Source organism: Polyodon spathula, chromosome 17 (assembly GCF_017654505.1).
Source record: "Polyodon spathula isolate WHYD16114869_AA chromosome 17, ASM1765450v1, whole genome shotgun sequence".
Classification (NCBI taxonomy): Eukaryota; Metazoa; Chordata; class Actinopteri; order Acipenseriformes; family Polyodontidae; genus Polyodon; species Polyodon spathula.
Genome location: NC_054550.1, coordinates 23,092,089 through 23,164,177, shown reverse-complemented (window position 1 = coordinate 23,164,177; position 72,089 = coordinate 23,092,089). Strand labels below are relative to the sequence as shown.

Sequence of the window (72,089 nt, the reverse complement as noted above, 5' to 3'; positions counted from 1 at the left end):
ATTAAAACAGTTGTATCGTATTTGGCCTCACCTCCCAGACAGGTTCATAATTATTGGCAAGTTCCACTGTTTGGGGCCTTACTCTAAGTAGTGTTGTTCACTTATACTATGTTTATATAAAGTCATGTGATTTTTCTCCATTTTTTTAAAAGGTCAAAGTTTAAAGTGTTCTTTAATTTAGGAACACTGCATACCATATCAGACTCCACTCATTAGTCAAAGTGAATTTCGTTTTTAAATTAATGCACGCTAAAATTAAGCGGAACTGACATTTCCCTTAAGACTCAAGTGCAGCTGCAATGGCACTTCTGTTTTTACGGTCCAGGGAGTTGAACTGTGTCAGAACTCATTATTGGCTCTGTGGCAGAGCACAGCTCTGCTCTTTAGAAATTGGCAGGGATGGGGTTAAATTCCCCTACCTGCCTTGGTTCATTGTGTTCAGGTGGCAGGGCGCTGATTGATCGTTAATTAAACTAATCATCTAATCAACCCCAGCCACCTGAACACAATGAACCAAGGCAGGTAGGGGAATTTAACCCCATCCCTGCCAATTTCTAAAGAGCAGAGCTGTGCTCTGCCACATACCTCCCCCCATGTACAACGTACACCGGCCGCAATCGGCCAACTCCCCCCTTCCCCCCCCCCCCCCCCCCCCCCCCCCAAGAGTCCAATTATGTCCCTTGGGTGGGCTGTTATGGTGGGTGGTGGTGGGCGGGGTTGATGTCGGAGCCCCCAAGACTTCTTTGGTTGAGGGGGCCCCGAATCTCCAAGGTAGCACGGCGACGACGGCGGCCCGGCTCCCTCTGGTGGCGGAGGCGGCGACGGCGGCCCGGCTCCCTCTGGTGGCGGAGGCGGCGACGGCGGCCCGGCTCCCTCTGGTGGCGGAGGCGGCGACGGCGGCCCGGCTCCCTCTCGTGGCGGAGGCGGCGACGGCGGCCCGGCTCCCTCGGGTGGCGGAGGCGGCGAAAGGCGACACCAGCAGCCCCAGCCGTGGCGGAGGCAGCACGGCGACCCCAGCCGACCCTCGGGAGGCCTCAAAACAAAAGCGGTGCAGGACCCCAGCCGATGCGGAGCAGCAGGGACCCCAGCCGATGCGGATCCGTCATCCCTGAGCGGTGCAAGGCAGGCTCCTCCTTGGGCCATAGCTCCTCCCCTCTGGGCTCTGGGAGCGGCAGCTCCTCCTCCCTCTCTGGCTCTGGGAGCGACGGCAGCTCCTCCTCCCTCTCTGGCTCTCGGGAGCGACGGCAGCTCCTCCTCCCTCTCTGGCTCGGGACGACGGCAGCTCCTCACCCCTCTCTGGCTCTGGGAGCGGCGGCAGCTCCTCACCCCTCTCTGGCTCTGGGAGCGACGGCAGCTCCTCTCCCCCTCTCTGGCTCTGGGAGCGACGGCAGCTCCTCACCCCTCTCTGGCTCTGGGAGCGACGGCAGCTCCTCACCCCTCTCTGGCTCTGGGAGCGACGGCAGCTCCTCACCCCTCTCTGGCTCTGGGAGCGGGAAAGCGGCTCACCCCTCTCTGGCTCTGGGAGCGACGGCAGCTCCTCACCCCTCTCTGGCTCTGGGAGCGACGGCAGCTCCTCACCCCTCTCTGGCTCTGGGAGCGACGGCAGCTCCTCACCCCTCTCTGGCTCTGGGGACGACGGCAGCTCCTCACCCCTCTCTGGCTCTGGGAGCGACGGCAGCTCCTCACCCCTCTCTGGCTCTGGGAGCGACGACGGCAGCTCCTCACCCCTCTCTGGCTCTGGGAGCGACGGCAGCTCCTCACCCCTCTCTGGCTCTGGGAGCGACGGCAGCTCCTCACCCCTCTCTGGCTCTGGGAGCGACGGCAGCTCCTCACCCCTCTCTGGCTCTGGGAGCGACGGCAGCTCCTCACCCCTCTCTGGCTCTGGGAGCGACGGCAGCTCCTCACCCCTCTCTGGCTCTGGGAGGACGGCGGCTCACCCCTCTTTATTGGAGTGACCGGGGCATCTCCCATGTCTACCGCCAGGTAATTAACCACCATGAGGGCAACCTCTGGGAAGGACGCCGGGTGGTGTTGTTCCTCCCACTGTTCCCACCTCTCCCCATCTCGACGCCACAGCGTGTTGATAACTATGGGGAGATCGTGGACGAGGTCTGCCTCAGGGTGCATCAACCAGTCCCAGATCTCCTGGGACGGTGGTGAAGGTGGTGGTGCTGGAGGTAGTGGGGTGGCCCCTAATGCCCGGGGTGAACACTGCACCTCCTCCTGGGCCTGGTTGTAGGGGCATCCTGCCCAGTTGTGGCCGTCTTCCTCACACCGGCCACACCAGTTTGCCGGTGGCACATCTGGGCAGGACCGCCAACGATGGTCCTCCTTCCCGCACCAGGAACACCAGGGGAAGAGGCTGGCCGGGTCCTCCAGCGGTGGCTGCAGCAGCTTACATTTCTTCAGCTGCTGCTTGTCCTGCCTTTGCCGCTGTCTGCTCTTCTTTCCCATGTTAAAAAAAAAAAAAAAAAAAAAAAGAGATCCCAAAAATGAGCCTCTAGGTGGCGCTATCCCACTACTGACACCAAATGTGGCAGGCTGGTGAGTGGATAGAGGCCCAGAGACAGTCTGGAGTTCAAAAAAATAACAATTTTATTATAAATGCAAAAATGAAAGGGCACAAGGGCCAAAACAAAGCAATTTAAACACAAAATAAACAAAATAAAGCAAAAATACACTCACAAAAATAAAGGTTTCCAGGCTGGGCAATGCCTTCACTGGATTCAAAAATTCAAAAATCACAAACACCAAAACACCAACCTTCTTCCTCAGCTCCCTCCTCCCAAATGAAAAGCAGAGGCCTCCTTTTATGTCAACTAATCATCTAATCAACCCCAGCCACCTGAACACAATGAACCAAGGCAGGTAGGGGAATTTAACCCCATCCCTGCCAATTTCTAAAGAGCAGAGCTATACTCTGCCACAGGCTCTATTAAGGTAATGCAGACAGAAACTTTCTATTTTTGTTGTTTCTGTACTAGTTGGCTTTAATGTCAAATTCATGCATTGTGTTGTTTTTTTTATATGTATGTTTTTTTCAATCAATCATCCACATTCATAATCTTAAATACTAGTTGTATTTTCTCTTTGTTTCCATGGCTACCTGAAGAACTCGGACCTGATCCCAGAAATGCAGTGTCATACCTTCCTTTGGTTCCACTTGTCTGCTTGATGCTTTTCTTGTTGTTTCTTGTTTTATTTTATTACCAGAAGTTCTGTGATATGACACTTGTCTGTAACCTGAGAGGCAGAAATTTAGAATAGGCATTTGAAGCAACTTACTCCTATTTATCCAAAGGTCACACGTAATTTGGTATTTGCTTGGTGGTCAAGAAAAAGCATAATGTTTCTCCATTTATATCAAACATGTACTATATCAACCTCTTTCTCTCTGAATGGTTGATGGGGAAACCTCCAGTTTAAATGTATGTGATATGGAGGGCGCACCTGCTGGGCTGACAAAAAAGTAATAGTGCACCTCATTTGAACCATTTGCATCAAAATGAACAAATAAATAAATAAAGTAAACTTCAAATCCCCGGTGGTCTGGGGTGCTGAAAAAACTGCCACATGACCTGAATTAACCCCTGGGCCTTCAGTTTGGCCAATGTGCTAAATTTAGAAAACATGTAGCAGTATTTATACAACTTCGGTATTAGATGGTTCTTTGAAACATGTTAATAAACATGGAATGTATGTCATAGACTCCATAAAACATAAGTGGACTATCACAGTTAACAACTGTATATATCAAATAAAGCTCAGATTGATTGCTTAATAAGCAGTGCCTAACGTTTACTAACCTGTTAGAGTATTGTTTCTTAGCAAAATTATGGTCTCTGTCCACTTTTGTTTACTATATTTTTTTATTTGGTTCTTGTTTGTTTATTTCAACGTTTGTTTCCAAATCACTTACCATGCTAAAGGTGAGAGTTACTGCAGTGGTCTCATTGCAGCACAAGAAGTGATAAGGTACAAGAGCTGTAGAGCTATCTAAGCACTGCATCTTACAAATCTACAGATCCTGAAGAACAAAAAGGACTTTGACACAACATAAGGAGAGCCAGTGATAATGTGACTAATGCTAGTAAAAGAGAGAACAAAACAAACAAATGACAAAATGTAAAACTGCTTTCTCCCCCGCATAAGAATAAAAAAACCTATAAACCATAATTGGTATATGCTGTATGATATGTGCAGAATCTGTTTGCCTTTCACTTTCATTAGGGTCCCAAAATCTTGTTATCCTGTGATAACAGGAGGCGGTGCAGTTTGGATAAACAAACATCTCAAAGGATCCCATTCACAGCACACCACAACCTGCTTCACCTGGTTCCGAACATAGCTGACCATTTTACAAAATTCCAGAACCATAAACAGAGAAAGTCAACAGCACTTGATGAATCAAGTGTACTTGGAAACAACTGTCCCTTGCTAGTATAAAACCTCTGTCTTGAATTTAATCTTTTTTTTGCCAAAATTCCTTTTGTGTAATTGATCAACTATGACCTACACAATCCATTTTTCATACTGAAATCTATATTTTATAACATCTAAATTCTTAACAACAGACTCAGATACAGGTTTGGCCTATCCCTGACCAAAACCAATCTATAATCTGATCATTCATGACATGCCCACTGTTTTATTTGTTATGTAACAAGTGTCAGTGAGATTATATTTTTCATAACTCAGTACTTTTGTAAACTTTTGTAAAGTGGTTTAAAAATAAGGTCAAACAACAAGTAAAACTAATGACTAAATTACATTTTTAAACAGAAGGCACACAGTTACATTCGAGTCAGACTGACGAGGGAGGTTGGAATCATACAGTGGCCCCTATTCATAATATGAAATTTTAACATACACTTCATTCAAAGGTTAGATAGTGGTTCGAAATGGGAAAAAAATTTACCTGAAAACAAGTGAAAGATGACTTCTGAACAAATTAAAAGGGGGAGGGGGGGGAGTTGCACCTTGCATCTGCTTTTGTTTCAATTTACTATCATCTGTAAATGTACTAGCTTTGTTTTTCTAATGTGGTTTCTAAGTTTCTCTTAATAACTTGCTCCCAATGATAATGAGAGGGAATAGAGAAGTTGAATTTAATGATTAAAGCAGACCCTTACCTTTCTGTCTGTGGAGTGTCTCTCTGCAGGAACTCGTGAGTGCATGAACGTGGCAAGCTGCCTCACGTCACCTCTCACTGCAGGCTCCTGCTTGCCTGAAAAAACAAATGTGCTCTTCCCTCAGGCTCATCCACGCAGCTCCAAGATCTTTTGTTGGAAATGACTCATTTAGCACGATTGCAAACTTCATACTTATTATCTTGGAGATTATCTCAAAGAGCCTGCTCCAGAAAACAACAACATCATTTTACTTTTAATAAAGTATTAGGTACGCCTGATGGGTCATTACAGTTAAACAGGGGGCTGCTTCACAAGAGCCCTTCTTGTAAAGGTTATTCTGGCAAATGACACCTGGAGCCCCCTGTGAAGTACAGTCTGAGGAGTAAGTTAAGGTAATTGCTTATGCAGTAAACTTTTTGTCTTGTTATCCGAGCAATAAAAAGCATACACACATACACTTCTACTGTTACATAGGAGTGTGTGTAATTATATACTGGGGCGCTGAAGTTCCCTCAAGCAGAAGGAAGTCTACTGATAATGCACTTTGCTTGCTTGGCTGACCTACAGCACAGGAAGTAGTAATTTATAAGTAAGCCTTTATAGTATTACAGTGCCTATAGAAAGTCTACACCCCCTTGAACTTTTTTGGCATTTTATTGTGTCAGTGCCTCAGGGTTTCATGCATTTAAATGAGGATTTTTTTTCCACTTATCCACACACCATATTCCACACTGTTAAGGGGAAAAAAGTTTTTATTGAGAAAAATATATACATATTAAAAATACAAAACTGAAAGATCATAATTGGATAAGTCTCCACCCCTGAGTTAATACTTGGTGCAAGTATCTTTGGTAGCAATTACAGCTGTGAGTCTGTTGGAATAGGTCTCTACCAACTTTGCACACCTAGATTTGGCAATATTTGACCATTTGTCTTTACAAAACTTCAAACTCTGTCAAGTTCCTAGGGGAGCGTTGATGGACAACAATCAAGTAATTCCACAAATTTTCCATTGGATTTAGGTTGGGGCTCTGACTTTACATTTAGGCCAAAAAGTTCCATTTTAGTTTTGTCGGACCACAAAACTTTTTGCCACATGGCTACAGAATCTCCTGGGTGTTTTTTTTTGCATACTTCAAATGTTATTCAAAGTGGGCTTTCTTGAGTAATGGCTTCCTTCTTACCACCCTACCATACGGGACAGATTTGTGGTGCTTAGGATATTGTTGTCACATGCACACTGGCCAGTCTTGGCCATAAAATCCTGTAGCTTTTGTAAAGTTGGCCTCTTGGTAGCCTCTCTGATCAGTCTCCTTTAACCATTTAATGCCATTAACACACTGTGTTTTTATTACTATTACTATTTACTTATATCTATTGACACCATCATGTGCACAAAGGTGTCTAATGTATTTCCTAGATGACAAAATTAAGCATTATATTTGCCACTAGTCTGTCGACCCAACACAAGGTGAGTTTCCAGTGAGTGGCCCAGGTTCTGACCCTCATTACCTGTCATTTTAACATACTGCAAAACATCACTAGCTCCTTCACAAGCTGGTCTTTTGAATACAGGGATGGCCTTAATATTGAAGGTGTTGGATGTTCTGCAGTTAATAAGAGAAAACCAGGACTATAAAAAGGCCTTCATTGTGAAGCGATCTTTTTACTGCATGTTTGATTGTGTATCACTTTTAGTAGCTACTTCACATTACTCACACACCCAAAGCACTAACAGTTGCTAACATAAATCTTCTCTTTTGATGTCTGAGGTACATAGCTGGCTATTGTTATTAATGAGGTGAATGTAGTTGGGATTACCTAATTGAGGCAGGTGGCATGATACTGATGTTACACAATTGCATTACATATCAAGCTGTACTTAGTCTCAGTGTTGTACACAGTGTCTAAAGGAATAGAATAAACAGAGCACACAGTTTATTTCAGTGGTCCTTACAAAAAACAATTAAAATCCAAAGCCAAAAGAATATAAACCTATTAGTAACAGGTAACACTTAAAAACAAACACAGGAAGACCTGCAACATGTTGTAAACATGTTGTCCCTGATTTGACCGATTTGTTAGTTAGATCGAATCCTTTACATAATGGCTAATGCAGTCATACTCAACCATTTATCTTTCAGACTCGCTGCCACGTTGAACCAGTGCAACTTATTTACAATGTTGGGTGTTTTCTAGTTTCTCTCCAACACATGCTTGATAGAAGCAAGGTTAAAGATTCACAATAAATATTTAGTGTATAACGATCTGCTTGTTCAGGGCTGTTTAATCAGCAAAATAGTTTATATGGCCACAGGCACAAGTAAACAGTGCTTCTTGTTTTCCCTTTTTAACCACTGTTGCTTAGCTGTGACACCTACAGGCTCCTCCACACTGGCATTACCTTTCACTGCCTGCAATTAAGACAGTAAAATTAAGAACTAGCATATACTGTGGCCACAAATAAATAAATAAATAAATAACACATTCATAAAAGTAGTACTTTGATAATCAAAAATAGACAAAGCAGAATGGCACACATCAGTTCACAACTGTGTACAAACACAGACAAAAAAAACCTTATTAGGATGTATAATATTTAATTGCTCCCCCTTTCCCAATGCAGCACTTGACAGCAAACAAGCTCAGGTACCACTTACAATGGGAAATATATAGATCTCCTGCCAGATCCAGGGAAGCAATTATGAGAAAACGAGACAGGAAGTGATCTTTGTTCATTGAGTAATGGGGTGTACAGTCTGAAGTCAGACAGAAGTGCTAACCTTCTGATCATTCCACTACTTGGCCTATGACTAAAAAGGCCACAAAAAAAAAAACTATATATAGTAGAATAGGTATACGGTATATACTGGCTAAACTTCTAACTATTTCCATTACTTTGTATATTCTACTCAGTTAAAAGTTAGAAGCACATGATCAATAGTGTAAACTTTGGTCATGCTTCACTTGTTCAGACAAATAGTTGACTGAATTTGAAACCAGTGTTATTTTTTTTTTCGGCAGCAAATCAAGATCAAACCAGTTTGAATAGGGCCTGTCAGCCCAGTTAGTACGGTAGGTTGGCTCGATCAATCTCCCATTTGTCTCATGGAGGTTAAAGGCAGGCAGATTTTACTGTCTTGCATGTAGACAGTTAAAAATGGAATTGAAGACTGTAAATGGAACTGATAGCAGCTCTTTGTCCAAGTGACAAGCTGGCTCATGTAGTGACATCAGACCAGGAAGAGAATGGAAACAGACGCATGTTTAGTGAATGCAATATTGTTTATTATAAATTAACAAATAAAAAGGTTGAACAAAACAGAAACACTGAACAAACAAAATGACACGATGGCCAAACAAACAAACCAATCCCAGTGAACCCATCATGCTAATCCTCCATCCAGTAGCAGTTGTTAGTCTTTTTATTAGTTCTCACCAGACTCTCTCCCGTTCTTTCTCCCTGAACACACCAACCCAGAGAGAGTGATTCGTGCATCTATATATACAGCTGTGCTGGTATTCAATTACTAATTAATCATTCACTTGAATCCCAGCATGTGAACTAATTTGTGCAATCCCCGTACCTAAATACAACTATATATTTTAAATCTCCCGTGCACCAATACATACACACCACAAAAAACTCGCACAGGGGCAGGGCACCCTATCACAGTCCAGCACAGGTGAACCATACAAAAATAAGTTCTGCTAACCTGTTTGGCATCATATCTGTAGAATTCCTCAAAAACACGCATCATTGAACAAAAGCAACAAACAAAAATGCCTGTTTAGGAAATCCACAACCTCCTTGTGCAAATGGTAGCAGGAGCATTTATTTTTTAACCAAACCAAAGAACCAGGGAATGTTGCCTGAGTTAAGTAAAAAAAAATATGGTGCCACCATAATTAAGCACAGCTATGGAAGAGTAGACACTTACTCCTTGAAACAGCAAGATTATCAAATCAACCCCTTTTTATTATTAGTTTTTTATTCAGTAACACTGCAAGTACATAGTTTAGTATAAAATATAATATTTAATAAAGAACAATAGTTCATTTATTTATGTAATGTTGCTTTCTGCTGCCTAAATCAGTACCAGCTATCAAATCCTGTTCTGTAATGAATGCAAGTAGACATGGTGTCCGACAGCAAAGGAAGCAATTATGTACGAGTACAGAGAAGATACAACTTTCTAAATCTATAGTGTGGGCCATGGTACTTTATCAAAAATCTAATTTAAGGAAACTGCAAAAATCTCAACCAGCAGAGAACCAATGATTATGTTTTAATGCCAACAAGAAAAGGTAAGAAAATGTATTTTAAAGACTAGGTTAGTACTCCCTTAAGGTGTGTAGTCTAACTTCAACACACCCTAAATTTCGTATAACAAAGGAAGTATGCTTTTGCACTACAGTAGATACTGCAGCAGGCCTAATGCTGACAAGATTAAAGCCACTGACCCATTTAAACGACCTTCCATCTCTACTGTGTATTTTTTTTTAAGCACACTGGGATGTTTAAATGTTCACATCGAGGGCCAATCATATGATTTGCAGGCCGTTGGAGATATCCAGCATCTGTTCTTGGCACTAAAAGTTTGGCTTCTTCTCGCAAGCAAGTGCCATCTGCTTTTATGATTTGCTCTCTAATAACCCTTCCATTCTCGCGGCTCCCTGAGTACATATACACATCTCTGTGGAGATGAGCTCCCTTATAAATTAATTATTTCCAAATAAAATGACATAGCTTATTCCAATAAAAAAAAAAAAGTTTTCAAAGGTCGAAGGACCCCGAAAGCAACACTACTACTACTGTATTTTGTAATTTCAATATTGCTACAGTGAATAAAGTTTGTTTAGGAGGAACTTAAATGCACTAAGCATGCCTGAAAATAAACTTTATTCACAGAGTAGACATTACAAAAGAGCAGAGGAAAAGGCAAAAATATTATTTTTCAGACAGCACTAGAACTAAAAATCCTTTACCAGTGAAGATCTGTTCAACTTTTGACAACAAAACAAAAAGCAATTGAAACACAATTCCTGCATTCAGACTACACTATCTGTGTTGTACTGTATGTTTAAGTGTCCAGTGACTACCTATAGTCAAGTTAAGGATGCATTTCCCAGGCTGTGTTAGGCATACAAAAAGTGCAAGAGAAAGAGCACTCAAAACTTGATTAGAGGTAGACACCAAACACTTTGAAATATATCTTAAGGCACTAAATAAAAATTTAATAAAAATACAAATTTAAAAAATAAAAATACATAATTGAATGTACTGTTTATTAGAACATGTTGTGGTTTAAATGTGTAGAATGCTTTGTCGTTGAGATTGAGTGTAGTTGGTGTTAATAGGTTCAATGGGGACTTGACTTTTAATGCAGGTTAGAAGTGTAGTTCCCCATGTTTGTTAATTTTGATTCCTAAATGTAAAATACACAGGTTTCTGACCACCACAGAGCACACAGATGAGTGAACTATGGATACGTGTGTGGAATGGAAAACTGAAGAACTATAAAACTGAATATGAGTGAGGGGTACATAAACTTTATATAGCTATAACTAAAGTAACAATGTTACTGTTATGTATTGTGCAGTTATAATTTATTAGTGCAACAAAACAGAAAGTCAACGTAATGTTGTTCAAATGTAACTTGCCTCTTTCTGAAATGTTTGTTTCCAGAGTAAACACAAGCTAACTGAGATCTTAAGATATCAAGCCCTAGATAAGAAAATGCTTTCTCCTCAGCGAGTCCTGGCACACAGGGGCAATGTGGAAACCTGCAGCAGCTCTTGACATTCAATCGTTCAGTTTTACAGCATCTTGGCAACCTAAAAATGTAAAATCTGTGCTGGTTCTATACCAGATGTTTATATGCATTTCAAATGTTTCACATAAATGCTTACTATATTGAAGCTATAACTGACTGTGGCAGAGCAAAGCTCTGCTCTTTAGAAATTGGCAGGGATGGGGTTAACTTCCCCTACCTGCCTGGGTTTATTATGTTCAGGTGGCTGGGGTTGATTAGTTGATTAGGTTGATTAACGATCAATCAGCGCCCAGCCACCTGATATAAAAGGAGGCCTCTGCTTCTCATTTGGAGAGGGAGCTGAGGAAGCAGGTTGGTGTTTGTTTTGTGGTTTTTGAATTTTCTAAATCCAGTGAAGGCATTGCCCAGCCTGGAAACTTTATTTTTGTGAGTTTTGTTTTTGCTTTATTTGTGTTTGAGTATCTGTTATTTTGCCCTTGTGCACTTTATTTTTGTTTATTTATAATAAAATAGTTATTTTTTTGAACTGCAGTCTGTCTCTGGGCCTCTATCCACTCGCCAGCCTGCCACATTTGGTGTCAGTAGTGGGATAGCGCCATCTAGAGGCTCAGAGCAGTATTTATTTATTTATTTTTTTTTTTTTTGAAAAAAAATGGGAAAGAAGAGCAGACAGTGGAAAAGGCAGGACAAGCAGCAGCTGAAGAAATGTAAGCTGCTGCAGCCACCGCTGGAGGACCCGGCCAGCCTCTTCCCTTGGTGTTCCTGGTGCGGGAAGGAGGACCATCGTTGGCGGTCCTGCCCAGACGTGCCACCGGCAAACTGGTGTGGCCGGTGTGAGGAGGACGGCCACAACTGGGCAGGATGCCCCTACAACCAGGCCCAGGAAGAGGTGCCGTGTTCACCCCGGGCATCAGGGGCCACCCCACTACCTCCAGCACCACCACCTTCACCACCGTCCCAGGAGATCTGGGACTGGTTGATGCACCCTGAGGCAGACCTCGTCCACGATCTCCCCATAGTTATCAACACGCTGTGGCGTCGAGATGGGGAGAGGTGGGAACAGTGGGAGGAACAACACCACCCGGCCTCCTTCCCAGAGGTTGCCCTCATGGTGGTTAATTACCTGGCGGTAGACATGGGAGATGCCCCGGTCACTCCAATAAAGAGGGGTGAGCCGCCTTCCCGAGAGCCAGAGAGGGGTGAGGAGCCGCCGTCGTCCCCAGAGCCAGAGAGGGGTGAGGAGCCGCCGTCGTCCCCAGAGCCAGAGAGGGGTGAGGAGCCGCCGTCCTTCCCAGAGCCAGAGAGGGGTGAGGAGCCGCCGTCGCCCCCAGAGCCAGAGAGGGGTGAGGAGCCGCCGTCGCCCCCAGAGCCAGAGAGGGGTGAGGAGCCGCCGTCGCCCCCAGAGCCAGAGAGGGGTGAGGAGCCGCCGTCGCCCCCAGAGCCAGAGAGGGGTGAGGAGCCGCCGTCGCCCCCAGAGCCAGAGAGGGGTGAGGAGCCGCCGTCGCCCCCAGAGCCAGAGAGGGGTGAGGAGCCGCCGTCGCTCCCAGAGCCAGAGAGGGGTGAGGAGCCGCCGTCGCTCCCAGAGCCAGAGAGGGGTGAGGAGCCGCCGTCGCTCCCAGAGCCAGAGAGGGGTGAGGAGCCGCCGCCGCTCCCAGAGCCCGAGAGGGAGGAGGAGCCGCCGCCGCTCCCAGAGCCCGAGAGGGAGGAGCCGCCGCCGCCGCTCCCAGAGCCCGAGAGGGAGGAGCCGCCGCCGCCGCTCTCAGAGCCCGAGAGGGAGGAGAGCCGCCGCCGCTCTCAGAGCCCGAGAGGGAGCCGGGCCGCCGCCGCCTCGCTGTGTGCTCCCTCGGCCCGGCTCGGTCGCGCTCCGCCTCCGCCAGCCAGAGGGAGCCAGAGGGAGCCGCCGCCGCCTCCGCCACCAGAGGGAGCCGGGCCGCCGCCGCCGCCTCCGCCACCAGAGGGAGCCGGGCCGCCGTCGCCGCCTCCGCCACCAGAGGGAGCCGGGCCGCCGTCGCCGTGCTACCTTGGAGATTCGGGGCCCCCTCAACCAAAGAAGGCTTGGGGGCTCTGACATCAACCCCGCCCACCACCACCCACCATAACAGCCCACCCAAGGGACATAATTGGACTCTTGGGGGGAGGAGGGTGGGGGGGAAGGGGGGAGTTGGCCGATTGCGGCCGGTGTACGTTGTACATGGGGGGAGGTGTGTGGCAGAGCAAAGCTCTGCTCTTTAGAAATTGGCAGGGATGGGGTTAACTTCCCCTACCTGCCTGGGTTTATTATGTTCAGGTGGCTGGGGTTGATTAGTTGATTAGGTTGATTAACGATCAATCAGCGCCCAGCCACCTGATATAAAAGGAGGCCTCTGCTTCTCATTTGGAGAGGGAGCTGAGGAAGCAGGTTGGTGTTTGTTTTGTGGTTTTTGAATTTTCTAAATCCAGTGAAGGCATTGCCCAGCCTGGAAACTTTATTTTTGTGAGTTTTGTTTTTGCTTTATTTGTGTTTGAGTATCTGTTATTTTGCCCTTGTGCACTTTATTTTTGTTTATTTATAATAAAATAGTTATTTTTTTGAACTGCAGTCTGTCTCTGGGCCTCTATCCACTCGCCAGCCTGCCACACTGACCAAAAACAGCCAAATTAGAATATGTTGCGATATCTTTTTTAAGTTGTCCCCTTTTGTAGTTATTATATAGTTGAGCCAGTTCCTTTATTCTAACTTGACAAGTTTTGTAAATCAGACCAAGCACCCTACAGCTGTCGAATGTTTTTTGCTAAAATAGGATACTTTGAAGACTACATCAAAAGAGGCCTCTTTTGGAGAAGTAAATTATGTCTCTCAAGAGCCATAAGCTGGACAGTCCTGTCCTATAGCATAGGAAGTACAAGGCACCGAGAAGCAGTTTCTCCTTTTATAGATCGACAGTATAGATGCTGATATAAAGTTGCAGAAAAAACAAAACAAAAAAAAAACATGTTATCCTTACTTAAAATCTATGATCTACATTAATTTCTACTATAGGGCAATAGTTGATTATTCAACCCCAGGCACAACTATGTTAATTATTAATTTTTTTATTATTATTTTGAATACAACAAGGTAAAACAAGTGTTGGACAAATGGAGATAAAAGGATTTATTCTTAGGCTACAATTAGTAATAATGCCGATGCGCAGTGGTTTCAACACAACCAATGCAAAGATATTCTTTGCTGGAGTGCTTCAATTATTAAAAGCTGAAGAATTGTTTAATTATTCATACTGGGAAGGTTAATACATTGTAACCAATCCTTAAACCTACATTTAAAACATAAAATAAATGTTGACATGCTTAACAGTTTTAAATGTGCAGTACAAACTGCACCTAATAAGTATATAATATGTTTTATGTTAAGAAATATCAGTTCTATAGGTTTCCCTGAATCTTCCTCAAATGATACCACACTGGGGAAATCCAGTTGTACATACAACACTTCACGTTTCCATATATAAATCGAGCATCAAAAGAAACTTATCACTTTTATAACACATTTATTTTCGGAAGAAAAAAATAAAGGTATATAAAGGATGGACATGGACTAAATGTTCCAGACCATGACACATTTGACTGAAGCATATGCACTTAATCACCTAATAAGTGAATAAGTGAGACAGTTCATTGGACACTGGATATGGAGTTTCAGCTGTTGAATAAAAGAAATGAAGAAAATAACAGATTTTATATATATATATGAGAGAGAGCGAGAGAGAGAGAGAGAGAGAGAGAGAGAGAGAGAGACACGTCTGTTAAGAGAGCAGCGCCTTTGTGCAATCGGCATGTTGGAGGCTGGACTAGGGCTTCGTACTGTGGCTCGCTGTCTTGGGTGCTCACAGCCAGCAATTACAAACCTGGCGAGACACTATAACCAGACACACTCTGTCAATGACAGGCCACGAACTGGGAGACCAAGAGTAACAAAACCTGCCCAAGATCGGCAGATCATTTTGCAGCATCTTTGTGATGTCAATTGTTAAATCAGCGTAATAAAGATTCACTACACCTACTCTAAAAGAGTTTGTCATTTTTCTGTCTAGTGAATTGCATCCAAATATAAAAGTTATACGTTTCTTTTGATGCTAAAATATAAGTGCTAAGTTCCTTTTGATGCTAAGTATATATGGAGAACCGCTTATCCAACTGTCATAACACATATAAAAAGTATTAACACTATTTAGCATAAGTTAGAGTCCAATAATCTGTGCATTTATGGGGCTGTCTGTCTGTCCGTGTTGCTAACCCTGAGGATGTATTTGGAGAAAGTAAACAAACCACATATTCTGCTTTCTAATAAAAATATAAAGCAGAAGCAGCTAAATTATTGAAGAATTTAGTAAACATTACTACTTTGTGTAAAATTAAACCATTTAGAACGACACTGAAGCTTTAAATACCATGTTCAAATCCCAGCTCAGCCAGACTCATTGTGTGACCCTGAGCAAGTCACTTAACCTCCTTATACTCCGTCTTTGGGGTGAGACGTTGTTGTAAGTGACTCTGCAGCTGATGCATAGTTCACACACCCTAGTCTCGTATCTTGAAAAGCGCTTTGTGATGGTGGTCCATTATGAAAGGCGCTATATAAAAAATAAATATTATTATACAAATCAAAACTGAATTTATTGCAAACATATTAATGTTTTCTCTTTTTTGGCTGATAATGGTAATTTTGGTTTTCAGAAAAGTACAATTTCACCCAAACTAGAAACAAATTCAGACATTTGATTTTGGGGCTTGGAAGAACAGTAGTACTAAACTCTATTCATTTTATAATGTATTGGTGTTTCTCTTTGTACCCCTTTCACAATAAATGTATAAAAGAACAATTTGGAGTAAAAAGCTTTGAAATCTCAAAGTAGTTTATCTATTCCATTGATGGTTAAAAAGCAAATAAACAGCCAACCTTCTTATGTACTACAAACACAATGCAATACTCATTTTACAATAAATTAAGACTTATTTTTATAGTAATCCAATAATTTATCCATAACCAAGAATACTGTTAAATACTGTATCTTGATTAAAAATATAATTAATTCGTGCATTGAACAATTCAATCTGCAGTGCAAATCAGTAAGAGTCATCGTTTAAGATTAGTCGTTCCTTCTCAATGTCACATAGTTCTCATTGTCACCTTAATTACTCCAAATATTTTTTGACAGCTGAATGATGAAAGACTATTAGACTGCCAATTTTATAATCAAAAACTAATTCATCTGAAATGTGCACAAAAAACAGCTAAGGCTTAGTTTACTGGAGACTTCTTAGTTTTATAAATATCAACTACCCAGGTTGGAAAAAGAAAATAATAATAATGCTTTGGCCAATACTAGAAAGAATCTGCACAGAGAATAAATAAAATAAATATAAGCATTTCCCCTTGGAGATCTGAGACTACCACAGTAACACTCACATCAGAAATGCAGCACAAATACATTCCTAACTCTTGTTGCCTAAAGAGCAAATTTCTGGCAGTTTGGCTACTTGCAGACTTTAAATAAATAAATAACAAAAAAAGTACATAGATATATTGATTTTACTACAAAAGGAAACAGACAGCACAAAAGTTAAAGTTGTTAATGCAGCGTACTTTGATGTAACGTTGTAAAAACAATATGGCTGGCTATTGCTAAGAAACACACACACATAATACTAAACTGCAATGACTAAAACAAAGCCCGCAATTCACAATATGGGCTCACTTGGGCACCAAAGCAGATTTGATGAATTACACCGATTACATATTCCAGGCTGTTAAGTAAAGAGTAAAGTAACTGCTTACCAAAAAAGGCTAATATTCAACACCATTAAAAAAATAAAAAAGTAAGCATACCCAGTGCAGATTGTCTCACATACAGATCAAAAAGATCAAACAGATCATGCAATCCCAGGAGGGTAAAGTATCTTACCAGTAGATCGTGGTCACACCACTCATTTCTGCCGAAACTCCATATTCATGTATGTAGGCAGAGGCACACAACCATTACAAGGTCTACAGTAAGCAAAGATGAATTTGTCTTGCAAATTAGTCACTGTTCCACCAGAGATATTATTCTTGCTCCAGAACAATTGCTGACAGACTTTAATCCTTTATCAATATTGTGAGTGACCATGTTTGTTACTCAGTGGTCTTGGCCAATGCTAGTTAAGTGCAGTATAAGATAAGGGTTCACTTAAAGGGTTGGCTGGAGCAAGTGTAGTTTTTGGGCTGTGTTAGACCACTCCATTAACATATTACAGGAGAGCTGATAAACCCAACTGAAAATTAATTGTATGAGTTATATTTAATTTATAACAATAATTAAAACTAAATTAAAACTAATCTTAATTCCAGTTTCCTCTGATGCATTAGAGGCTTGTGTTTAAGTACTGAGCTTTTAGCTGGTTAACTTAATTTTTTCTATATCCACATGCCTTTAGAACCGAGATACAGTCTTTTAACTAAATGCAAATTCTATAGTTTTGAAACAGTAACTACAGCTTCCTAGAAGTACTGTTTTGGAAGTTAGATAGAGAAAACTTGGCACATCTAAAATATGGCTCCACTTCAGGAGCACAGATTGGCCTGTAACCATATTGTAACTCTTATAAGTATGTCTTGCAACCACATTTGACCAAATCTTTTTTAAATGTCAAAGTAATCCTAAAAATTGGTCTGATTGACATGAAATGCTCTGTAATATAAAGATGTGGGTTAACAGATCAATTATGAGACTGACTTGTTATTAATAGCACTGGTTGATTTCCAGTGACCATGCTAAAGCAGCTGAAAGCTTTGATTCAGAGCCTGTTTTTCATAAAATCTGTGCATGTGTTTCTTCTGGTCTTGTACACATCCTGCTACGCTGATTATACCCATCAAACATACTGTAAAAGCAGCATCAACTGTCACCTACCTTTACCATAAGGTAAACATCTAATTTCTTGTCCCTTAAAGGCACCGTCATTCAAAGTGGCCGGTTGGTAACATTTTGTACAGAACTTACTACAAAGTGTGCTCATTGACAAATATCCTAATTGTTTAAAAGAGGTTATTGCTAAAGGTGCCTCAACTTGATATGAATTTCATCTTCTTTGCCAGGTTATGAATACTTTTGAATTAGCATTTTGAGTTTTGCAAGAAAAATTGCTGAAATAAATAATTGTAGACATCTATTTCTTGTAACTTTTTCTTATCCACAAAAATAGAACTTTTGCTACAAAAGATTTTTCCTAGTCTTTGTTTCTGAGAAATTTCTATAATTTATACATTTCCATTGGGGTATGCAAACTTTTGATTGCAACTGTATATTATAAAAGTGCTGGCTAAACATTGTATATTCGAACAAATATTTTTATTCCAATGCAAAAATCAGATGTTTGTATTCGCAAAAAATGACAATACCTTGCCGCCTCACAAGAAGTTGTGCGACAATTTAAAAAAAAAAAAGAGCTTTTAACATTTAAATTTAAAATAAAAAAAAAAAAAAAAAAAAACACAACCACACACAATACAGGATCAACACAGCAGCTCTTGAGCCTCTACTTAAAAGGTTTAGACAGCAAAAAGTACACAAACCAGATTATTCGCGCACGCATAGTGATCTCTATGGAAAGCCACCTGGGTTAATTTTGAAATGCTTCGCTTAAACAGTGCCTAACTTGCTGAAAATGTTGTGTAGTAATTTTTATATAGACTGTATATATTTTTGTTGTGACTTGTGGAATGTAATAAATACAAGAAGCAAAACTGAGTTCTCTCCTTCGGTTGACGCCATTTCCACATTTGTTTTATTAAGTTTAAGTGTTTAAAGTTCAATTTCAGTTTTCGTTTGCTTGTTCAGCTACAAAAAGGCACAAGTAAACCTCAAGTTATTACTTTATGAAAATGTGTCTGTGGCCACTGTTTACTGTGAAGAAACGACAAGACTGGTGCATTCTGAGGGTCACGATCCTGTGACCTGCCCTACCAAGACAATTATAACCTTCTTACAACGCCTGTTTGATGCGGGAAAATCCACATCCACTCTGAAGGTCTACTTGGCAGCAATATCGGTGTGCCACGATAAAATTGATTATGTCCCCTGGGGCACACTTCCTGGCAGTGCAATTTCTTAAAGGGGCTCAGAGGCTTTGTCCTCTGATGAAAAGCATGGTCCCTAAGCGGGATCTTGTGATAGGGATCCTTATGGGTCCCCCATTTGAGCCCATGGCCTCAGCAGAGCTGAGCCCTTTCCCTCAAAGTGGTGGTTTTTTTTAGCCATTACGCCTGCCCGAAGAGCAAGTGAGCTTCATGTGCTGTCCATCGATGACACATGTATGGCTTTCACTGGTAATGACTCGCGGGTAACATTAGGAACTAATCCAGCCTTTTTGCCAAAGGTGGTCTCCTCATTCCATATTAATCAACCAGTGGTTTTGGAAGCTTTCAGACCTCCCCTGCATGAGTCAGAGGAATGTAGACAGCACACGTTTTGCCCTGTCCGGGCTCTGCGCTGTTACCTGGATAGGACAGCGTCCTGGAGACAGTCCAACCAGCTGTTTGTCTGCTATGGGTCCCGCTCTAGAGGCCAAGCCCTGTCGAAGCAATGTCTAGCGCACTGGGTGGCAGATCCCATATGCTTGGTGTTTGAACAGACAGACTCCCTCATGCCGGGGGACATTACGGCCCATTCTACCACGGGCCATGCGACTTCGTGGGCTCTCTTTCATGGCGCCTCACCTTGGATGAGCTTTTCAATTGTGCTAATTGAACAAGTAGTCAGATATTAACGTGTTTTTACCACCTTGATGTTGCAAACCCAGCGAGACCCTCCACGCTATTGGGTGTTGCAGGCAGCATGCCCTTAGGTGTCATGAGGACTATCGCCGTGAGGCTGTACTGTTGGTAAACTGGAGTCACAACAGCTTTGGTACAGCTTCTCATTCGGTAATGGTTGTCATTCCACTCGAAAGGGAACGTCAGGTTATTACCATAACCCTGGTTCCCTAAAAAGAATGACAACCATTACCCATCAAGGTCGTGTCCCCAGCTGACCCGATTTCAAAAATGGCAATATGCTAAAGTGAGGACGACCCTCTTCAGCAGGAGGTGGGAGGGACTTCCTCCTCACAGCAGGGCCCTGATAGGGCAGCTTTTTTATATATGCTCAGTGATTGACGGGTCAAAAGTAATAACCCAACATTATCAACTGTCGCAATAGCTGCCGTAAATTGAGATAGCTGGGTTTTGACGGCAGTCGCAAGAGTTAGTGGAGCACGTGCGTCTGTTGGTTGTAACAAAGTGCCGTTCCTGATCACTAAATTCTGTCTTGTGAATTTATAGCAACAGCATCCAAGCAAAACATTGCGTGGAATTTCTTTACCAAGCAGGAGGAAACGGAACTTGCAAACTCTGCCAAGGAAAATATGCCATTCAAAAGGAGAAACCACAGTTAATGTGCTCCATATTATTTTATTTGCTTATTTATTTTTAAATAAAGGCTACTTATTTGATGTTTTTGGTAAGAAACTATGTCTGAGTAATAACTGGAGGTAAAGCATTCCGTATGGAAAGCCACAATGTTACTGTTAAAAGATCACAGTTATCACCGACATAAACCCAACAGGATGTTATGTTGTTTTCTTTCCGTTTTAGCTCCTGAGAAGAATACAGAGTTGTACTTGCCACTCGCAGCCTGCAACATTCATCACAAAAATACATTTCAGTACTTGAAAAAACAACTTTAATTTTAGTACATATAAAAAATGATAAAGAGATGCTAGAGCAAAGACAAAAATCATATTCCACAGCTGCTTTGTTTTTAGGGTTTTATACCAACAGCATCATTAATAAAATGGATGACTATTAAAAAAGTCATTTTTATTTATTATTATAATTATTATTTCAGGTCCAAATGCCCTAGCCCTCTTAGTATGTGTTAATTATCCAGGTTATGTTCATATACAGGTTTAAAATATATTTTAGTCCACTTATTCATCAAAATGTTAAGACCATTTTTTCCATATCAAAGCCTTTAAACTGATAAAGCATTCATGGGAATTGTTGCAGAAAATAAAGATCTATAAAATAATTCTGTATGGCTATGCAGCTTGATGGAATATACAAAACCAAGACAAAATGGAATAAAAACAATCGTGTTTTGTACTTTATGCTGCCATATTTGTTTTTGTAAAAAGCAATGATGTGACTTTTGTGAAAATTTGTCAAACATGTCTGTCTTGCGCTTGCTTCTGTCAAATCTCTGGTGGGTGCTCTAGTGAACTACAATACTGTCACTATGGGGTAAAAAGGGTTAAACATCAGCTTCTAACCAATAGCCTCAAACCATAAAAAGTGCCAGATTAGCTTCAATGCTGTCTTGGAATGACCTCTCAATCTCTGCACTCATTTCCTGGTGAAGATCCGAGAGGATGGAAACAGTAGAACTGCCTCTGGGATTGAGAATCCTCTTGAAGAAGTCGTACCATATACCCTCGTCTAGGTTCCTGTCATTTATAAAAATAAATGAAACACTGGTAAAGCAAGGGGGAGAAACGATGAGAATGCATGGATTATAAATAACATTTTCTACTACTTGTTCTAAATATATTTACATTAAAATTGAGATACCGCTATTGTAACCAATAGAAGCAACTGTATCATTGTAACGCAAAGGAACGTAAACATCACAAGAAAAAAAATAGGATTGCTAACACACATCCTTTGAAACAGGTCAATATTAAATTATTTATTTTATCAAATATCAGGCTATAACTATAAATATTATTAAACAATCTCTGCTACTTGGCTTTTTTTCATTTGTAGCAAACTTAGCTTATGTTTCTAGCAAAACTATAATCTATATAAACAGATACATTATTGTTATTCTAACTTCTGCATGATATGTTGCCTAAACCCGTATTATTATTAAAATGTAGGCTAATGAAGTCTATACTTAGATTTTAGTGAACTCCTACTAGACTTCATTCTATCAAAAATAGAATTAGTGCATTGCAATAGTGGTCCACGTCTGCATCGTTAGTTTTGGTTTAATTTCCCATTTATCAAATTAGAATGATAATTTGATTTTAGAACACATTCTAAAATATACTTCAAAACATGCTCCAGCTTGTCTGCATAAATACATTTAAAAAAATTGCAAATCGTGCCAGCTTCAGTTGTGCTGCAAATTCTGCCAGAAGATTTTGCATCACTGCAGCTCCCATTCTACAAGGACACAGCGTAAAGCAAATTATATAAATTCTAGCGGAAGTTCGCAATTAACCAGTTGATGTGGACTGCCTATGAAAAGCAGCCTGCCAGATGCAATATCAATACATTACACACACACACACTTACACCCTGTCCTGGTCCTCTAGCCATAGTTTCTCCTCCTCCTCCTCACAGCTTGACTCCAGCTCCTTCACAAGTTTCCATTCCGAATCCTCTTTAATGACCTGCATATTTCTTCCTTTCAAAATACGATATACGGTATCGGCAATCCCCAGAAGATCAACCTTCAAAGCAAAAACATCATGACGCCATTTCATTTTATCCAAAGGATGATTTGATGTCTATTAGGAGTACAATACAGTGATCTCACAATAAGATAGAAATGCCTGTCATTGTTCAGTTGCACTGTGAATTTTTGTTTAATATTTTGACCCATGATCCCCACAGAAAGACTGTTGGTTTATCTTTAGATAATGTGGTATTAGTAGTGCCTGTAATTAGTACTTATCTAAAAATATTACATTTGCTATCCTTTACAATTCGAAGTTGATTAGACATTAACTAGGCTACAGTTAGTAATAGCCAAGCTATCCTCTTGCCACCACACAAATTATTTGAGGGCATCTTACATAAAACCCTACCTGATAAGGACTGGTGGACTCTGACAGTATCTCCTGTCCAATGAATGCCTGAGCTGTTTGGAAACCACTGACCGATTGCACTCCAGGCTGCAAATCCAGATCCAGACTATGAGAGAAGTCAACTGTCTTCAGTGCACTGCCCTCCTCGATAAAGAAACTGGGTACAATAAAAGTATTGATCACAAAAGGTAAAGCATGTTATTGTTTGCAATACCTGCATAATATTGCTGAGTAGAGCGCAAAAACATAGTTTGAAATAAACAGTATGTTTTAAACACTGGACATAGTTTAAGGTGATATTTAAAAAGGCAAAATATATACCACATTATTTCAGATTTAAGATGCACTTTTCCAGCCATTTTCTTTCTTCTCAAATATCTTGCGTCTTAAATTGGCGCGCCTACTAAGACAAGACTACCCGTGTACACAAGCAGCAATGTGAAACAATGAACCTAAACGTTATTGTCTGATCTCAAATCATCCAGGACATGCATTTTCAAAGAAGCACCATTAGCTTCCTGAGGAATTCCAAGACACGCCAAGCAATACCAGTTCACAAATTGTGCGAAAAACAGGCAGGAGTAATGACGACTGGGAAAGAGAAGCAGAAGATAACTAATGCTCTGTGTGATATAACAGATGGCCGCAAACTCCATCCATATGTGCAATTGAGGTTGTATCTTTGTAAATGTAAGCATCATTTATTGATGTTTTATTTTTCCTCAAATTGGGGATGTGAAATTTGGGCTGCGTCTTAAATTCAAAGGAATACGATATATGTCCTAAAATTGATAGTTTTAACAAGGACCTATACATTTGGTAACAAACTGACAATTGAAGAACGCATGATTGTATGTATGTATGTATCTTGTCTGCATTGTTTTAATACACAAGGACTGAGAGTCAGGAGATTGATGGTTTAATAACCAGCTCAGACTGCCTTCCTTGTGACTCAATGACAGTTGTTTAACTGGGTAAAAGAAATGGTTTCACTCAGTCCAAAGAATAAACAAAATAAACAGCCCACTAACCAGTCTCCCAGCAGTAGTGTTTCTGGTCGGATATCTCCGTGCACCAATTGAACACTGTGCATTTGTTCTACCAGTTCGAGCAAGCTGACAGTTAGAAATGCAGCAAAACTTTGGGAGAGCCGCTTTGCTTGCAGAACATCCTAGAATATTCACAAAAACAAAATAGAAACTCTGTTTAAAATGTACCGCAAACTGGATCAAAACATGATTAATAAACTGATCCCTTACCTAAATACCTCCAGAAAATCATGTGTTAAATAACAAAAACTGAAAGTTAAAATGATTATTGTAATAACCAAGAGAAATGTACATACAGTACTGCCATCATGTTGGTACATACACGGTACCTTTTTTCTCTTTTAGATCCATTTCTCAAAAGGTAAAAAATATTAATTGGTGCTTCTACTGCATGCTGCAAGACATTGGTGGGCATCCAAGTTAATGCACATTTTTAAACACTTACAATTTTATTTAAATCTAATATCCATTAAATGAATGCAATGACTGTTTATGCAAGTGCATTCACAAGGTTATGACTGTTGGAGCAGTAAATTACATTGAAAGGTGATCTAGTGCCATTTTAACATTTACCTGTAGTGTGTGGGGGTTGAGTCTCTGGTTCAATGTCACGCAACCTTCCTCGTACAAGTGACAGCTGCACTGCTCACTGAAATATTTTTCATAGTTGGCACCCAGGCGTTCCCTCAACTGTTTGTTAATGTAGAAATCCCACGGTAAAGACAGGGAATCAGCCTGCAGGGAAAGATTTGAAAGAATTTATACCCAGTACAAAGACCAAATGTAAGTCTCCACCTGTGACTGTTAGCTACAGTTGTAAATTGTATTTGAAAAATGTTTGCCTTGCGCAGGAGTGCAGGACTAGCGACAGCAGATTCAAGGACTACGTGGGAGGAAGAACCTCCAGGGATCAGAAAGAACAGATGTATTGGGTAAAACAGCACCTGGGACGAGAGCAACATTATTGTTTATACTTGGGAGACAGCGGGCTTGAAATGTCATCAATAACAGAAATCTAAACGAGAAGGCGCAGGAATTGCATGATGAGGGGGTGAGGATCCTTTGTTGACGATCTTAGCTGCAGAGGAGAAGAATGGCCACCAAGAAGTGGCCCACAGGTAAGCTGCGACCATAAAGGGGTAGAGCTCAAGGAAAGCAGTAGATGTCAGCTGTGGTGGAAGAGCTTGAATTTCCGGGGGGCCAAGGACTGGAGAACAATTGGTTGTAGAAGACTCCATCCAAGCATTAGGAGGAGGCATCAGTATGGAGGGAGAAGTCGTGGGGGGCAGAAATGAAGTTTTCATAGAAGATGGATAGGCCATTTCAATGCTGCTGAAGGGGTCCACATCATAATGTGCTTGCGGGCTTCAGAGAGATGTTGATGTAAAAGTTTCTTACAGAAGAGGAGAGAGTGAGAAAATGATGCTCCGAACCAGGAGAATGATCTGGAGTCAAAGTGACCATTTAGAGATTTAGAGGCAGCTGATCTTGTACGAGAAGAGAAGGGACCGGATGCAGTCTAGTTCATCAGGGGCTGGGGGGCAGGCCTCGAACAGGAACGTGTCCGGGACAATTCTGAGAAAGTCAAGGGAGTGCACTGGAATGGTAGATTCAGCTGCAGCATCCAGTGTAGAAGAGAGATGGATGATTTGGGAGATTTTACAGACTTTTTTGGGCTGCATCTTAAAGAGTTTGTTAGGCAAATTAAATAATGCTGTTTTCAGATAGTGAGATTTTTAGTCTACAAACCAAAGTAGCAAAATACTCACTGACCAATCGATTTGTTTGATTTATTGTCCAAGTTGCATTAAAGTTGAAGCCTGGGTCTGTACGTGGAGCACAAAGAAAAGCAAGACTGGGAAAGGGCGTGATCTAGGTTTTAAATTGGGAGTTTGATGGGGGCAGAATTGGGGGGAGAAGCCCAAGCTCCTGCCCCTTGATCCACATGCCAAGGTTACAATTAAAAGACCTCCAGGCCACTGTCAAATGACTTTGTTTTGCCTGTAGGGCAGGTTTAATGTTATTCGGAAACAACAACATCAGCACCAAAGATAATTAATAGCCTACAAGTCAATAGTGAAATGCTTGCACCGCCATAATCTTCCAGTGTCCATTCTGCTCTACTTTATCCAAAAGATTAAATTTTATCGCACTTACCACAACGCAGTAAGTAATAGATAAAGTGTGATTATTGCACAACATTGTGTATACGCTAAAATTCTAATGGTCTTAGATTTCATTCTCACCTGTTTACGGACATTATTGCAGTAATCTTACCTTAATAACTGTAGATTTACTATCATCTATGTCCATGGATAGTTTGGCAAAATATATTTTGTAACCCTCAGCGGTTACTACTTCCCGCTGAATTATATAGGTTTCACCACCTGCAAATAAAATCATGATTTTAAAACAATTATCCATAAATACCGGTTACGGATTCCATAAAAATGTTTGCACATTTCCTATTGTTTGCATATGTAGCGCAGACATTGTTTTGTGAAATAAAATAAGCACTGTTCATTTTTACATAGGCCTACATGCTGAGGCTTTCTTCTGTTTGGCAGGTTATTTTTTGTTTTCCAAAAAAAAGAATTGATTACATTTAATAAATATTAGCTGAGCCTTTGCATGCCTTTTCACTACTGTTATGTTTAATTACAGAATCTTTCTTAAGAGGAACAGCCTCCAGCAGTGTGACCCTGCTTGTGGCACCTTGATGGCTGAAATCTCCTTTTCTAAGCTTTTCATTTAACTGACTCAGGTCAAAAGCTGAAGTTGTGGACTCTTCCTTTTCAAAAGTTGAGCCACGCTCTTCCCGATCCGTTTCATTCTTGTCTGCTGATCGCAGTCATTTTAGCACCATGCCATTTTTAAAGTTTCAACCAACACACGTTTAGAACTTGATCACGTCACCCTGGCTGTTCATTCTTGTTTTAGGTTAATTTGTGTTAAGTACACCTCTATGCGATACATCATCTTTAAAAGGGTAGTGGTAGTATTGCAGCATTAGTAAAAAAAATACTTCTTCATTAAAAAAAACAAACCTGCAACCTCAATAATACACAAACAGTCACCTAAAATAAGCCATGGGTCCAGATTCACAGCATGTTATGCAAGTGCAAAAAGGAATGCTATAATAGTATCTTTTGGGGAAAATGTGGTGTGTATGTATACATAACAGCCAATAGAGGCAAATGGAAATGGACAAAAAAGGATTAAATGTAGTCACCTAAAGAGAAAAAGGTTGCCATGGTGACCAAATGGTTGCTACTTGGTGCACTGAAAAACAGGTGGCATTTATGGACTTATTCTGTTAGCTATAAATTACTTTTTATGATTAAATAAAACTTATTTCATTTTGTTATCCTGTTCACTTTAGAACTTCACCCACTTTAGTTTAATTAAAATCTTAGCCTATTAATTCACTTGCTTATCAACATGTTGCTTTGGTTACCTAGAGACACTTCACCACCCTCCTCCAGTGTAGGCATGTGCCCTGATTCCACGTGAAACTCTGGAAAGGAGCTCAATGGTTTGGAAATGTTCCCCAAGAGCTGCCTTCGAACCTGCATGTTCCAGGGGTCTTCAGCTAGAGTACATGTGAAAGAAATTATTAGTTTTCTTTTAAAGCACAAGACTAGTTTTTAAAACAGCGGTGTTGAATTTATGAAGACGTAAAAAAATTACTTAACTAGTTTCCACATGACACTCATAGGAAAGCAAAATTACAATATTCCAGTGCTTAAGAAAAACGGCTACAATAGTTTTTTTAATCTTAGTTTCTTGTAGGTTGTGTAAGCATCATGATTAGGCCAAAAAACAAGAGAAACCTGGCTGGGCAATATCAATATTAACAATATCAGGGTTAAATATAAAACTCTAAATGTAAAAGGTGCTTGCCTGCTGTCTCATTGCCTTCAATGGGGGCACACACAGACGGAGACTGCCCGAGCTCCAGTTTGCTTGGGACCATCTCTTTGACAGAAGAAAGTCCACCCATTGAGGAAGTAGAAGAGGCCGAGGAGACGGAAAAATGAGCATCTTCTAAACTGGCTTCCAGAATCGGACTGAAAAGAAAACCGTTGGTTAGCAGCAACACAGCCTTGCAGTGGTATTGAAATGGGTACTACTGTGTGCATCTAACAAAAGAAGATAGTATTGCTTATTAAAGATACAGTATTTTTTTCTATTACATTATCATGAAACTTTGAATGCTCAGTAATTTTAAACATTAGCAAATGTTTAGTAATAGTAACAGAAACTAAGGGATTGATTTAGTCAACCTATACTCATATGTCAATTCTAGCAGAGGCTCAAAATCAACAAGGTTTTATCTTGTGTCCTCAGCTTGTGTCCATACAGCTGAAATTGATGTAAAAAATCTGAATGGTCAGCAACTTGTTTTCTGAATTGGAGTGCATCTATGGAATAATGGAAATAAGAATTTGTAGCCATGGGAATTGTAGTTAATCTAATGCACCTGGCAGCATGTTTAAATTAGCAATCCATTCTTAATTCAATAAGCACTGTAGTAAATACTTATTAACAAACTCAGTTTGGTCCAGTTAAATAGCATTTTGGTTGTTATATATAAACCTTTACTGTACAGTACAACCAAATAGCAGGATACCACCCTGTGGAGCAGTAGCCTCCTAGGCCAGATGGTACTGGAAAAGACAGACAGTCTCAAACACAAAGCTGCAAGGTTAACACAAAATAACAAAGTAGAAACTCCAAGAACTAGGCATTTAACAAAATAAAAAAACAAACAAACACAGAAGGGCCAAAACAAAACATTCTACAAATCTCAAGAAACACAAATAAACCAAAGAGACAGCACACAAACACTAACCTTCACCATGTACACCTATATTAATTCTCAATACTAATTCTAAATTACCACCATTGATCACATATTTCATACACCGATGGCTGAAGCCTTATTAATCATTTATTCACTTGTCGGCTCCAGTCATATTCCCACGTGTTGACAGGGAGAAATTGAATCCCACCTCTGCCAACCTTCTATTGCCCATACAACAGTGCACCGGCAGGGCTTTCACTCTGACACACAGCCACACACTCCAATATGTTGGTCTATTTTATTACCTGAGCTTTTTAACTCCGACGGCCTGCTCATTTACATTTGGCGTTATGGCAAACCTTTTATCAGTCATCTCCTCACGGATAGAGTTCTCTGGTTCTGAATCACTCCTTTGTGCCATCATTCCATTGAAAGGGGTGGAGGCTAGCTGCGCAGCTCTCACAAAATCACATGTGTTTTCTGGACTGGGACACAGGGTTTTATTACGGTAATCACTGAGAATAGCGTCTTCATTCAAGGGTTCAATTCCTTTCAGCTCATCCTAAAAGAAGAAAGAGGTTGAATTTAACCACAAAGGAAACATGGTATTTTAAACAAACTGAAATATTGTTAACCTGACAACAATTAAAATTGAAAATCAGCAAAACAAACTTAGGCATAAGAGAAGTGGTTTTAATTTCTAACGCAAACAGCAAATTACATCTTTATGTGCATCAGTCAAACATAAAACACTTAAATTGTGTTTCTAATCAAAAACAGCAAGCAGAATTCTTTACAAAGAATTTGTTACTATGTACTTCCAGAGACATTTCTTACACTTTCAGCAGCAGATTCTTTGGAGATGTCTGAGAATGGCTTTAGAATGGTACCAAGAGGACGACGGACACTGGGCTTGGAAGTGGTCACAGGACGCCTGCAAAGCAACCGAAGTTCAAAAAGATAACCAAGTCAAACAAGTCCTAGAAATTGATTAGTGAATATAAAATAAAAAATCAGATTTAACTGACATTTGAGAGAATGCATTTGTGGAATATGTTTTAGCAATCAAAAGTGAAACATGGTCAACTATAAATTCAAGCTGTTTTGACATTAAAAGCTGATAACTAAAGTGAATATATCAGAAGCTTGTCCCCATTAACTCCCATAATATTCTAATGAACATTTCAATGCAGTGGTAATAAGCGGAGGTTGACTTTGCCTAAAAAATCTATCTAAAACTTACTCTATACGTTCTTCTAAACTAGCACTCTCATCTAAAATGGTAAAAGGAGTGAACTTAGAGAGCGGTGCACTGGTCAGCAGTGGTCCAAAACCTTGTATACTTTTGCCTAAGGAGGAATTTAAAAAAAGATTAATATTAACCAAGTAACCAATGAAAATATCAGCAACAAATAATTCAAGAAATAACATTGTTTTACTGATGGGAACTTTGTTATGATCTCCACCTAGCATTGAACCGGCACATATTTACTAACACTACTGTAGAGGAAGATAGTTTTCATTGTGTGTTTTATTATTATTATTATTATTATTATTATTATTATTATTGGGATAAGCATCCTTCTCTTACCAGACTTCATAAACATTTTTTCAAATTCATGATCTTCTTTGACAGACTGATCCTCAAACACTTCATCTGTGGGCACAGCAGATATACCCAATAACAGTCAATAACTAAACCTGGTTCAGCATAAAATATATTACACTAATGTCCAGGTGTATTGCCCTTTAGGATTAGCATGGCTACATAATAAAAATATTTAACAATACATTCCACATAAAAGTAGAAAACTCTTTACAATCTTATTTCTGTTACTGAAGTAGTTCTGTGATACTAAAAGGCATTGGAAGAGTAACATGCTAAATTAAAATGCTAAACCATCTAAATAAAAAAAGCGCTTTACTGTGTAAAAATAAGAAAAGCTTAAGACAGGTCGCAAGTGTTCTCTATTTCAGTGAAAATCAGTTAACAGTTTCATACGATAAACTAACTGTTTTATGAGGATCTTGCATAGAATTGTTATTACTTAAAACATTTGAATGCAAAGTAAACTACTGTATTTAAATGTTGTATGTAACAAAAAATCTATTAAGAGAGCACTTTAAAATACGGTCATAAGCATTTTTTCCTTTAAATAGGCATCATAGTTTAAACATTTAATCCATTAAAAACAAAGATTTGGGAAAACAAACAAAACAATTTACCTGCAAAACCAACGATATCATTCTCACTTTGAAAAGGTTTGGTATCCCTGTGGAAGAAAAAGTATGCATTAGAGAAAAAAAAAAAAAAAAACACACACACACTAACTTGTTCCAAGTACAGTAATAAAAGAGTTTGGAATGTGGTTAAGACATTTATGTACACCGGTACTATATTGAAATATATATTACATGACCAAAAAATACAATATTTTTTACTGCAAGAATTGCTTACCCGATTGGAATAAACTCTGGTTCCACATATATTTGGAACCCTGTTTTATTCCCTCCTGGGACAGAATGGGGGGCTCTTTCCGGAACATCTGGTGATCCAGGCGTCTTGCACTCTTTTCTTTCTTGAAAGATCTATATAAAGGAATACCATATAGAACATTTACACGTTAATATGGTTGAAGGTTTTCTGTACGTTTCAACAAACAGCTGTACTACTCCTACCTTACAGTTCAATAAACCAGGAAAGAGGTTTTCTAAAAAGCATTCTACCTAGATTTTGCCCCCAAAATTCTGAATACTCACAAGAACTATAAAGCTAATGTACGAGGTGAATATTCAGATATTACTATTAAGAGATCAATAACTTTTTGGATGGGGGAAAACATGTTTTTTAGTAACAATAGGCTATTTAGGGCAGAATTTGGCATGTATTTCACAAAGTACATCACCATCAATCAAAATTAAACCGCTTCTTAATGCAGTGACTATGGATTTCCAAAACAATAACTAGGTTTCCAATTTGTTACAGTTCACTGTAATATCAGCCAGTCTCACAGTTTGAAACATGTTCACTAAACCATTTTACAGCACACTCAAGTGACATTCAATCAATTTCAAGATACAAAATTCAGGATTCTTGTTCAAATCAGTGAAAAAAAATCACGAGAAAAAAAATTAAATAAAAGAAAAGATCACCTCAGGTACGTTCATCTGTGCCTGTGCCTCTTGAAGAAGTCTCTGCTTTTCCTCAATTTGTCTTCTCAGCTCCTCTTTTCTTCTAGCTGTTGCCAAAGCAATTTCTGAAGGGAAAACAAATACAAGCGAAATCTACAAAAGCAGCCATAATTAGATTTATAGAAAAATTAAGGGGAGGAAAAACCATTTTACTGCTGCCCTTCAATCCATGTAAAAAAAAAAAAAAAAAACATTGCATAAATGTACCCACAAAAACATAAAATAGTTGGCCACAGTTTTTGTGAGAGGCTCAGAGCAGCGATATTGCACCAGTTACATACTGGTTAATAATTTTCCTTGTGATTTTTTTTTCATCTCTGCATTCTAGGTATAAAAGAAACATGTACTGTATGATTTGGGCATAGTGGAGAGTGTTGACCCTTGAAATAACAAGTAGACTTACAGAAATATATTTTCCATTGTGATGGCACCGTTCCAAAAACACACACATGTCCTGCAAGTTCTTGCTTCAACACCTTCTGTTCAAATAGAACTCAGCCTTACCTGAATTTTGACAGTGCCACCAAGGAGGTACAAGTGTGTCTGCTTATGATAAAAGTGAAAAAAACAAAACGCACACTATAATGCTCCTGATCTTACCATTGGCTTCTTCATCCTTCTTTTTTCTGTAAAGCTCAGCTCGGATCTCCTCGAAACAGAATTCACTGGCGCCACCAAAAAGCAGCTCTGCAGAGTACATGGCCTGTTCCTTTTTGTCAGTCTGCCCCTGCTGCTGTCCCTGCACTCGCTCTAGTGGGTCCTCCTCCTTTCCACGCTTGCGGGTAGACAGCACATTGTTCACAGTCGGGTTGATTTTACACGGAGTTCTGAAGAGGGGCAAAAAGTATTTTAAAAGACTTGTAAAGCAGGGTTTTTAGAATTTAACAACTAGATAACATGCTTACATATATTAAAAACAGTGCTTTAAAGTAAAACAGTTAAATCCCGATACTTCCCTTTAAGAATGCTATGATGTATATTGTTTTGTTTTACCACACCACCATTGCAACCCACTTAGCCTTGCAGCAGTACTGAATCTGCTGTAGGGCAGACGAAGTAACCAACTACAGTCCAATGGAGCTCACCAACTAATACAGCAGTCTCTAGGGGTTCCAAGCCATCTCCGCCTGACCAGGATTGGAACCAGAAGGTTCAATGGTGAACCCGGTGGAATTATTGCAATGAGCACATTACTTACATAGCTGGCTGTTGATCTGACTCCTCTACAAACGGCAAGAAGTTTGGCCTGCTGTTTGGAATTTCTACAGCAGCGTTCGATCTTGGATGTTGTTGCAGCTGAAATCAGACAACATTAAAAAAAACACTGTAGATATTCTACAGTTAACAATAGACTCCTTTAGGTACTCAGATGGAAGTTATCAAAAAGTAACTTTAGAAGACCTCAAAGCTAGACCCACCCCTTCTAGAGATCTACTAATGAAGATCGTGAATCAATAAAAAACAGCCAACTCCCTGCCCTCTCGTGTACCTTGACAGTGTTCCACTTTCTTGGGTTCAGCTCATTCTCCTTGGCTCTGCCTGTAGGTGGTGCACTCCAGGATTCTGGTCGAGGTGCTAGGGACTCTGCAAGCCCAATCTGGTTTTCATTAAATACTGAAAATCGCTGGTTCTGCTCATTGTGCATGGGAGCTGGCATCTGTATGCTCAGCCCACGGCCATGGTCTGTAAAGCAAAAGATAAAATGACTTGTAATCATGTGTGTGAAACTTAACAACTTAGCTAACAGACAATGCTCCTGTCAAATATACTGCTTATTCTACTCATTATGCGGCGTTCAGCTAAGGTGTCTCCTCCTTAATTGACAACTTTAAGATTCCAGTTGTCATTTAAAAAGAGAGGCAGAGAGTGTACTAACGCTTAACTGAATCCCCTATTCGGGAAATGGGGACAGTCGCCTTTGTTTTCCCTTTGTGTTTCAGCTCAACCAGCGAGGCTCTTTGGGGCTCTACTGCTTCAGGACCCTCCACATCATCTTCCCCATCTGCAATATTAGTCATGATCTGACGGGATACACGTGCTTGAAAGTTCCTAAACAGAAAAATACACTTAATATTAGATACATATGGTACAAAGACTACTAGCATTTTCAGAGGTAAACACATTTTATCAATAATGTTAGATGGAATTTCTAAACCTTATATACTACACGTTTTACACTGTCCCCGCCTCTGTTCCATTATATTACAATTAGAATTTGTATCCTTTTATTTCCTTTCTAATTTAAATGCTAAGTCAAGATTCCAGGGTAGTTAGGTACTTGGGCATTACACCTTTAACATTTATAGTAGTCAATGTACTTTAGTTACCTATATTAAATTCCTTTTTCTTATGGCAAAGCATTCAACCAACTAGTATGCTTTCAAATGAGGGAGGTTAGGAGGCTAATATTAGGGAATAATGTTGCACACCAAGGAGTTGTTTTTAGTATTCATATGAACATGGTTGAGACACAGCTGTTCTTATACTCATGACTAACTGAGTAATTAAACTGCTTAGAGGAAAGTAATAACAGATTAGTCAGTTTAGACTAGAACTGCCTTGTGCACTTACTGTACTACATTAAGGCCTTTCAAATGAAGAAAGGTTGAGACAATCAACCCGGATGGAACAAACATTTAATATATGGTAGAAAAGTATAATCCATATACTTTTCATATATAGAAATTGGCCCCTTTTTATATATCTAAAATATATGGGATATATTTAAAATATATTTTAGTCTGTAATCCATATATTTATTTTATATCGATTACAGACTAAAATATATCACAAATATATCATACATTTAAAAAAAAAAATTATATATATAAGGGGCCAATTTCTATATATGATAAATATAAGGATCATACTTTTCTACCATGTATTTCTACCATGTATGTTTTTTCCACAAGGGAATAGTTCAATAACCTACAAAAAGCAAAAGTTGTAGAAAACTAAACAAAATAAAAGTGAAGAATGGTAATGGCACCTGTGATGATACTGCAGTTTATCCAATGGTTCTGCCTTGCACTTCAAACCCTCTTGAAAAATGGCATCTGCTTTCTTTGTATTGCCACGCATCTCATACTGATCTGCCCAAGAGATATAGAAAGCAGCCAGCAAGACTCCAATCCCTTGACCATTCAGATAACTGTACAGATCTAGAGGCTCGCTGCAATGATCAGCCTTAAACAGAAATGCAGAGAATTAAAAATCAGGAATATATTTATTATTTTCTTCTCAAGGCAAATATTCTGCGTTTCATATTAGAATGTACAATGTTATACTTAAAAAATCCGAGGGGTCTATTTTCTATAGAGCAGTTGAAATATGCCACCTATAATTATTAATCACACTGACATTTGCCTCAACCTCGGGTTTTTAATGGCCTCTTTATTAACATCACTAACATGATTAAAGTATCTCAAGTAAATTTGCTCAACAGGTTAAAAAGATCATGTTTTCAGTTTCAGGTTTATACATTACAAAACTGTTCTGGAAGAAACTGTGTGTACATGTGTATTTGATGAAAAATGTCATTGTAGTCATTGAGGAGGAGTTACAGCATCTTTAGCCAGTTTACCTAAGAAAAAAGTAAAGATGGAGGTTCTGAAGTACGTTAATCAGCTAATAAAATGTGCAGCACAATTAGAATTTGAATCCTGCCGGCATGTGTTTGTTGAAGGGGAATGAGCTACTTTGCATTGCGATGACATTAAATCAATAGCTTATTTTAGTGCTAAGAAAATATTTAAAACAAACAGTACCCATACTTACAAATTTAAGCCATAAGTTCAGATAGCGGGGGTCGTTGAAGTATTTTTTCTCTTCATTAAACAGCATGACTACCTTTTCTAGCAAAGTTGAGAGGTTACTTTCCTTGCCTCCTTGGGGGTAGGTCTGCTCAGTCCATTTAATGTACCTTAAAAAGAACAAAAGAATACATTTTTATATATAATAATGCACAAGCCTTGATTTTTACATAGCATAAGAATCGATTAAATTGAAATATTTCAGGTAAAACTCTCGCCAAGTTGGTCCGCATGTATTATATTGTGGCAGAGGAGCAAATATATTATGAAAAGTTGAGCTGCGCAATTAGAAATCAAACTAGAGCTAACAAACGTTAGATAAAGGGATTTTAAAACCTAAGGTACTACACCATATTTTATTTATGCGATTCATGGTATATTAACATCTTGCATCCTTTAGTAACATCAGTTCATTGTATTCTAATATTTTTTCTGTTAAAACAAGACCATGTTCTCATAATATGAATTTGTATCCTTTAATGTCATAAAATATTATTATAAGTCATGGTTTGGTATGTTCAATTTCATTCTATTTCTGTGTGTGAAATTATTAAAGGTAGAAAAAGAGTCCTACCTGTCCCATACATCTAGTGGATCATCACCATTATAGAAACGGATTTCAGATTCTAAAGCCCTGAAAAAAAATATTTCAAAATTAGGTGCAGATTAATATAAATGAAGGGAACCAAGTTCAAAACAATATTAGTGCTTTAATTATTATTATTATTATTATTATTATTTTTTTTTTTTAAATCAAACATGCAATGATAGGGGTCCTACACAGACCAGAATTTCCTTCCAATAACAGAATATATAAATGACGATGAAATAGATATCCTGCAAAGAAACTAATAAGGTTTGAAATCGCACATTATACTGTCCAGAAGAATGCATCTCTCATTTATTTAATAGGTAATTTGATAGGTTACCAGGTTTATTTTACTTGATAGATATGTTTTACTGTAATTTGTGCAAATTAAATTACTATTTGGCAGCCAATTTTTTAATTGTATTTTGTTTAGATTTTGAAAGAATATTCAAACAAGAAAACCCTATGTTTGTCCCAGCACTAGTGTAACATTAGCAGCCACAGAGAAAGTGAAACGTATCTCAGTCTGAGCCTGAAAGGCAAGACAGTCCATGACATGAAGTATAAAGAGTTAACACCAAGCTTGTATTCATTGGCCATTTCATTTGTTTAGTTGTTGGCTGTGTAGGCCTACTGTACAAGTTTACCGATGTATATATTACATTTTGATTTGGTTTCATTTTTCAGCATCTTCTAAAGTTATGATGCTTTATTCATTATTACAATGTTACTTTTAAAATAATATTTCAGCATCATCCAGTAAAACCCTAAACATACAGTCCCTTTAATGCTGGTTTTCTGTCTGAACAGAAAATAACTGTACTGGAGAGGACACATACTGTCTCTGTTGTTCGATGGCAATGTGGTTGGTTCCCTCTTGAGTCAATGCCTCTTGTAATGTTGAAATTGTCCGGCCCTGTTTCAATGGCTGGACATTCTCTTTACAGAGCTCCCACTCATCACCTCCCTCTGCCATGGTGCGCTCTACTCAAACCAGGATCAGCTTGTATAAAAACAACTTGTAGAAAGAAAAAAAAAGCAGAGAATATTATGACATATCAAAGAAACGCAGCTCGTTGTACAGATTAACACAACCCATCTGAAAAATATAAAATCTAATAAATACGGTATAGGTGATTTGGAACACACTTAACCAGCGCTGATAAACATCAAGTCACAAATTTTAAAAGTTCTTTTTGGTTATTCAAGAAGCAATCTAACATAATTGTTTGAAAATAATTGTCAAAACAGATTGAATCTAACTTTTATAATATATTGGATCAAACTAACTAATGTTCTCTTCTGTACAGGATACCGTACGTCAGATAAGCCTTTACAAAAACTAAGAAGTGTCAACACATACTAATCTATTATGAAAACAAAATTCCAACCTAAAGTTAAATTCATTATGAATAAATCAATTTTATTTATTTATTTTTATAACATCATTGTATAACTAGTGACGATCAGCTTTGGAGTGTTGTTCAATGAATCATTGTTAATAGACAAAGCTCAAAGATTTGGGCCTGCAGATTTTTTAGGAAAATAATACAATCAAATCTTAATTATTCCATATTGATAGAGTACATGACATGAACAAATAACACGGGTATGCTTTGTAAAATAAACAACACGAGCTACACACACAGGCAATAATAATAATAATAATAATAATAATAATAATAATAATAATAAAATAATAAATTAATTACCAGACTAACAGTTGTTAAAGTATTACAAAACAAAATATCACATTACAGATAAGTAGTTATAAAATACAATAAAATCAGTAACAAGAGCAAATTCAACAGAAAATAAATACGTTTGAGAGTAAAAGAGTAAAGTCCATTAAGAGCAAGTACAATAAATGGATAAGAACGATTTCAAACAACAGCAATTACAAAAAACGTGAATACGGTTAATTTTAAGAGTAAAATCAAGTACAAGATACAGATACATACGTTGTGGTTGTGTTTATCTGCTAAGGTGCCTTTTTTGCACACCGTTATCTACAACAACGTGTTCGTCCGTTACAATAGCAGCGGTATTAATTGTATTGGTTACCTTTAAAATACGTTGCAAACGGTTGTGTTTACAGATAATGTACGTTGTTTATTGGAAATGCAAGAGTCCTTGAATCCAACTTCCGACTTCTTTGTAAAAATTCAAACTAAACCGCGCAGTCGTCGCTTGTCAACACCCTTAACGCTGATTGGGCGGCTCGTATATTGACACGGCTTCAAAATAAATTATAATATAACATTAAAATAATAAATATATATTACATATAATGTTATTTTGTATGTTTAAAGGTACGCTTTTTTACACTTTGTTTATCGCTTCTTATAATTAAAAAATAATACATAAAATATTGTGTCGGCTTTGCTCAGAAGTCTGGGAAAGGTAGTTTGGCACCAAGCTTGCGATAAATTAAGATTCATGGAATCTGATAACAGAACATTTTCTTTTGTAAATATATAAGAATCTTGTTAAATAATGGGACTTTTTCTGTATGTTATTATATATGTATATATGTTTTTAAGTAAGCGTTTCATTTCTGGTAATGAGCCAAGGAACTACCACGACCAGCATGCACAGCTGCAACTAAACAAAACTTAAATGATTTGTAGGCGCAGTGTCTACACGTTCATCATGGTGCAAGTTTCACCTGCAGATTTCAATAAATTTACAAATAAATATGCAAATGTATAGCTAGTTAAAAGTAATATTTGTCATCACGCTCTTTGTTCGATTAAATAATGAGAAAATAAATCACATCATAAGTCACGTCAAATCTGTTAACCATCGCTACTAAAAATATGATACTGTATTTATCTTTATGCTAAATATTAACCTTATATATATATATATAATGTCACATCACGATCGTGATTCACTTTATAATAGTATAGATATTGTTGGAGGGGCCCTAATTTAAACGACGACAAATAAATGAGTGCAGTCGATATTGGATTTGAGATTTTAAAAACATGATAGTGTTTTGAATAAATCAGTGTGCACCCTTTCATGCTTTTACATTTTTATTCAGTTCACTGTGACAACGTTTTTGGGGGAAAAAGGCAATTTTTATTCGGCATGATGGATAGAAGATGTTACAGCTGTGCTTCAAAATGTACTCTCTTCAAAACAGAGGTAATGACATTTACTGTGTTCATTTAGTTTGCTATATCAAGTTAGAAACACAAATGGCAAGTTACGTGTGTTTTAACGTTCAGTGTCGCATTCCAAGTTTCAGGTTTTGTAAATTAGTAATACAAGCTTCCAAGGCATTTCAGTGTTTCACAATAAGATACTGCAGTGTATTTTAACTGCTTTGTTGCAGTTACAGTTATATAAAGGTGGGCTACAATGTATTTTTTATGTGAACCTCGGAGTTAGGACCGCTTTCTGAATGCTGCTAAAAGAAGGCAATGTAACCTAACGTGATAACTGGAGCTACAGTATCCTTTTATTAATTGACATGATTTAAATGCTGGTGTACCTAAATACCACCACTGCTAAAACACGGCTTTGTGGACCAAGATTATAAAACAGCATCTCTTAGGAGTGCAAGCAAGTCTCTGAAGTGATTTGGTCTGTAAAAATATTAACAATGCCAGGCAAGGTGCTATTTAATTTTTTTAAAGTTTAGTTCTGACACCATTTCTACCATATACCCCAGTGTCTGTATTAGTTCTCAATAGCACTTACCTGGGTCAAGTCTTTTATTTATCCTGGTAGCCAGCCCAACTGGTTAATTCTGCTAATATATTTCATGATATGATCTCTTTCTCCTAGCTGAGTTGTAAGAACTGTGGCCACTCCTATTGCTCGGGATGGTTTGCTCATTGGTTATACTGCTGTGGTGCCCCGATGTGGGAACACAGAAAGGAAGGTCTGCAAAGAGTGTCATGGAAACCTGACTGGGTGAGTATCAATGACCCTTCCTCTATCAATACATTGCACACATGTAAGTGGGTTGTTCCACAAGGCAGAAACTGGACATAAAAACCTGAAGATGCTTGTAGTCTGTTTTGTAGGCTTTACTACACACTTTTGTTTTTAAACGATAAATTGTATGCTGCTGCGAACAGGTTTGGGTGGCGAAGATGATGAATTTCAGTGAAGTTACCCAGTTTTTACTGTCACTTATTGTGTACATTGTGTACTTGCTTTAGCAGATTCTATTAATTTAATTGAATTTGGTCACATAACCCCTAATCACCTGCGCTTTGTAGTTTACTAGGTGCCTACTGGGGGCACTGTCAAAAAAAACCTTTCTACAATAAGTTTCATACCTACCAGACATAATAAAAACAAAAACTGTAACAGTTACTTTACTCAATCATGTTCTGATACAATGGTGTTGCAGGAGGTCACTAGTGCAGGTGGTCCAGAGTCCCACACAAGATAAGAGGGAAATTATCCATAAATATGAAAGAAAGTAATCTGCACGTGAAAGCTTGACTGATCTACTTTCTTTTCCTGCAGTCGTGGATCCCAGCACAATGACGCAAAATGGTCTCCTGAGAACTACAAAAAGTGAGTAAAATAATTACTGGTAAATACAGCAAGCGATTTCACACCATTCTACTTTAATATTTAACCTCATAGATAACAAAGCTGTGTAAGGATTGACTGAGAGTACCAGTAAGCTCTCTGTTTCATTCTTCAGTCAGTAAGTAGATTTAACTAATATACTATGTATATGAATACATGCTTTAGCTCAGGGGTGTCCAATCACGGTTAAGGGCTGGATCAAAGGCCAGGAGTGGAAGAGCCAACTTTGGCCACCCCTGCTTTAACTCTACTCTAGATCAAGTGGCATTTTTTCCCAAGCTATTATGATCTATTATGCACTGCACTGTAAGCTCAGTGAATGTTTCTCATGGTGTTGTTTCAGGCGTGTGGCAGCTCTGGAGGCCAGGCAGAGCCAGCAGGGGGCACCGTCTCAGCACGGGACCCGCATTCCTGTCCAGAACCACTCTTTGTGACCTGAGCAAGGAAGATCGGGCCATTACAGAGAGACTGGAGAGACTGAAGGCCAATACCAAACCCAGTAAGTTCATTCCTCAATGTATTGATTTAAAGGGGAGGCTTCATGAGCTGGCCGGCTTACCCTTTATGTAATAGTGCCCATGTTTTCTTCCACCTTTCTGTTAGGTGTGAGATACAGTAGTAGTGTAGCTGCTTCATCAGTATTTCTGATGTTTTAATGCTCCCCATTTTAATTGCAGTAATCATATGGCAAATGCATTGAATTGTATTTAACTAACTGGTACATTATTACTATTATTAAAATATGTCAGGTTGAATCTGTCTGCCATTCACTTTTATTGGATTCCAATTCCTGTTATCCTGCGATAAAACCACACAGTACTAAAATAGTCCATTGACCACATAGCTAAAGCAGCCTGGCATTGAGCGGAGTGACTTCATAAAATTGTTACTTAATAAAATGGGGGTTATTTTGTTGAAGTGTTCTTCTGAAAAACAGTAATTTGTGATTCTATAATCAGAGATGATCCCCTCTGAGAAAGAAATTGAGTCCAAATACAGAGAAGAGCAGACTGCAGGAGGCCATGGCAGAGCTGAAACAGGACAACATCTGCCAGGAACAGGTGCTGCAGATTGCAAAGAGGCTGGCTGCTCTCAAAGGAAAGGACCCTGACAAGAGTGAGTGACTCTCACGTAACACAGTACTTTGCGCCACCACTCATGTCGCCTGACAAAATAATTTCCTAAATCTTCCTTGTCATGCACTTCTTTTCACTATAAAAGTCTCAAACGTTCAGTTTTTAAAGAAACACGTTGGGCCCGATCTTCGATCTTCACGCAATCCCCTCGCTAAATTTGTGCCTCGCAAAAAAATAGTGCTTTGTCACAAAATGAGAGATATTCCAAAATGGCACAAAGCAGTTGCGAGACATTGGAATATAGCAGTTTTTTGAGCAATTAGCAAATCTGTTTGTGCCTCGCAAAACTATCTGCCATTCACTATCAATATAGCAACTGCACACAACAGCCAAGCGAGAATGCAGAATGATGGACAGTCGCCATTAGTAATGCGGCAAGCTGCTATCATTGGTGTTGCCACAGCATGTACCGATATGACAGCAGACGAGACCACACAGTATATCGTGCACACATAAATACGGACCATTCAAATCACAATTGGCTCCATAGCTAGGCACCGAGTTTTCAAACTAATGTACTGATAACACTACTGTTGTATTGACTACAGACAGTATTGTATCACAAGGAAATACTATATAGGTTTCTTTAAAGGCCAGCTGATCCAACATAGCCGTATGTTTTTGAAGTAAAATAAAATTTAAAAAAGGCTTTAGATACTGTCTTTTTTCTGAATGATTTTTTTCATATATATAAGTCGTGCTGTGACAAAGTCTACTGTGGTAGCACGCTCTCTGATTTGTAAATGTAACAAAGTAATTCATCTGCAAGTAAACATCAATCAGGCATTTTTATATACACAATTGGTGGGGTTGGGGTTCTGTACTATTGTACGTTTGTACTATTGTACCCAACTCCAGAGTGGACTGTTACTCTGACACTATTTGAGCCAGCGGTGCACAGTTATTGGAACTACTCCAGAGTGGACTGTTACTCTGACACTATTTGAGCTAGCGGTGCGCAGTTATTGGAACTAACGCATCGCAATTATCGCGCAGATATTGGTATATTCAGACGAATTAGGGCTTTTGCCCAATTCAAAAATTGATTGCACTATGTGCATATTGAATGTCCACCTAGAATATATTTGCATCTCATGTTTCTATTTACCGATGCATTACCGTATGCTAATAGGACCGTATTAAAGGAACATAAGGAAGGCAGTGTGCTGGACAGAGGTGAGTGCATGTTTCCACACTCGTCTGTTGGGCATGGGAATACGCTATAAACATCACTATGATATGCACATGTTATATATGTTATGGTAACAAAAAAGAGGCTTATTGCTTATATGTTTTTGCCGCAAATTGACTATGGTGATGCAGTATATAGGTTTGCATCACCATCAACTTTAGGTAAACTGGACTCACTATATCTTGCAGCATTGAGGTACAATACAAATACAAGATTTAATACTCATCATTGTATATTATGCGATTTGGTAGGCTGGACTTCTTTGGCTTTACGCAGGTTGAAGCACTGGAATATTCTAGTATGTAAGGCTATTCAATGTAAATTATATGAATATACTTATTTAAATGAATACCTTATAGCTTCCCATAGCAACCATAGCCTCAGATCTCATTCTTTTTTGCATTTTAAAATCCCAAATGTGCGTACTGAAGCTAGTAAAGGATCCTTTGCTTATTATGCCCCATGGTCCTGGAATGAGTTCCAGTCCAAACTAAAGCTGCAGACCCAGATATCTTTATTGCAATTTAAGAGTAAACTGCATGATTTCATGACTGAGAGTTGTAATTGTTTTAAATAGTTGACTACTTTTGCGTATTTTGATTATTGTTTTAAATGTGATTTCCTGTGTCATAATGGTATTTTATTGTATATTGTTGTTGTTATCCGATTGACTTGCTGCTACCTGCTTGGCTAGGTCTCACTGGTAAAAGAGGTTTTAATCTCAATGTGACTACAAGGATAATAAATACATTTTATATTTATATGTATATCTCCAGGTATTGACTGCTGATCTAAAAAACTTAAAAGAAAAAATAGGAAGATATTGCATAGTCGGCATCCAGTTTGGGGTCATACAAGTACTAATATATTTGTGCACAGTTTTTTCAAAGGCTTTGTTGGGCACACAAGCCATCGTCTTACATATTATAGATTATAAAACGACGGCTCGTGTCTAGAAAAAAAAAAAACTGGTTTTCTGAATAAGGTGTCTAGAAGGGCTAATATTCCAATAGTATCCTAATACTAAGCGGGTATTCGATATCACATTTTCGGAATACTGGTATACAGAATATGGAGGGATTCATTCGGAATACCCTGTTTACATGGCATGGAATAGCTATTCAAATTTCCCACTATTCCGAATACAACTAAAACCCTGATAGAACAGGACAACTGGAACAGGTACCCAGATAGCAGTATGGGTGCAGTCAATTACACGTACGAGCAGCAGGTGTGCGACCTCATAAAAACCCTGCATTATCTCCTCCCTGTTTGCTCTGGTACTGGGGAATTTAATATGTTCCTCAGCACGTCACAGCAACGTGATTATGAACCGGTCGAGGTGGCGGACACGGCTGACTGGGTAATCCCCACTGTATCACCTGCTACCTTCTGGAAGGTCCCGGTAGCCAGGATACACATACAGACAGACACTGCCAATTGCTCAGACAAGGCATAACTGCGCAGGTTTGTTCTAGCCAGGTTATCATGTGCAGCATGTGGCATAGATGAGTCGAGACAATACCTGGACACGATTTGCTCATTGCTGAGTTCCTGCCGAGGCTGGTGCACCATTTCAGCATATCTTCGCCTATGTCGGGGTTGCTGTTGCTGGGTGTGCGCTGCATGCTACCCACATTTCCCATTGTTGCCTGTTTGTAGTCAGTGCTGGAATGGTAGTGTGCGCGGAGTTAACACAGTCCTTTTACAATCCTTATTCTGAGCGTCACAAACCTGGTTTTGTGCTTGGAACATACCTTCGAATATACCAGGATCACCCATATTGCGCGATGCATACATTTGATTTCTGAACAACCCAGAATGAGTTGTGACGCGCAAAAGGACATTTCGAATATGGCAACTTGGCACAATTTCAGCACAACGGCCATTTGCAACGCGCATACCCCTCTGCGGTGCGCAAACCTTTCCAATATGGGGGCTGTTATGTCTTTTCGCTTTATAACATGAAATCTGGTACTACACTCTAGGAAGTTCTCATTTTGCTTGCCTTGACTTCCAGGAAACCTGTTACTGCTTTACTTATTTGGTCATTTCACCTGAGTAGTGTCTTTGAGGTCATAGCATGTGACTGGCTGTAAAGCATGTCGGTCATTAAGGGAAGCAGCTGGTTGATTACTGACAGGAAGGAAGGAAGGTCCTGTGTGCAGCAGTCAGAGTAAAGCTCTGGTGGGCTGCTGCTTCTGTTGCTGTGTGGGAAGTACATCTGTACTATGGCAGCAGGGTAAAAGAGCTTCTTCAAACTAAATATAATGTCAAAAAAAAAAAAAAAAACAGTGGAAAACTACGATCTACAGCAGAATTCATAAAAATTGTAGAAAGAGATTTTGGGAAGAAAAAATTGTGATTTGCTTGAAAATGATAGCAGTGGTGGTAGTATGAAAAAGAAATACCTGCAGTTTCAATAACATAAGCTATATTTCTAGTTTTTTTTAACCTATTTTATAATTGGTGCATGCAACAATACATGCCGATTGTTAATATTTTAATTATTCAAGTTACAATAGATAAAAAAAATTAAAACAGGTTCCCGTTTCAAATGAGACTGGCTGCTTATTCAACACCTCTCTGAGCATACCGTAAAAATAACATTCTTAGTTCCACACACAAGGTGGCAGCACTGTGCTGTTGTCAGCTTTATGCACTTATCCAGTTAGGTTTTCTTCTGTCTTAAAAATATATTTGCCTCTCATTCACATTTACACAAGCCACAAACATGTATTAAATTATATACAGCAATAGGACACACATAATTAAGTAATTGGTATGCTTTTACATGCAAGCCATTTAGAGTCACTTAATGTTTAGCTGTTTTTTAAAGTCTTTGAAATGATGTGCTTCATTTTCTTTTCAAAGCTCTCTGACGAAGCAGCTATAGATGAAGCTAGTGGCTATAGCATTCCATCTGAATTGACCAGACCACCAAACACGACCAAGCAAGCAGTGAAAACCAAACAGGTAATGACACAATACCCCTAGCATGGGGTTGCACAGAGAAATATATTTGCGTGTGACACCATTTGCTTGTTGCAAGCAACCTGTCTTTAGCTCTGTAACCAAGCAACCTCTCTTCAGCTCTGTAACCAAGCAGCCTGTCTTGAGAACCGCTTATCCAATTGCCATGAAACTTGGTATGGACATTATTTGGCAAAAGTTAGTGAGAATATCAGAGTCTGGGGATATATGGACGTGTCTGTCTGTCTATTATCCATCTATCTGCACATCTATCTGGAGAATGGCTTATCAAATTGATTAATTACATTTCAATGCTTCTTTGTATTATATGCTATTATATAATGCTGTTGATAAATGTCATCAACTTGTTCTTCATACTGCTAGGTCTAATTTTGAGTGTACATCTGTAGTGGGTGTTGAGTGTTACTGACATACACAACTATTTATTTGTTTCTCTGTTCTGAACTGTTCTGTTTGCATTATTTGCCTGCTTTTTTCCTCTTGTTTTATCTTTTTCAATGTCATATTGCAATATAGCCAGTGTTTTTTTAATTTTTTATATGAATATTCTCAATCGTGGTTTAATGTCACCTCCAGCAGTGACTAAGAAGCCTGTCACTGTTCCCTGGGAGCCAGACAGCGATGATGAAGAATTGCCCTGGTGCTGTATCTGTAACGGTGACGTCACACTATGCTGCCATAGCTATGACAGGAATCTCTTCTGCCAAAGATGTTTCAGGTATCCGAATCATTAGAAAGCATCCCTATATCTATGTGAAAAAAATACAACTGTGTACCCTAGTACTGACAAAATACAAATATTGAGAAAATGATGAAAGCGTGCTTAGGTTATCCAAGCAGTAGTAAATGTCTTTACATGTCATAATTGAGAGACATTGTGAATATCTATTTGTAATGTACAAGTAGATATTGGAAAAACACTTGCTGAAATGTCTGTCTATTAGATCATGAAGTCTCTTGATTTCCATTACATGAGAGTAGATGTTGAACTTCATGCTGATTTGAACTCGGCTCTCGCCAAGATAAGCACCAACTAAGACGTAGCTTTGCAGTAAACTAGTTGTCATGAGTGATGTATATGTATCTTTTGGTAAATTCAAATCCACTCCCAAAAACAGTGACCTTTACTTCCAGAATCAGAATATATCATTCTGATATAATCCACAGTTCAGACTATATCTTTCTTCCAGCTACCTACCTAATTAACACTTTGTTTTAATGCAGGGTAGGACATGATGAATGTGACAGAAAGGAGCATCGAACAGTCACTTACCAACCGCCGAGAAAACAGAAGAAGAAATGAAATGCTTGGGGACCTTGCCAACAATAATAACCAAACACTTGAGTCAAGCTGAAAGTATATTACCTGCAACACTGCATGGTGTGCATAAGACAGTAATCCTGTGATTAATGTAATAAACCATAGAATATAAGCATTACCCCTCCATGCAGACAGCCTTACTGCATGTTGCTTGCATTGCTTTTGGTGGATCCAAAACTCAAATGTGTCAGTAAATAGTATACTTAAGTCTGGTTTTGTATATTGCCTTTTGGCTTAAAGGAATGCTAACCAATGCTATATATATATAGCATTGGTTATAGGAAATTACATTGTTTTCCGCAATATACAATTTGGACTAATTATAATATATATATATATATGCGTATATTAAGGACTGGTAGCATTCCTTATATATTATAATATATATATTATATATATATATATATATATATATATATATATATATATATATATATATATATATATATATATATATATATATATGTAAGGTAGGTACCAGGGAGGGGGTTAAAATCCTTCCCTGCTAAAAACCTTGTGAGAATGCACATTTGGGTGTTATGGGGTTTAATTGTGTAATTGTTTTAATGATTTAGTTAATCCTCGGCACCTGGTCGTAATTATAAATTAGAGACAGGTGCAGGGTATTTGAGAGGCAGCCAGACTGATCGGGGCTGCTGAGTGAAGAGCCCGACTGCGTGTGTGTCCAGTCGTATTGAAGGTGAAGTGCTGAGTGAAGAGCCCGACTGCGTGTGTGTCCAGTCGTATTGAAGAGAGTGTTGAGAGAAGCCCGTTTGTGTTTTGGTGTTTGTCAGGTAAACGGCTTAGCCGTCCTGTGTGTGAGTCAGGGATCGGCTGGTGTATAGTGAGAGCTCCAAAACGGAGTTAGGTGTTTATTTCTGTTTTGTTTTATGTTTATTAAAAGTGCGCGTCAGCGCTAAAGCAATTCCGTTTCTGTGTCCTGGGTCTACTTTAAAAGGGGCAACGAACTCCGTGAGTGCGAGGATCGTTTACAATATCGTATATATATATCGTTATATATATATATACATATATTGTGTGTGTTGTGTATATATATATATATGTGTGTGTATGTATGCATGTATATATATTAGCTTTATGAACACCTGCCCCCTTTTATTATACTGAGAATTGTTTGGATCTTCACTTTTTTATACATTCTGGTACCTTTCTATGGGTCTGATGCTAAACCATAAAATGATTAGTTACTAGGAATCAGCAGCAACTTTTGATCTGTAGCGTTGCAATTGAAATACCAGTTGAAAATAGAAACAAATAACCAGCATATCCCCAAATGAAGAAAAGGGAGATTGTGATAATATTGCTAGTGCTTATAAGAAGTAGCAACATGTAACATTGATTAGTGCTGTTGAACTTTAAGCGCTTGTGAAACAGGTCATTGAACTGTGGACACCATTTCAAAGTCTTGGGACAGATTTAAGATTTTGTTCGTGAGCAAAGTTTAAAAGTATAGAACTAATACTCTTTTGTGTTCATTTCTGTTTGTGAAGCACTTTTACATGGAGTTGATATAGTTTGCACTATAGCAAAGATGAAATACCCATTTCTAAAGAGGACGGGTGAAAAAATGAAAAGCAGTAACCGACTTCCTGTAAGACATGGCTTGCAAACTGAGTTTTTTTTTTTCTTAACAAAGTGTATACGAGACATTATGTTTTAAAATGAAAAGACATGTTTTCTATACCATACGTTACTTTACAAACTGCACATTGGTGACCTATTTAATGTTAGCTGCAATTGCTTTATTTGTTTACTGGATGTTTTCTACCAATTGCTTTACAAAACAATGAAATCAAGTGCTGCCAACTAAATGTAAAGATTTCTAAGAGTAACATATTTATCCAAGCAATCTAACACCTAATTTATATTCAGTACAACAAATTATGCAAAGAAAAAAATCTTTTTCATTCTAATTCTTTAAGAATATCTCAATTAAATGTGATGCCTCAAAGCATTTTGAGATTGAAATAGTGAATTCAGTTGCAGAGTCTCCAAAGCAGCACTACAATTAAACAATGGTTACCTTCTGTTAAGCCCCTTGTGTGAACCGTTAACATATTGAGAGTACAGTAAGATCTCTATCATCTAAACTAATTGGGATCAGAGGGTGTACCGATAATCGAATTGCAGCTGTGAATTTGTTTATATGACTTTCCTAATCAAATATATAATCCAGCTATTTTATCAAGTAAATATACAACATGAACTGTTCTGTAAGTACTAGAGGGATGGAGGGCTGAATAGTGCATTTTCTATCACAATGGGGAAGGCACAGCACACTACAAGACAGGTTACCAAGGGGCTGTTCGGATAACAGAGGCGTTGGGCAAGCTGTGTAAGTCTATTGTAATGATTTTAATTGTTGGGTAGAACCCTGTGTTTGTGTCCTATCTCATTGCGCTTGCTGGTGTTAGTTATCCAGGCATTTAAAGAGTTTTTGGTAGACGCTTCCGTCACCAGCAATTTCAACATGTTGTTGGAGCTTCTGAAATGGTGTGGGTAGGTAGACTCCTCAATTTCTGTTTTCTCCTTTATCGCCTAAAGAAAAAACAATAAATGTATCAATGGTAATCATTTCTACTGCAGGTTAGCCTCCTCGTAAATTACCTTTCCACTGTAATCTTATTTAATCTGCAATTGCAATTTCACAGAATCCCTGCTGAAACACTTTAGTAGATGAGTGCTTAAATTTCAGAGAAATGAAGCTTGAAATCATATGTCAGTCACCCAATATCATTATGTGCCATCTGTTCTGTTTCTCCATTAAGATAGATTGGACAGAGATGTTTTTGTTTTTTGTAATGACTTGTCTAGTTCCCCTGGCATTGCAATTAAGCTTACAAAGCTAAATCTACCTTTATTGCATTGTCAATTTCCATTTATTTCTAGAATTCTAGGTTTTGAAAATAACATGCATCATGCAAACGGTAGTTTGATTTTAAAACCTGATTCTTTGTGGACAGCTGTTTCAAGTGTTTTGAGTGCTTCCTAGTCAGAGAAAACCCACAAGAACAAGAGGTCTGACCATTAAGACTGACCTCAAAAAAGAGAGAGATAGGAAACTGACAAGGTAGAAACACCAAGTAAAAGTCAACAAAGCCCTGAGACTATGTTATACTTGGCTCTACACTAGGTTAAAGAAATGTCTGTTTGCAAGTAGTGACAGTCCACATTTGCAAATATTTGTGAACTTGTATGCTAAACTGAACCATTTACATTTAACATTTATTGATTTTGTGTGAAATTCACAAAAAAAAAGCGATTGCTAGGGACCAACTTAATAAAAAAAAAACTATCAGAAATTGTGTAATTTAAAGTACTTTGCAAAAACAGTACTTCCCATTTAGAAAGCAATACAGAATGTACTGGAATAAACTAGTCAAGTGAACACAAAGCAAGTGCACGGCATGCTGAATGAAGTATAGATGTTTAGTTCAGTATTGAATGGCTAAACATTTAAGTAAACTAAACTGAAGCTTGACACCCTATACATGGCAGATTCCTATCAAAATGGCTTCTCTGCATTGAAGGAACTGAGAATTGATTTCTATAGTGCTAGCAGAGGGAGTTTCAAAGTACCAGGTGCTGAGAGATCCTCTTCCTCTCCTGGGCTTCTTGAAGCTTCTGGAGCAGCACTGAGAAGTTGGTATGTTGGTTGTTGGAATCTGAAACACGAAGGTACCAAACAGATTGGCACAATACTAGAAGATACTGTACAGGGTCCTATAACCACGTTCTCCTTGGTATTTACAATTCAAAATTTTTTTGTTTTTGGTTTGCATGAACACAAAAGAAATATGTTACAAAAAGATTTTTCTACAACAGCTTACTATGCGTCTAAAAGCTCTGTAGCCAAAAGTATTTTACATTGGAATTTATGAGTGAGTGTTATGGGTGATCCTGGGTGTTATGGGTTGGCCTATAACTATTGCTGAAATACATTTAAGATGATATGTGAGAAAACATTTTTTCTGCAGGAAAATTTCAGTCTTTTTTGTACAAAGTATGCAGCAAACTACCAGATGATTCCACACACTTTCAATAAGTGCATCTGTATGAGCCAAATGTCACTTTAACATCCTTAGTAGTATAATATATTCTACTGATAATCTGACATTGTAATTAAGGATTGGGCATCTTGTATTATACTATAGGATGGAGAGTATGAGTGTATGAGAGATTTTCCTGGTAGGGCTTTACTGTGGAGGGACTTTTTAAATTTTTTTTAAAATTTCTTTTTATACGTCTAAATAATTTGCTGTGACCCAAGGAATAAAGCAAGTTTAATGAATGGCATGCAGTACCTGACTCTGCAGGGCAGTATAACAGCATGGCAGCCAGGCCCAGAGCACAGAAGGCCATGGTGAACTCTATGATAAAGAACAGGTAGAGCAGCCGGAACTCACAGCATCGGAACTGACAGGTTACTGGAGACCAGGACCCCAGGGAAGGAAGCGGCGCTTTCAACATCCTCTGTCGTGCTCAAAAGATAGCTTACAGAGGCACAAACAATGAAGTAAACAGTACCTTTTTATTATTTTTTTTAACTGTTTGCAACTAACCTGCACACATTTGTTGTAAATAGTTATAAACCTATTTAAACTCTGGTAAAAAAATAGCAATGAATGCATTAGAAGACATGTGCTGTATTCTGTATTGTCTGTACAGTATTTCAGTTAGCCGTAAAGTCTGATTTTACCGATCTCTAAAAATCTCTATCAAATTTGCACTGTGCATCAATAATCCAATACAATTATATTGAAGTCTGTTCAAATGAAGAAAAGAGCATGGAATTGGATACAATCAGGATACCAAGCAGGTGCAAACATAATGTGATGTAAGGATTTTGCCCTGGACTTATCTGACCCTCCAAAAACTTTACACCTCTTCTTACAAGGTGAAAACCATTGTAGAAGCGAGCAACTAAGAGCTGTATAAAAGCTTGCACCTGCAGAGACCTGTCATTGGCTTCAGAATGGCGGATGTGGTACTCTTCCTGAAGCGACGACACTTGTTGAGTGTTGAGGAGAGGCAGGAACACGTTCAGAGGAGAAGGGCAAGACAAAGAAGACCCCATATTCAATCTCAGGGTCACTTTGTATGGGAGGCTGGAGGATGCAGTACTAAACTGTTATCCTCTCACTCCACAAGTCATCCTAGACCTAACAGCTGAATTAACAGATGAGCTAGACCCCAGTGTCAGTCTAGGGACCGCTATCCCTGCTCATGTGAAAGTGCTGTGTTCTCTGCACTACTTAGCCTCAGTTGTAATGTCTGGAGGGATAGCCCAATCTACCAGTGTTTGGATGTCATGCTAGAAAGGGCAGGCCAATACATATAATTTCCTAAGGATACTAGCATAACTGACGTTGGGTGAGGCTTTTCCAAACAATTGTTTCATGCTGAGTGACCTCAGCCATAAGGACTCTCAGCTCCTTCTCAGAAAAGTGTTCTTTTCTTTTCCCTGTGCCTGAGGACTTTGCTGCCCTTCCTCTGACTCTGGCGGCCGCTAAATAGACCAATGTGCTCATTGAATAATTTGCATTGCTCTTAAGCTTACATAGGGCGCAGTACAAAATAATACACTTCATTACAGTCCTGATGTATTGCTATTGAAGCCAATGTAATGTCACATTTAATATTAAGACTACCTATGTATTTTATATTAAGGCCACAGTCTGAATGTATCAAAACACTGTTAAATTACCTCTACAAGACCCACATGCTGTAAACTACTGTACCAAGTGTTACATAAATTGGATATATTAAGACCTTTTAAATAATCAAAACCACGTGATATTGATTTTTGTATAAGAATGAGTTCCTTTAGTTGTTTTTCAATAGTGAGTTTGCAGTGTTTACACACCACACACACAACCCAATGTATGCACAAATCAGCAAACATACACTACCCCCTAGTAAGGAGTTAAAAAATATCAGCTGTTTCTAGTTTCTAGTTTGTTGTGCTTCCCCTTGGCTACAGCACAGCTGGCAGATTACATAGTAACCTCCTGCTGCTGCAGGTAGTAGAAACCGATATTCTTTTACAGAAATATATTCCTTCACTTTAGAATGTAGACTAACTTGAAAGTCAACATGTTCCAAGTTTCTAATGAGATACAGTGTAAAGCAGGACAAATTACTGTACAGAGGAATTTAATATCCATCTGTGGCTCCATCCAGTTGATCTAAACTGGAAGTTCGCTAACGTTTAAATGTTAAATCAAACTCTAACCTCTCATTTTACCTCCTTTTAAAGACAAAAATAGACTAATCAAGTTTTGCCAATATAAAGCTGGTCTTTTCTTTTCATTTTTCAAGCATCATGCTTGAGCACCATTTAAGCACAATCTAAAACATATCAATTCATATCAAATAAAATGAGCCATACATATACAGCATATATAGGAAATTGTTGTATGCAAGTTTCAGCGCAATATAAAGAGCACCCCCATTTTATAGATCTAGATCAAAATGAGTAGAATTTCGATTCATGTCACACCCAATATTATGGTCATTACTTAAAGGGAAATAGCTTTTTAAGGCATACACTGAACTCAAAACATTGAAAATCCAACTGTACAGACAACTCATCCCTTACCTTTAAATCCAAGGTTAATCCTGCTGTCCATGGACAAGCTTGGGAGCAGATGTTTGGCCTGTATGCAATAGTTACACTGCTTTCACTCTCTCAGCTCTGTTCAATATGATATTGATGTTTCTATGCACCTGTAGCCAGACTCTCAACAACAGAGCCACAGATGCTGAAGTCTGCCTGTTAACATTAGGATTTCTACAGGGTCCTTAAGTCCCCAGGTTTCAAATTGAATCTATTTATTTGAGTTGCTCATTAAAGCCTTCTGCATATTTCTTGAGAGGGGTGGTTAATTTTTTCAGAGGTAAAATAATTACTCTGAATTGCGAGCTGGGTAAAATGATAAAACCTCTAGGCACTATGTTTCCACTGTCCCAGATCCTGCTCTGAAGAGCACAGTGTTCCAGCGATTGCCCTCCTGTGCCTCCCCATGCAGGTTCTTTCAGGTCAAGTTTATTAATAATAATAATAATAATAATAATAATAATATACAAATCATATATTTTGTATAGTTCAAAGTAAGGAGCAGACTTGTAATTACAGGGGTTTTTTTGTGATTGAAACTATTTTATGTTATTTACGTAAACACATTTATAATTGATCAAATACATATCTACATAATATTAAAAATGTAAATGATGACATGCACAGTCTTATTAGCTTATAGGGTGTGTGTGACAATAATATGGCTATAAACTCGGGTTGTACATACACATGTGTGCTCACTCAATTGCTGAGACCTGCTTGCAGTTATTAGTACATGGTCTATAACAGTGTTACTGGCAGTAGAAACACAGATCCCTGTTTGCAGAAGCAGGGAAGGACAGCATCATTGGAACAGCATGCTCATTGAATTTGGATGGTGACCTTCTTATCATCTGTCTTCTGGTCTCACACAGGCTCTTAAATTGCTGTCAACTTTCAGTTGCTCAATGCTGGGTGGTATAATTATAAAAAATAAGTTGCACTTACCCTTCCACTTCAGGGAAATTTTATTTTTTTTCCATCTGGTCTGACAAGCCAATAACTAAACTACATCTTCCAAGGCATGATTGCGTGCTATGCTATGCATTGTGGAGGTCTGACTTGAGTGGGATTAATTTTTCATAGAAACAGCAGAGCAGCTGATTGCTAATCAGTGGCAATCACAGCTACAGCTTTTATTCCTGTCATACAAACTGCTGGATGGGAGGTCTCAGGAGCTGCTCTATCAAAACTCAAAGATTGCTGGGGCCTCTGCCTGAATCAAAATAGAATGAATGATGCCATTTCCTTTAGCAAGCAGATTTGCTCTGGGCTGAATCCTTGACCTCGTGTTCACTTGATCTGAACAGTGGCGGATCAAACTGAAGACGCTGTTTAAATCTTTAAAGGAAGTGGACTTTATGAAAAGTATCATCAATAACAGTGTTTGACAGTCTCTTTTGAGTATTTGTGTCTTTAAAAGTAAGTAAAACCCTAGGAATGTTTAAACAGTGACTGTTTATCTGTTTATATTTATAGAAGATGCCTTTATCCAAGGCGATTTACAGAGACTAGGTGTGTGTGTGAACTATGCATCAGCTGCAGTCACTTACAACAATGTCTCACCCGAAAGACGGAGCACAAGTAGGTTAAGTGACTTGCTCTGGGTCACACAGTAAGTCAGTGGGATCTCCTGGTTACAAGCCCTTTTCTTTAACCACTGGACCACACACTCTTTGTATGAAATAGACTACCAGTAGTAGCATCTAAAACACTTACAACCTCTTTAAAAAAAAAAAAAAATATTATATATATATATATATATATATATATATATATATATATATATATATATATATATATATATACATATATATATATATATATATATATATATATATATATATATATATATATATATATATATATATATATACACACATACATACATAGTAAGACAGTGGTGTGCTTTGAAGAGATAAACTAGCCTTTACTGTACCAAACAACCTCTTCTCATTTCCAAACTACTCTCGGAAGGTATGGTATCCTCTGAAGCAGTGACTGTCTTTTTTAAATGACCGCTTTGAATAGACAATGGCCCTATAGGGTTTTGTTACAGTTTATCATAATCATGTTCAAGTCATTTTAACATAAAAAACTGTACCAAACCACCTTAAAAACCTATGTAAACCAATATAAAGGGCTACATTATGCCAAATGGTGTCCACCCATCCTCATAATGTTAAAGAAGTATATAATATATTGATTTGGCCAGGAAACATCCACATTTATTAAAGGGGGATTGGGGGCTGCTCTGGAATCTCAGGAAACATAGACAATAACAATAACTACTTAAATCTCACTATAGAGGCAACAAAACAAAACCACACAGATGTCATAGTCATCAACATGACCATCATTTTTGTTGTCTGTTGTTGTGTAGCTATATAAAGATAATGTTTTACAGTTTCTTATACAGAAGTTACTAAGGCTCTATAAGGTGGGAATTACATGGTCACAGTTTTACAGCCAAACACATAAAAATAGCAATATGGTTCACATTAATGTGCAGCCTCAGGCGAATCCAGTGCTTGCTGGAATGGCCTAGTTTACAGCATAAATAAACAAGAGGTGGCTGGTGCTACCATGCTGTGCTATTCTGAAGCTGTCCGAACAGCACATGATACACAGTATACAGAGGTTGTCTTGTGTCTGTCTTGCACTGTTCAATGACAAGGAGAGTACACCTTCATGAGGATTTCTCAAGTTAAGAGTATTCAAACCTCGCGATTATCAGCACAGCATGCTTCTATGAAGCTGGGCTAGCAACCACCATTTGCTCCAGTTAGTGTTGGGTGTAGTTTTCCAGTTTAAGATAGTTGTTACAGCAGTGGATGAAACAAAGTGACCAGAGTGAAACAATTATCACCCGGGATGTATCTAGTAATACTAAAATAAAGTTTTCATCTTCTTGTCAAATAGTTTCCATTATTATTCTTACATATTCTACCATTGAGTGTTTTATTGTTATGAACCCACAGGTGTCATGTTATCAATATACATCATCAGTTGCTATAGATGTAGTCCCATACACAACTATTGCTGACTTCAATAGTTTATGAAATGGAACAAATCTCAGTTAAATTAAAAAAAAAAATAAAAGATGACAGAAGAGAGCAAAATGAAAGCAGATGTACTCAAGTATCTGTGGGTCAATCATAAATATTATCTAATCTAAGGCAGTACGTACAGTAACACTAAAAGAAACAAACTGATTAAACCTCAGCACTTCGTTGTATCCCACTTGCAGGTGTCTGGGGTTTGTGCTGAACCCTTATGGTTATTGGTATGTAAACCCGCAATTCAGTTTGTTTCTCGCAAAGCTGTAAAACACCTGTTATTGATTGTAAAGATGTTTTTCATCAAGTAAATAGAAAATAAAAAATATATATGTTAGTGTTCATTATAAAATCCAATGATAGTTATACCATATTCTCAGTCAATCATTCAGAGAGCTGAATGCACTTTTACCAGTTTATTAAATACTTAAGCAGCCACTTGGTATTAGTTTGCTTAACTAATGTAGCTTTGCGTACATAAGAATCAAATCAGAGAATACATGTGGTATTTCTCACATCCAGTAGGGGCAGAGTGTTGCAGGGGGACAGGTTAATTGCTACACTCTTGCAGATTTGACCTGATTCTGAGGGGCTATATTGAGGCCAACAGGCTTGTTTTAAACTTAAAAAACTTTGTTTTAATAGGCACCAGGACGTGTTGACTATGGTTATCATATGACACCATGTTCACTGGAAGATTTTGGGACAGTTCAGGCTTTTCAACTCACATTGCAATGCAGTCTGGTACGTGTTACTGTCTCAGGTACCTTTCACTTGTTTCTTTCCGTTAAGAGACACAGGACTACACTTACCAGAATGCATTGGGGTGTGAGTTAAAAAGCCTGAACTGTCCCAAATTGTCCCAGTGAGCATGGAGTCGTATGGTAACCCTACTAATGATGAAAATAATAAAGAGTGAATCTAAACAAGAATATTATTACATAAGATCATTTTATATTTAATACAGTGGTGGGATGAGTTGTCCGCTGTCACATATTTGTTTTATTTTATTCTAGTTTAGCAGGAATAAAGAAAACATCTCTAGCCCTGCATGTAACTTGGTTTCTGGTTCCCTCCATATCAGCCATGTGAGAATGTAGCTAGAATGGAGGTCCAATCAATCACTTAAGTGTTTAATTTAGCAACATAGGCAGTGGATATAAAAGGCTGCAACTAGCCTGTATGTTGAGTCCTGTAGAGGTTGGGGCTTAGGAAGGAGTGTTAAAAGTTCAACTGTATTGTTCTTATTTGTGAAAAATCATTTGTTTTGCTTTATTTTTGTTAAATTGTTATTTCAATGGTAATCTGATTTCCTACCTTTTTGACTGATCACTTTTGCCAAGCCTTTACAAATACCCATACCCAGCTTACTTTCAATAACATATCTGTCAATGAAAAAGTGACTGCCATTCATCTTTATTAAAATTGGGTTTGCTCTTCTCTGACTTTTCATAGAACAGTGAAAGGGTTAATGGCCCTCCGTCTTTATCACAGGGCACAGGCTAGGGAAGGCAGTGGTCTCATAGTCTGTGCACTAGCTGTATGGGACTTGCATCCAACTGCCCACACCCCTGTAAAATAGGTTTTCCATTGGAAATAGTGTTGTGTTTTGTCACTGTTTAATTTGTGTTGTAATTATAGTTTAATGTGTGCTGGAAGTCCCCAATCTTTTGAATATGTGGATCACAAGAAGGAAGTCCTTAATTGATTAGCTAATTAATCAACAATTAACAAATGAAAGTCTACTGTGTCATTTAGGCTGCTGAACCACTTTTGTTTCAGCACTGATAGATGTTACCAAAGCTACTGTTTCCAAGCTGTGTGTTAAAGTAAGACAGAAGTTCAACTGACGGAGAGCAGGGAAAGCTTTGTCTCCCCTTTAAATGTCTGAACCTGTTTGTTTATTTTGTGTTGGCAAGCAATAAAAGTGAACAACTTTTCCTATATTTCCTTGCTGCTTTATCACAAGCCTTTATGAACAGTCTGGAGGAAATCTTTTGCCAGTCCTCTCAACTGCTCAATACTTGAAAACTGTCTTCTTTTCACCACCCTCTTTGATCGAATATTGGATTCAGAACCATAAATGGTCTGGGCTATGGACCAGGAACCATGATATTTCCACCCCAGAGCTAAAACATTTAATCAAAACTAACATTTATTGCACATACTCAGGTGAATAACATTGGAATTATTAGAAGGACACCACGGAATATAAATTGTAGGTAAGTCCACAAAGAAGGTTCTGTAAATATTTGATTGATAGCGTGGTCATCGGTTTGGTTTTTTAAATTTGTCTTAGTTCACAAAAGTAAAAAAAAAAAAAAATTAAAAAAAACAGGTACTGTGTCATTTTTACACAAAATATTCAAAAAGTCAAAATGTCTATAAATAGATTTCAAAATAAGTCCAGAAGTCCACTTTCATCCAGTCTAATATTGACCCATTGTTGTGTGAACAGTTTCCTGTCCAGACATTAGTTCTATTAAGAACATAGTTACATACTAAAATCCAAGCAACTAAAAAAGGTGATGCTAGTCCCCAGCTTCCTTCAGGGTCACTTTCTCTGAGAGGCTGACATCTTTCGAACTCCCTTCATTCTATAAAGCAGTCCATTGATAAAGTCCTGGTGAAAGAATAACCATTATATTATCGTCATTACAAGTATAACAATATATTGCTTGTGGCTTAATTCCCAACATGTTGGTGAGTGTATTGTGTCACAAACCAATTCTAAAATGGGTTTGAGTTCAAACCTGTTTAAGTATACTTATATATACATCAACATCAACCACAGGACTACTTCAATGTTAATGTTGATTTCAAACATTCAGCTTTGTGCAGGTGTAAAATTGTCATTTAACCCTGTTTGTACTGTGGAACATATTCATCACGGAGCCTGCCATAGTGTGCTTAACAATAGAAATGACCTGGTCATAGCATCTTATGTGTCCTCAGTTCAACTTAAAATGACCACCATTTTACTTGTTACAAGTCCAGTGCATTTCTTGTTCGTCTTATGCTCTGTTGATCTTTGTCAGCTTCAATTATGTGCTTAGCTGCAACAAGGGAGCTGAAAAGCAAACTAGAGCTTGTGCTCAAAGCAGAGTTGCTCTATGGGAGTACTTGGAAAGGGGTGCCTATTGTCTTCAACTGACTATTGGTCATCTGATTTTGATCCTTTAAAATAGTACTTTTAAAGAAGTGTTTTAAATGTGTCGTCTGTGATGAATACTGGGAAATGGGATCGGAATGAAAGCGGTATAAATTTTGTGTACTGAGCTATCTTGTCTAATGCCAGTACGGATTCACCCCATCAACATTCTTCATTTTAGACTACTAGTTTACAATGTCCCATTAAGAGCTGTACATTTCAAGGACCAAGTTCAGCCCCTATATTGTACCACCATATGTTCCAGATATGACAATTGATTTGGCTAATGCCCTCATCATAATTTAATTACATTTAATTAAGTGTTTAAAGTTCTTGGTGTATGTATATAATATAAGGCAACAAAAGAGACAAATTCATCATATATATACACACACACACACAAATAATGTGAAAGGATCTAATGTTACAAAAATAGTAGCAAATTCTTTAGGAACATTTTTAGTCCTTAAATTAACCTTAAATAAGGAAAAAAAAACTTTATTAAAAATATAATGAACTTTCTGAAAAATATAATCAAGTGCCTGTTGTTGTTAAGTCATTGATATAAAATATATGATTTGATTTATATTAAATACCCAGATATAAACTTAAAAAATTAAGAAACTTGAAAAAACGAGTTCAAATGTTTTTGCAGCCCCTGTTATAATTCATGCAGAGGACTGGGATGTCACTCTGCCACACTAGGCACAATGTACAATGACTGTATTTCCAGGTATTTATTCATGCTTAATTTATTTATTCATTTGCTGGTCGGCAGCAGTATTAACATAAGTTTATCACAATACAAAGTGATGTCGTAGCAGAGAATGAAAGATTGTCTACCTCTTTGGGTTTGCCGCACTCCTGTAGAAGTTCCTATAACAAGAAGGATGGTAGAAGGCTAGTTATAACAGACACGGCAACTCTGCTGATTAACCCAAAGATTATTACTTTTCACTCCTATGTTTTGAATACCGGATGTTTATACAACGTGTTTAATTTGACTTACAGTATATGCAATAGTGACCTTTGCAAGAGATAGATACAAAAAACAATCTTTGCAGCCCTTCTCCTCCAATTTTGTGTTGGTGTGTTTCCCTTCTATAATATTGATTTTCAATTGTAACGAGTCATGATTCTCCAGAATGAATATCGTTGTATATGTAAATGAGGGTATCTCCATATTTTTTTGTTGATATGGCTGACACTGATGTCTCATTCTATCATAGACCAACTCTCCAGCCTAAACACCTTAGCCTGTATCCAGTTGATCTTAGTGGTGGATCTGAATACTGCCAATATTTAATCATTTTAAAAAACGACCAAGACTAGTACTGTACTTAATTTTAGAGATAAAATTACACAGGAGAGCCTCACATACAACTTTAAACATGTTGGTCTCCACAAACTCCTCTTCTTTTAATGAATTAAACAATGGTTCTATTTAGAACTGTTTCGATAAATTGAATAGACCCCATCTTTGCAGTGTGACATTATTATTATTATTATTATTATTATTATTATTATTATTATTATTATTAAAGGTAAAACTGTAGAGAATATGACAGTACCTGGATATATCACAAGATTCCATCAGTTGCTTTTTTTAACGGTTATCATGGAATCCAGCAAGGATGGGGGCTGTCTTTTGAAGTTATTGATGAAAATGATTATGTTGCAAAACAAAACTATGGCCTATTTTAGGTAAAAGGTATAAATGAACACTGTTTAAAGAATGGTTACTTTTGTCCAAATTTCTTATTACTTCGTGTCTCTACACGAATAAAATCTAGATGACTAATCCCCTTAGTTGATCTAGTTGACTAAAGTTCTGGGAATTACGAAACGTCACATTTTGATGCATATATAACTTCATATATATATATATAGATATATATATATATATATATATATATATATATATAAATGATATTTATAAATTTTTTTTTTCTATTTATGAAAATGTTTATTCCTTAAATTAACCATAAATTATAACAAGTTTATCACAATACAAAAAGCAATCTAGTGCTGTTTATCACTGGATAATCATGTGTATGTTAATTAATAGCTAACAATATGCCCTTCATAACATACTGTCAGCTATCAATTGCCACAATAATGTTGAGTTTTCCAGGAACTTTACATTTCAAGCCAGACTTGGTCTTTATTTGTTGTGTTAACACATTTTTATTAAGCAAAGTATATTATATATATATATTAAGCAAAACTCCTGAACACATCTACTATATCATGGCACACTTCTAAAAGTGCAGTTTGATTCCAGACTGAGCTCTTTTAATTTAATGCAATGTTTGCTGTGAATAATCAGTTTGCTGTCGGCTCACCTGGAGTTTTGCTCGCTGCTCTTCATCTGGAAGTTCAATCAGGTCATCTATGTCAATTTCTAACTCTGGAATCTCTTCCTCCTGGAAATGAGAAACAAGGATCTTCACAACCAAATGGTCACTGACCCCCTCATAAAGAAGCCTTCATAGCCATCTCTTGTATTAACATTTACAAATATATACAAGTAATAGATACAGGATCATTCAATAAGATGCAGCTTCAATCTAAACCCTGTGATGAAAATGAAGGCAATTGATGAGTGTGTAGTAAAACCAGGAAACTTACAATAGTACTCGCCATGGTTTGAAATATTATTTAACGCTTTCATATACTGAAGCAGTTCGAATTGTTATCCAGAGCAAGGTACACTGGAAATGATCTGTTCAGCGTAGTTTTGTGATGAAAAACTCACATGATTCCAGCATCAAACTGGAGCTGCTGCCGTTACTATCTGTCACAAGATTGCACACAATATTACTTCTTCACCTATATTCCCCTGATTGAAAAAAAAAGTAATTCTTCACAATGGATGCACAAAACATCCTATTTTCATTTTTTTGATTTCATAAGATTTCATAAGCACAATAACACACTCAAAAGCGTGCGGGTTGACTGATAATCACACTTTGGGCACTCGGCTTGCAGTTATCTCAATCCAACCACATGCATTCTCATGTGTTATTGCTTATATAATTAAACAATGGAAACACTGTCTGGTATTTGGCCATGTCACAGCTATCACTGTAATGTCCTCTAATCAGGGTTGTAATGTGATTAGAAACCAGTAAACTACACTGTAAGGCTGCACTTAAAAGACAAAAGAAAGAAATGCAGTGGTTTGTCATTGTCGATTGAATTTGTTTCAGTATTTCTTGATGTAGCTCTACAGGGTGTTTAACAGTTTGTAATGACAATATTAAGTACAATTTGGTAAAATTGTATTTTTCCACCTGTAAATCATTTGTGATCCATTTGTGATTTCCATTTTTGATTTCCAGCAGTAGTCTGAAAGGTATATCAACTCAATAACCAATACAATAGTGTTTGTGAGGCTGTTGAAGGTCATTATGTTCTCTGAAACAACAGATATGGATGAAAAGTGTCTGCTGCTTGGTACTGAATCACTTCATGGTCTGTAGTTCAAACCGTGTGATCGCCAGCAGAAATACCAGGAAGCAGCATCAATTTAAAATATTTTCCTATACTGAATTAACTTCCCAGAACAATCAAAAGCCCATTAATGATTAATAGTTAATAAAAGCTACAAATCAAAATTCCAACAACTTTCTTAGCACCCTTTTAAATGTCAGTCAGTAAGCCTATAATAACGATTGAGGTGGTCTAATATATAACATAACTTGACAAAACGTAATTTAGACCTTACATTTGGTTTGAGCGTCGACACTATATATATATATATATATATATATATATATATATATATATATATATATATATATATATATATAATTTATTTTAATATATTTATTTATTTTGTATAGTGCCTTTCATTAAAAGAAATCCCAAAGCTCTTTACATAAAAAATAAAAAAATTAATTGGCTCTCGAGTGGTGCACCCAGTAAAAGCGCTCCGCCGGGAGTACAGGATGCGCCCTATAGCCTGGAGATTGCAGGTTCAGGGTTCGTAGGGGGCGGCGCACAATTGGCAGAGCACTGCCTGGGTAGGGAGGACATAGGTCGGTAGGGCAATCCATAATTCACTCTCTAACAGACTCTCTTTGTATCCCTTTTATACCATGTGGGCAGTGCTGACAATTTTGAATAATTACACTATCATAAACTAGGCTATAAATACCCGGTCATGTGTATTTAGATTCAAAGGTATGTATGTATTATTATATTGAAGCAGTAAAGTGATAAGTTTAAAGCATATCAAAAAAGTTGCAAAACAAAACTTTTGATACACTGCAATATATTATTAAATGAGTTTTGAACAATTACTCTGTTTAAAAATCAATTGCTTCTGTCATAACAGCTAATATAGTCATGTATTCCTTGTACTAAAATCATTCCATTACATAAACTAAAAACAGCAAAAACAATAGTAAAATATTGCTGAGAAACTGGACTGGGTGCTGCTCCACACCTACAGTGAAATAAATAAATAAGCAAAAAATAAATAAAATCAAAAGAAAGAAATCACGAAGTGGAGGCCAAGGCTTCAATTGGTTACCAGCGAATCACCAAATTGATTTTAAAGTTGCCGTAATAACTTATAAGGTCCTTTATGGAGTAAGGCCGCCCTATGTCCAAGAACTACTAACTCTGTACATTCCTATTCATTCGGTTCTTTGAGATCAGACAATGCCGAACATCTGTTGTTCCAAAAAATCATCTTAAATCAACTGGGGCCAGTTGACAATTCCAGTTGATAATTAGACAGTTTTGATTTTAAATTGAAAACATTTTTAAAAATAAAAAACAGTATAAAATCTACATTAAATGGTGTATGAAATCACTATCTTAGTTGTTCTGCTGTCTGCTCCTTAGCTTCTTAGCTCTTGATGGTGGAAATGTAAAGATAGGTCTGAGGTATTCAAATAGCTGAGGTAAGATAAGGTGAGATCTCTTAATACAGAACATATAAATATTTAATCGTATTTCATTTCTTAGCCATGCCAGACAGCCTGTACTGGTTTAACTGGTCACTTGTGTAATCAAAGTATTACGTTAGTGGTATGGAGTAAGAACTTGCATAATACAGTAAAACAAACTGGCATCTTCAGTGAAGGCACTGCTCTGTATGAGCTGGCACAGTAAATTATAAAGTATGAAACATGTATTACCGGACTGTGTCTCAGGATTGCAAGTCAGATTCAGTCACACAGGGTAAAACAGGATCTTGACTGGCTTTTACAAAAATCATATGCAAACCTTTCACTGGATTTAATGCTTAATGGATCATGCCATTAGACCTGCACACAGGGAAGAAATACAGGAGTGATTGGACTGATAGTGAAAAAGATCTTCATCTCATCGCATCTTGTAGTTCACCCTCTGATATACACCCTGAGCCTTACCTAGAGAGATTTACGCACAACCCAAGTGTGCGCTATTCAATTATTTAAGGACATTTCTAATTAAATGATTGAACAGGTGCAGCATGCTGGTGGGATTAGCTGTTGCTATACACCTACGGTTGGTTTCACAAACCCTGATTATCACTAATTGAGGACTGCTTTACCTAAATTAACAGATTGTCCAAGATTACTGATAAGGGTCTGAAAAGCCAGCCATTAGAGTCAAGTCACGCATTCAGTGTCCAGATTTCTAACCTGTATGTAAGCATTAAATCCACTGAATGACTGAACACTTAAAACAATGAGGTAGAAACATGTATAAAGATATCATTCATCTTTCCAATTGGAATATTTTTTTTTTTTTTTGCAATCAAAAGAGCTGTCAATAATAATGTCCATTGACGACTAACGATAATACAGTTTTAGGCATTACTTGTGTGTTTTCAATACACGAATGAACCTTCTGTATGCATGTCTAATCCCATAGTGATGCAGTATGCAATGCACTGTATAGTAAACCTTTGGTATATGACCTTAGGCTCACATCACATTTCTTCCCCAGAGCAACAGTCCTGCCTATATCCTGATATTGTTTGCTGACCTTCCGCTGTTCACTTTGAATTCTTAGATGAATTGTGACTCATATAAATGTGAGGCCTGAAGAGATTGTTTTACAATTTTAGTTCTAAAACTAAAGTTTAGATTCCTTCTGTTGACCTGCTGTATTAAACCCAATCCAACTCATCCAGCATTGCAAACATTGAAGGAGTGCCAGTCCATTTTGTTACCTCTTATTTTGCTTGTATTTTACTTAGTTTTGGAACATGCTGATATTTTAAAGACAACGCTATAGGTGAAAATTCATAAGTTACGCAACAAAAGGATAAAAAAATCTTTAAGAAGAACTGTGAGAGACCTGACAGAAAAGCTAAACTATTTCCAAAGAGCCATGTGGCTGTTCTCAGAATTCTACATGCTCTAATCTGCAGAGCCATGTATGCAAATGAGATTCTTTCCCTATTTATGTCTAAGCAAAGCACCCTGTGGTGTTCAAAGCAAGACCTTTAAACTGCTTTTGACTGCACTCTACATATAAACCATGTGATATGACTCCTATTTGCACTAACTGACCCTGGAAGGAATATTGAAGAATTTGAAATATTTGTTTCGGTATCAGCAATAGCTTAGGCCAATCAATAACACTGCTCCAAGGAGTACAACAAATCAATACATGATAAAAAAGATGAGCACTGTTTACTTTCCATCTCATACTGCCAGAGGGGTGTTCTCGTTTTTCTCAAAGACATACAGAATTCTTTTGGAATGTGTTTCTATTTCTAATAAGGATGTGGGACACTATTTGTGCGGTCACTAAATGCTACCACTACTACTGTATGTGCTGTCATTGACTTTCAGCAAATGTGTCTGCAGACCATTCTACTGTTAGTTATTATAATAATAATAATAATAATAATAATAATAATAATAATAATAATAATAATCTTTATCTTGCTGTGCTTCACATATATTCTTTCCTTCTTTTCGCTCATCCCCCTGTGTTGGAACCAGCTACTGTTTATCATCAGGACTGTTAAGTCTTTTACTGCTTTTCGCCATCTTCTCATAACCCACTTATTCAATCTATTTGTAAATTCCTATTTTTTTTTTGTATTTTCTTTATGTATAATTATTTTGTATATATTGTATATATGTGTTTGTTTTGCATTTTATTGCGTGTAATTTATATACTGTTATATTTTGTTTAATTTTCTGTAAGCCGCTTTGGATAAAAGCATCTGCTAAATAATTCAATAATAAATAATAATTCAATAATAATAATATCTGGCACTTATTTCACACTCACATGAGAGGGCCCATCATGGATCCTGCCCCCAAAGGCTTTAATAACATAGAGCACCATTAATAAATCATGAACCCCTGTGAAAGGGCAACTGGGTAATCATATAATATAACCTGCTGGTTAAAATACATTGTGTGGGGACGCTATGGTAGTTACTGGAATTTAGACAAATGCTTTGACGATAAGTCTTTTATGTTTTTTTCATTATGTGTGCTCTAGGATTTTTGGATAGATTTATGTTATGTAGGGAGGAGGGTAGCTGACCCCTGGAGTGTGGGGACAATATTGAGAATAATAGAAATTGACCCATTTTTGTTTATCAGTACATTCGAATAATGACTCTGACTATACATATCACTTTGAAATATAAATATAAATGATGTTTGTTTTTAACACACATGTTTACCATCCATAAATATAAACCGTCACTCATAAGATCTTTTTAAGTAATACTGAATAAATATTTGTTTTAATTGTCATTTATGTTTGAGAGATGGTGGTAAAATGTATTAATTAATCAATAAGAAGTCAATTTTGGTGGATAAAATGAAGAACAAGTATCCTATCCAGCCTTCTTTGAGGGGTTGTTGGGAGCAGGTTTGACATACACAGTAGAGATCATCAGATCATATAACGAGATAGATACAGGTTAAGAATGGTCAAGACAGTCTAACAGGCTAGTCTGTGTATGATGTCTTCCATGCTACCACGCAGGAGATCAGAAAACATAAAACCAGTACAGGATTAATTAAGTTCTATTAATAAGTCACACATATAAGACACTTAACGACCAATTACAGTTAGAAATTAACAAAGGTCAGACAATTGCCCTCCAGCGGGCTTGTTTGTAAAACCAGAAGAAGCAGATTTCAGAGCAATTCTGAAGGCTGTCAAAATTTACTGTAGATCATGAAGACACTGTAATTGAAGTTGATTAACATGGGAATCCTGGTAAAATCAGTTCTCCAATGGCCATTTTGATACCTTTGCACCAAATGACTTGATAAGACTTGTTGTTTTACCTTGCAGTCGTAAAGCAGGTGCAGTTGCCCATCAATCCACTCTTCAATATCCAGCCTCCTCTGCAGGTCCTTGCGGTTGTACTTGACCGTCAGCTTGCCCAGTTTGCGCTGGGAGGTCTCCTCTTCCTCCTTCTCAGAGGTCTGGAACAGAACCCGGGGCTCGGTGCTGGCGTTTGCTGCCATTCCTTCCTGAACCTCAGGGAAACAAGTGGAGGAATTCTTCTCTCTCTCTCTCTCTCTCTCTGTCTTACTCCCTGTTCTCACTGTGGAGGGTTGTAATAAAAGCTGCCTGTGTCTGTGCGCGTGACTGCGTTGGTTTGTGTGTGTGTGTGAGAGAGAGAGAATGAGAGAGAGTGAGCAAAGGGCAAACACGAAGCTTTAGTGTTTCAAGAGAGGGTGTGGAAAAGATATGAAGCTCACTCTGTTTCTCATTATAGTGTACTAGAGCAGGCACAATAGATAGATGTACTGCTAGAATGATAACAACTCATATTTAATATCAGGTTGTAAAGTATTTGAAAAATGGAATGTCCTTGTCATTGACTTCCATTATAATTTAAAATCCTTATCGATATAAATGACATTGTTGATTTTTGATATGCAGGGATGTCACAGTGACTCCCATTGACAGCACTGCACAACAGCCTGTCACCAAATGACTGATGCAGTTGAAGTCATATTCAAAGTGGAAGAAGCACATAACCGACTTATTGATTGCAATCCAGGATATTAAAGGAATAAACCAAACCAATACAGATACATTAGCTATAACTAGAGAACGCATCAAGTGTACTTGGAGAAAAGCGTCTGTCATAATAATTTTTTAAAAATTCAATAATTTTATCCACTTTTAAAACATTTCTATGACATCCCTCATTTATTTTGTTTAATTTGTTTCTCATTTAAATGAAAACTGTTTATTCACTAAGGAAAACACAAAGACCTGTGGGTTTGTGTATTGGATTAAGAAAACTGTCAATTGCTAATTCTCCTCAATTGGTAATGCTTTATTTAAATTGGATACAATATAGCACTCATAACACCTTCATAATCACACAGGCTGCATAACTAATCACTTTGAAAACCGACATAAAATTCAATTGGAAACTATGTTGTGTTTCTGAAAGGAGGATCTTCCCTCTAATTATACGTAATCAAACTGTTGCTATAAATAGCACTCTTGTCTGCGACGCCTCTTTGTTTGGTCCTCCTCCTCCCCTGCCTCCACCGTGCAGCATGCCTTGTCCAGGGGGAATGTGGCCCAGTGCCACTTGTCCTGCTCGCTGGCTATAACTGTCATCAATCAGTGATCATTGCATTAAAGTTCAGCCAGCTCATGGGGCGGCTATAGAGTTCTAATGGACAAGGCCATGGGCCAAAAATGTATATTACATTCCTTTGACCCCTGTGGCTGGCCGGGCACCTGCAGGTCGGCCTGTACGCAATTCAGGACTGTGTGGTCCTCCAACACTGTAAATTCTGATATGGCTGCACAGCAGGTTGGTTGAGCAAAAAAACACGAACAGCTGACAGCACTTCGGAGGACGCGAGTGCTCGTCTCTCCCGAGTTAATTTGGGGGTTGCAGCTGTAAGCCAGGTTGAATAATAATTGAACTGTTCAGAAGTGGAAGAAAATTGGAGAATGAATAAAAATAACTGGAAAACAGACAAAGACGGAGTGACAGGTATTTATTACCACAGGTAGAAGACCAGGGCTTATCAGATGACAAACCTCTGAAATACTTAAAAACTGTTTTTAAAACTATGTGTGACACTGCATTTATTTGGTGTCTGGGTGGTTCACTTGTCAGCCTGTGCCCATTCACAAACAAAAACATTTTAACCCAATTTTTTACTCTGAAGAAACCTAAGCAGAATCCTTAACAAACAGATTTTACCAATACCAGCAAAATGTAACACTTAATATGGTTGTACATATGGTACGGTACCATGGTTCTACAATGGATTACCACTTTGCAGTGGTTTGTACAATTGTGATACCCTTCCTATGTGAAAATGTTACTGCTGTGGTGCCATTTTACCAATGGCTCGTACCATTTTTGCTGCCCTTGTTCTGCCTCTTTGTACCGAACCCATGCTTTGGCAGTAATGTAGTTCATAATAGACATTGTTCAGTTAATTATACACCATTGTAGCAGGCAGCCTGGGATGTAATCAGAATAATCACAATAATTCATTTTATCACAATCTTTAGGGAGTCTTGGAATTTCCGGCCTACAGATTGCATCTGATATGTAATGCAATGTGACTGCCATCCCAAACCACTAAGTATCAATAAACTAGTAAGCAAGGAGCAGCACTATCAGCAGTAAATTCATTTGGCATGAACCTTAATGGCATTGTATTGAGGTTTAATGTCCTCTGATGAGACTGGAAGTGAACTAGAGGATCGAAGACGCTCAGAGGTGCTTTACAAAGTTGATGCATGACCTGTGGATACTGGTAACTATGTAAACTTCCCGCTCAAGAACAATTGAGGTCTGCCTGTCAGCAGCCAATTCACATTTTATTATGCTTTAAAAGCCATGTGCAAGATTATCATAAACCTACAGAAGGCCAGCAACAACTTGTTTGAAACAACTTTCAATATTATTCTAAATGGCATTACAAAAGTTGGTTTTGAGGTCAATGAACAAAGGCTAACCCATTAACCAATAGCTAAGGTTGGATAAAGACCACAGTGGTCACATAAGGGTTAAAGAGTTATCTGGACAATAAAATTTGAATTCAGCTGACAACAATGGGACTTTTTTTTCTGTTACTCAATACAGATCAATGATAGTTATCCTGTGATGAGTAAGAGAACACAGGAGTGATTCTGTGTTTTATTTAAAGGGCCAGTGGCTGTGATCTTTAAGAAAATGGGCCTCTAAACCCTGTTAGAAACTGCTTGCTCCAACTAATAGTTAAACCGGCCCTGCCTATAGTAAATCGATCCTGGTTTAGGGTTACTGATCAACTTCTTGTGTCGGTCAGTTTATTCAAATCAAAACAATTACCCTTTTAAGAAGCTTTTTGGCAAATATATAATCACATATAGTGAAGTATAATCACAAAAGAATGATCCCAGTTTAAATATAGGATGTAGACCACTTTTAGAACTGGCAGCTTGCTTGGTAGTCTCAGCTCTGAGGACCCAGGATGACAGAGTGTTGAAGGCTTGTATCTGATAGCAGTGCACAAGGTTATGTAAGGCTGGTATTAAAGTGAACAGACAGGACAAGGAGGGAGTCCCTTCTGCACTCTGTCTGACCTGCATAAGTCAACTGCAGTACTGCCATTCCCTCCCTGTGTTAATGATCTTGATCTTTCTATCTAAACTGAAGGTTTTATTGATGAATTTTAAAGATGCATTTCTCTTTCTACTTAAAGTACACATTGTGTTGTTGTGCAATATTACCTGATATTGTATTTCAAATGGATTATTTCTGTGCATATTGATGATATGTCTGGATTATTTGCACTTTGAATTGTGCTGCAACTTTTTGTATGAATTCCCTGTGTGCTAAACTGTCCTAC

At 38.1% G+C, this 72,089-nt stretch overlaps 2 protein-coding genes and 1 long non-coding RNA gene across 6 annotated transcripts; 1 reads left to right on the top strand and 2 right to left on the bottom strand.

The window, feature by feature from the left end:
* Positions 1-20,629: 20,629 nt before the first annotated feature.
* Positions 20,630-40,029, bottom strand: LOC121329501 (mitotic checkpoint serine/threonine-protein kinase BUB1 beta-like). 3 transcript variants are annotated; one of them, XM_041275086.1, is made up of 24 exons: positions 39,938-40,029; positions 37,066-37,244; positions 36,212-36,271; positions 35,603-35,747; positions 34,815-35,011; positions 33,702-33,874; positions 33,315-33,508; positions 33,024-33,121; positions 32,426-32,652; positions 31,787-31,890; positions 31,092-31,222; positions 30,860-30,906; positions 30,225-30,290; positions 29,877-29,982; positions 29,471-29,567; positions 28,939-29,195; positions 27,730-27,896; positions 27,284-27,418; positions 26,104-26,213; positions 24,400-24,561; positions 23,809-23,948; positions 22,778-22,934; positions 22,263-22,420; positions 20,630-21,409 (listed from the first exon to the last, which is right to left on the bottom strand). In XM_041275086.1, the coding sequence occupies exons 2-24, from the start codon at positions 37,200-37,202 to the stop codon at positions 21,244-21,246; spliced, it is 3,234 nt and encodes a 1,077-aa protein (XP_041131020.1). In that variant the 5' UTR covers positions 37,203-37,244; positions 39,938-40,029; the 3' UTR covers positions 20,630-21,243. The 3 variants fall into 3 exon arrangements, with proteins under 3 accessions (XP_041131020.1, XP_041131019.1, XP_041131021.1); XM_041275085.1 differs by lacking the exon at positions 39,938-40,029 and adding an exon at positions 38,291-38,385; XM_041275087.1 differs by lacking the exon at positions 39,938-40,029 and adding an exon at positions 38,188-38,282.
* Positions 40,030-40,716: 687 nt separating this feature from the next.
* Positions 40,717-47,593, top strand: LOC121330393. The gene is made up of 6 exons (XR_005951855.1): positions 40,717-40,768; positions 41,130-41,285; positions 41,746-41,902; positions 45,989-46,090; positions 46,685-46,826; positions 47,333-47,593. It is a non-coding gene; the product is annotated as an uncharacterized LOC121330393 (long non-coding RNA).
* An 8,685-nt stretch (positions 47,594-56,278) lies between these two features.
* LOC121329633 (protein phosphatase 1 regulatory subunit 14B-like) lies at positions 56,279-68,998 on the bottom strand. 2 transcript variants are annotated; one of them, XM_041275323.1, is made up of 4 exons: positions 68,550-68,990; positions 62,625-62,705; positions 61,123-61,155; positions 56,279-59,751 (listed from the first exon to the last, which is right to left on the bottom strand). In XM_041275323.1, the coding sequence occupies exons 1-4, from the start codon at positions 68,730-68,732 to the stop codon at positions 59,683-59,685; spliced, it is 366 nt and encodes a 121-aa protein (XP_041131257.1). In that variant the 5' UTR covers positions 68,733-68,990; the 3' UTR covers positions 56,279-59,682. The 2 variants fall into 2 exon arrangements, with proteins under 2 accessions (XP_041131257.1, XP_041131258.1); XM_041275324.1 differs by lacking the exon at positions 61,123-61,155 and having other exon boundaries at positions 68,550-68,998.
* Positions 68,999-72,089: the final 3,091 nt, after the last annotated feature.

Excerpts from the sequence above, each read along its gene's own strand:
- LOC121329633 (XM_041275323.1), bottom strand. The coding sequence starts at position 68,732 with ATGGCAGCAAACGCCAGCACCGAGCCCCGGGTTCTGTTCCAGACCTCT. Across the intron at positions 62,706-68,549 it reads ACCTGCTTTACGACTGCAAG|GAGGAAGAGATTCCAGAGTT; the intron begins GTAAAACAACAA and ends TCTCATTTCCAG. Across the intron at positions 59,752-61,122 it reads AGTGCGGCAAACCCAAAGAG|GACTTTATCAATGGACTGCT; the intron begins GTAGACAATCTT and ends TTCTTTCACCAG.
- LOC121329501 (XM_041275086.1), bottom strand. The coding sequence starts at position 37,202 with ATGGCAGAGGGAGGTGATGAGTGGGAGCTCTGTAAAGAGAATGTCCAG. Across the intron at positions 36,272-37,065 it reads GCCATCGAACAACAGAGACA|GGCTTTAGAATCTGAAATCC; the intron begins GTATGTGTCCTC and ends ATTTTTTTTCAG. Across the intron at positions 24,562-26,103 it reads GTAAATCTACAGTTATTAAG|GCTGATTCCCTGTCTTTACC; the intron begins GTAAGATTACTG and ends CTTTCCCTGCAG.